The sequence below is a fragment of the Brachyhypopomus gauderio genome, chromosome 10, assembly GCF_052324685.1.
Source record: "Brachyhypopomus gauderio isolate BG-103 chromosome 10, BGAUD_0.2, whole genome shotgun sequence".
Taxonomy (NCBI): Eukaryota; Metazoa; Chordata; class Actinopteri; order Gymnotiformes; family Hypopomidae; genus Brachyhypopomus; species Brachyhypopomus gauderio.
In genome coordinates, this window is record NC_135220.1 from 4,501,273 (window position 1) to 4,570,383 (window position 69,111).

Below are 69,111 nucleotides of genomic sequence, written 5' to 3' on the forward strand. Positions count from 1 at the left end.
GTCTTCAACTGGTGTTTAGCTGGTCTTAGCTGGTATTAGCTGGTCTTCAGCTGGGGTTTAGCTGATCTTAGTTGGTCTTCAGCTGGTGTTTAGCTGGTGTATAGTTGGACTAGCTTGTGTGTAGCTGGACTTCAACCTGTGTATAGATAGACTAGGTGGTCTTTAGCTGATATATAGCTGGACTAGCTTGTCTGTAGCTGGACTTTAGCCTGTTTTTAGTTAGACCAGGTAGTCTTTAGCTGGTGTGTAGCTGGACTAGCTGGTCTGTAGCTAGACTTTAACCTGTGTTTAGATAGACTAGCTGATCTTTAGCTTTTCTACTGCTGGTCTTTAGCTGCTGTTTAGCTGGAGTAGCTGGCCTTTAGATTTTTTTCTTATGGAATTCTTTACTTTTTATGTAGATCTTTAGCTGGACTTAACTGCACTCAATGGTCTTTAGCTGGTCTGTATCAGGACTTTAGATGGAAATTAACTGGTTTTTAGGTTTTTTTAGCTGGTCATTATCTCTCATTTGTGGGCTTGCTCCGGGCAGGACCCGTACCTGAGGAACCTGGAGAGCCGATTCGCTCTGCAGCAGAAGATTGTGGAGGCAGCGAAGAAGCTGGCGGCTGAAGCCGACATCAACAAGACAGTGAAGAAGAAACGCAGGAGGAACTGTGTGGACGCCATGCACAGGCTGCAGGAGATCGAGGACGAGATGAACCGCTACCGTGTGAAGAAGGGCAAGAAGCCCACACAGAGGGCATCACTCATCATCGCAGGTGCGAGGAAGGCTAGGGGTCATGGACAGGGGTCAGAAGTCAAAAACATAAATGGGGAATGATTTGCTGAGAGAATTCCATATGATACTCTTCCCACTATTATGATGGCCATACTGGGAAGCCAAGGTATTAGCCAGCCTTAGTTTTAAATGGATATCAGACAGCCTTCATTTTATATGGATAATTTTCAGATCGTCATTTGTTTTTATTAAGTGCTGTGAGTTTGTGTCCTTTATCCTCTCTGCTCATATCGGTTCTGATCCGTCTGCTGCAGTTATGTGGTGTAGTGTGTGTTCTGCAGTTATGTGGCGTAGTGTGTGTGCTGTTCACTATACACAGTGTCCCACTATATTCTTGACATACATGCATCACAGGAGTCACAACATTAGATGTGTCATCCATGAAGCCTCCCAAGATCTGGTCATTCTGTGAATCTCCCAGTAATGATCAGTTTCAAACTGGGCAGCTGAGACTGTGTGTCAGTCTAGTAGAAACACAAACTAAGCTCTCTCTCTCTCTCTCTCTCTCTGTCTCTCTCCTTTCTCTCTATCTCTCCCTCCCCCTCTCTCTCTCCTCACTCTCCCTTTCCCTCTGTCTCTCCTCTCTTTATCTCTCCCCCCTCTCTCCTTCTATCCTTCCCTCGCTCTCTCTCCCACTCTCTCTCTATCCCCCCAGATGACCTGGCCCCATCTGAATGCAGCTCCGTGTGTGACAGCCTCCCTCTGGATGATGGTGAGTGGCGAGAGAAACGAGTGCTGTGCTGGAGTGTAGAAGGTTTCTCCTCCTTCACCCTCAACCCTTCCCTTAGTCAGTCTGCTGGACAGCCATTAATACAGCTGCTGGTACCGCGTCTCCGTTAACAGCTGTGCACACGCACACATGAGTGGGGCCTTGCAGGACTTTGGGCTGATGCTGTGTGCTATGTGCAGATGACAGTGTCCAGAGGAGGCGGTCTCACTCGATACAGGGCCCCGCCCTTCTCAACACTCCGCCCACCGCCGGCCTGGACTACGATGCAGACAGAAGGTCCTCTGAAAGTGACACACACCATGACAACCGATCCCTCGGCAGGTGTGTGTGGCACATAAGTGGTGCTCACATCTATTTGAATAATCTGGGGCATGACTTATGCTGGATTTCTCTTACCCCTGTGTGTGTGTGTGTGTGTGTGTGTGTGTGTGTGTGTGTGTGTGTGTGTGTGTGTGTGTGTGTGTGTGTGTGTGTGTGTGTGTGTGTGTGTGTGTGTGAAGGCTGGATGGTGAGTTACAGGGTCCTGCGCATCACTACAGGCCCCGGGAGGTGGCGTCTGCCACCAGCAGCCCATATAAAACCGTCCCGCGCCGGCAGACGGAGGCGTCCAGTGTCACGCAGACGCCTCTCATGACCCGCAACGCCTTCAGTAGCAGTCAGCTCGGGTAAACACACCACAGCCTGCTGGTCATGTACACACACCACAGCCTGTTGGTCATGTAGACACACCACAGCCTGCTGGTCATGTGGACACACCACAGCCTGTTGGTCATGTGGACACACCACAGCCTGCTGGTCATGTACACACGCCACAGCCTGTTGGTCATGTGGAAACACCAGAGCCTGCTGGTCATGTAGACACACCACAGCCTGCTGGTCATGTACACACACTACAGCCTACTGGTCATGTAGACACATCACAGCCTGCTGGTCATGTGGACACACCACAGCCTGCTGGTCATGTACACACACCACAGCCTGCTGGTCATGTGGACACACCACAGCCTGCTGGTCATGTACACACACTACAGCCTACTGGTCATGTAGACACACCACAGCCTGCTGGTCATGTACACACACCACAGCCTGCTGGTCATGTACACACACCACAGCCTGCTGGTCATGTACACACACCACAGCCTGCTGGTCATGTACACACACCACAGCCTGCTGGTCATGTACACACACCACAGCCTACTGGTCATGTAGACACACCACAGCCTGCTGGTCATGTAGACACATCACAGCCTACTGGTCATGTACACACCACAACCTGCTGGTCATGTGGCCACACAATTACAGACGTATACACATAACAGACCGCAGAATATTCATACCTTCCACAATATTCATCACATGTCTCATAACGATGCAGTCATACAAGACTTCATGATTGTGGTTTCCACTTGATTATGGTGATACTCATAATAATATAGTGTAGATTCTCTGTGTATAGTATAGATTACTTGTCTCTAGTGTAGATTACCTGTATATAGTGTAGATTCCCTGTGTATAGATTCCCTGTCTCTAGTGTAGATTACCTGTATATAGTGTAGATTACCTGTGTATAGTGTAGATTCTTTGTCTCTAGTGTAGATTGAGTTCATGTTGAGAACTGCCCCCTCTCTGTGCTCTGTGTTACCCCTGCTGGGGCAGGTCTGAGGGTTGTATCCATGGTTTCCGGCACCGCAGCGGCAGTCTGGAGTCCCAGGCCCAGATGTGCTATGCTGGTTCGGAGCGGGCGGTTTTCCCAGCGTTCCCGTCACGACGCAGCAACAGCACGGAGGTTCTGGACGACTGCTCGTCCTACACCAGCCTGTCCAGCGCCGACTTCTGCACCACCTGCCCCCCCACGCCTCCGTACCGCACGCACGACCGTCGGCACCACCGCAAGGTGGAGATCTACGGCAACGCAGGCAGCATGCCCAACCTGGTGCCCAACAGCTGCAGCGGCTACACCTACCACCCGCACACCCATTACAGCCCCACCGCCTACTACGTCACCGGCTACCCCACCTTAGACTACGAGCCGTACACCAACGGCACGTACGTCTACGAAAACGAACTCGAGGGCCACTACAACGTCAACCCCTCTTACCAAGTGCACGGTTACCACGGACACAACAGGAGTGGGCATTATGGGATGGACGGCACGGACTGTTTGTCACAGAACCCCTACGCCACGGTGAGGCCCGCCCGGACCAGGCAGGGACCCAGGGGCGAGCACCTGGCTAAGAGCATGCAGAAGGCGTTAATGGTGGAGCACCTGAGGGGCTGGTACAACCGTAGCGCAGGACACAGGGACTACGGAGCTCGCGCCCTGCACGGCAGCTACGACTACGACCGAGGCTCACAGCACAGCCTGGGCTACCAAACGCTACCGGCTCCCTTCACCTCCTCCACCAGGACCAACTCCTACTCCTCAGGTAAGGAGGCCTCCTCCACCACACACACTACGGTGCGCTGGTCTTCATAGAGGCCGCTGCAGTAATCCCACAGGCACACACACCCGACCGCTGAGAGCTTCAGCCTGGACAAACTTTAACACGGATGTTCAGTGCTGCTGTTTGTTATAGATGTGAATGCGGTGGAAGCTTTAGATTAATTAAAGTCCTCTTGTGCTGTCTGGTTTTGGCAAGACTGTGGGCTTTTAATCTGTTTATTTACAGTTAAATAAGTATTTATTCACCTTGTACAGTCTTTACCTTCTTTTTCCTCTTACTGCTGTCAGAACTGGAGTTTTTTCTTTCATGTTCTGTCTTTTGGCCGCTGCTTTGATTTGTGCGCTTCGTGGTTGCGTTCAAGAGTCTTGATTAGCCAGCTAGAGTCTTACGGTATCTCTTTCGTTTCAGCAATGAAAGAATGTGTTTAGGTTTTTCTTTTTTCATTTCTTCAGCCATCTTCTTGTGGCCAGCAGAGGGTCCCCTGATCTTTGGGGTCCAAACTCGTGTGTGGTTTGCGTGGTGTTTGACCGCTGTCCTCTTCGTTCTGCTGTAGTGTCCTCTGTCGCTAGTACAGGGCCAAACTGTCTCAGTCACGCAGCAGGACTGGGCGAGAGTGATCCAGATGGGGACACGCCCCTCACCCCCCAGTCTCTCGGCCCAGGAGCCTACAGCCCCGCCTACAGTGTCGTCCGCAGCAGGTGAGAGAGAGCCAGCACGCAGGACCAGCTTCTCTCAGGACACACCGAGGGCCAGGGACCCCATCCTGAACACTACAGAACCCCAACCTGAACACTGCAGAACCCCATCCTGAACACTACAGAACCCCAACCTGAACACTGCAGAACCCCATTCTGAACACTACAGAACCCCAACCTGAACACTGCAGAACCCCATCCTGAACACTGCAGAACCCCATCCTGAACACTACAGAACCCCATCCTGAACACTACAGAACCCCAACCTGAACACTGCAGAACCCCATCCTGAACACTGCAGAACCCCATCCTGAACACTACAGAACCCCAACCTGAACACTGCAGAACCCCAACCTGAACACTGCAGAACCCCAACCTGAACACTACAGAACCCCATCCTGAACACGGGCTCTTGGCTGCAGAACTCACCAACCCAGTCCCACATTACAGATCCTGCCCGCACTCTTAAAGAACTGATGAGCTAATGAATCACTGTGTGCTAATGGCAGTGTTCACTTCTACCAAACACAACCTGCCTTTAACAAGCAGCAGCAAGAGCCACTCGTCCCAGAGCACAAGACACGCTGGCCCGTCCTCTGACATGAACGCCTCTCCACGTCACTTACATGCTTCCTCAGGACGTATATAAGCTTAGCTGCCCACAGATTGGTTGTAGTTGTGAGGTTCCACAGCAGGCCCCGCCCCCACTCTCCCAGCATGCCTTGCTTCTTCCTCTTCACCTTTTATCCTGTTCTTTCTCTTCCTGTTGTGTTCATTACTGTGGGCGTATGGTGGAGGTTTAGAGGTGAACTATGTGAATATCTGCTTAAGTAGCTACACACAGAAACACCTCGTTATGTACATTGGTTTAAATCACACAGGTACAAAGGCCAAAACGCCAACTCATTCAGGCTCATTGTTATATCCTCCAGTCACAGACACTTCGTGTCATCCCAGTACTGTGTGAGTAAGCATGACTTGCGTTTGTGACGTTCATTTTAAATGCCTTTCCCGCTGCTCCGTGTTGCAGAATGCCTGCGGAGTGCAGTCCCAGCAGACTCTCCGTTTCCCCGCCTCACACGGCCGAGTCTGGGGATGTGTTTGGTGCCCCTGCAAGCTGCTCAGAGACCCAACACTAGAGAAGCAGAAGCACAGGTAACCCAGCTCACTGACCCAGCTCACTGACCCAGCTCACTGACCCAGCTCACTGACCCAGCTCACTGACCCAGCTCACTGACCCAGCTCAATGACCCAGCTCACTGACCCAGCTCAATGACCCAGCTCAATGACCCAGCTCACTGACCCAGCTCACTGACCCAGCTCACTGACCCAGCTCAATGACCCAGCTCACTGACCCAGCTCACTGACCGAGCTCACCTCCGTTAACACGCTAACACAACCGTACGTCTGCATCACACACCACAGAGCCGTCGGGAAGTCCCACGTCTCTTCTTCTATTTGTTCGGGTCGTGTCGTTTCATGTTTGCACTCTCCTTCCCCAGTACGTACAGATGCTGCCCGGCAGACACTGCAGTGGTTTCTATTCCCAGGAAGAGTGAACAAAGAGTGAACAGTCGTGCAGCACAACCTGAGGTCCATCGCGAGCACCTCCTCCGGACGCTGGACTCTTGGATCAGGATGGTTCAGTGGGTTTCCTGTCAGGCCTGAACATTGCTGGACACGCACACCTCAGAAACACAGGCCAACTTCAACAGACTTCAATGGTCAAGGGGGCTGGAGCCACTAGGGCGTCCACAATAGTGTAGTCTACATGCCAAAATAAGAGTCCCTTTCTCACTGGGACCAAGACCTACAGCAGTGAGATTCACAGGACCACAGTGAATGTCCACATATTTAGTCCAGAGAATTTGTGAGAGATTAAACAAACAGCCATAATGCATCAGTCTGCCTTTTCTTCTCCACCATGTTAGTCCAATAGTACTGCTGTCTTTCTTAATCTGAATTTTCGTATTTTGAGCATAAGTGATAACTTCAACCTGGCATTTGTCATTCCCATTATAACCTGAAGTTAGGGCTAAAATGAGACATGGACACAAATAAAAGCTTTTTTGTGAAAGACCTGTAGGGGCAGCTGCCAGACGTCCTGTACATCCACCTCTGAATGGTTCCTCTGCTCTGCTTATGTTTTTAAATTATTATTATTTGTTTTAGAAACTATTTTTGTGCCTTAGCACAATTATGCTGGGTTGCCAGTTTGTTAGAGACTTCTGTCCTACTTTTACAACGGCCCCAATGGTCCTTCCCTCACACAATATACATCACACAATCTACATCACACAATCTACATCACATCACACAATCTACATCACACAATCTACATCATATCACACAATATACATCACATCACACCATCTACATCACACAATCTACATCACATCACACAATATACATCACACAATCTACATCACACAATCTACATCATGTCACACAATATACATCACATCACACCATCTACATCACACAATCTACATCACATCACACAATATACATCACATCACACCATCTACATCACACAATCTACATCATATCACACAATATACATCACACAATCTACATCATATCACACAATATACATCACACAATCTACATCATATCACACAATATACATCACACCATCTACATCACACAATCTACATCATATCACACAATATACATCACACAATCTACATCATATCACACAATATACATCACACCATCTACATCACACAATCTACATCATATCACACAATATACATCACATCACACCATCTACATCACACAATCTACATCATATCACACAATATACATCACATCACACCATCTACATCACACAATCTACATCATATCACACAATATACATCACACCATCTACATCATATCACACAATATACATCACACAATCTACATCACACAATCTACATCATATCACACAATATACATCACACAATCTACATCATATCACACAATATACATCACATCACACCATCTACATCACACAATCTACATCATATCACACAATCTACATCACACCATCTACATCACACAATCTACATCATATCACACAATATACATCACACCATCTACATCACACAATCTACATCATATCACACAATATACATCACACAATCTACATCATATCACACAATATACATCACATCACACCATCTACATCACACAATCTACATCATATCACACAATATACATCACACAATCTACATCACACAATCTACATCACACAGTCTACATCACATCACACAATATACATCACACAATCTACATCATATCACACAATCAAAACACAATCTACATCACCACACCATCTACATCACACAATCTACATCATATCACACAATATACATCACACAATCTACATCATATCACACAATATACATCACATCACACCTTTGAGGAAGTGTGACTGCCTCATACTGAAGAGGGTGTGTGGTTAAGAGGATTCCTCATGGAGCTGGCCACTTTGTGGTCAGCAGTTGTCAACAGCCAGTGAGGTGTGTGTTTTCCTAACACACATTTAGACTCTGACGCCCACTCAAGAACATTTGGTCTATCTCAATATCCATGTTGAACACTTGTTAGAGCTTCATGGCTAGAGTTTTATCCATATTCAGATGGGAATGTGAAGATAACCAAACACTGTCCAGAAGCAGGTGTGGTTTGAAGCTCATTGTGGCCCTGAGTTTGCTCTGCTTCATTGTCCTGCACAGTGCCCAGATCAGAGCCCTGTGGGGCGTTGCCCCTGTGGAGTGATGACCCCGTGGGGCGAGATCCAAAGGCCAGATCACAGACGAGACTGCACAGCTGTCCTGTTCACAGCAACTCACCAGAGTCATTTTAGCACTACTGTACAGCACACCCATCCAAGCCATGTTCACCCGTTCATACGTGTTCACACGTTCATACATGTACATTCAACTCATGCTGTTCTGTAGGACGAAGGAGACGCCACACACTACTGGTGTCCCTAACAAACAAGTCACTCAGTATGTACAGTGAATGCAGACCCAAAGCTAAATATGGAGAAAGGGGCCACTAACAAAGGGTCTTCACATGATGGGAAGAGTAAAGAACTGTGGAGAACATGCCCCATATTTGAGTTTTGAACTCTGCTTCTTTAATACATAAGAATGTGCTCGTCTACGTTAGCATATCAGGAGACTTTTGTTCACTTGGACTCTGATAACACACTTGCGTTCCATGCTGGAGTACATGGACCTTTTTTATTCTGATTGTCTTGCTATGATGTACAGGGCGTAGTATTTTTCTGTATCGTTGATTGCTGTTGTGTAGAAGCACGTGTTGTAAAAGTTAACATTATCAAACAGCTGGTTTTGTGTGGATTTTTATGTGCGTTTGACCTGAGTGTGAACATTGTGCATTTCTCAACATTCTCTCCCCCAGTGATGTTTGTGCAGTGTTCATCTTCAGTCTTTGTCTCAACAAAATAATAAAAAACACACACCACCCCATTATTTGATGGGTGTGAATAAACGTGGCTCTGGGTATTGGCTTACTAAATCACTTTGGTATATCGGTACATTGGTACCAAAGCGCCACTGTAGTAAACGTATTATGATCTCCTCAGCCATGGAGCCGGACAAGAGAGAAGGTCCCATCATCGCAAACGCTCACACAACATCTCATTACATATGGAAACAAATCACCACAAACCTTGACCAAGCGTCAAGCAGTGCAAGTTGTGATCTTCATGGACTTTATAGATTTCTGTTGTGTGCTTGTTTTACTTGTAATCGAACCGCTCAAGAGCTTTGAATGTGTTCATAGTAAATCCACAAAACTGTAGATTATATATACAAATATTGTATATTATACTGTAATTTCAGCTTGTTCAACGTAGGCGTTTCTGTAAGATCAGTCCCGCACGCTACTGGTCGCATTGTATTTAATTACCCTCTTCAACAGGAGCTATGGGTTTAAAATCTAGTCTGCTCCAGTACAGAGGTGAGATGAGGATGAGTTGAGACGAGATGAGACGAGGCCTTTATACCCAGGGAGGAGCTCTCCAGGGTCCTGCACTGTCCACTGGTATATCTCAGGAATACCATCTGTCCACACTTCATTGGCCCAGTGCAATTCTGAATGCTTCACACTGTCTTTCAGACCAGCAGTCATTCATATTCAGAGCTCGTGTGTTTGTACAGGTTTGTGCACGCACACACGGCTCTAATACTTGAGTCTGCTGTCAGTCTGCCAGCTTGCTCCCCTCAGGTGCAGTGCAGATTGAGTATACTGCATGTGCAACGCTCACTGTTCATTACTTAGTTTAACGAGCAACAACTGATCTTTTTATTAACATGGCTGTTCTCCTATTGTATCCAGACGAAAAACAACCCAACAACCCCCCCCCCCCCCCCCCCCCCCCCCCCCCCCCCCCCCCCCCTTTGCGGTCACCTTCTCACAGACCTCTGGAAAAATGATTGCGAAGCTGAGCTGTGTGCTAGGGCACCTTCTGCCACTAGAGGGAGGCACATGGTAGCTCTGAAGCAATGAGATCTTTTCTGGCAGGTGTTTTAACCTGGTGTTCCTGTTCCACACACACACACACACACACACACACACACACACTCCCAAGTCCGTTTGGGTGAGTAAATGGAGTTAATTTATCAGTTGGTTTAAATTACTGATCTGAGCAAATGTATGTGGAACTGGAGATTATGAGACCAGTTCAAACATTATATTGATGTTTGTCTAATTAAATATCTGGCCTTCATTCATGTGTCTGGCATAATGGTGGAGATAAATACAGCCAGTGTGAAGGTACAAATGCATATTTGCCCAATTGTCCCAGTACATCCACAAGTGTTGGCATGTATGTTGTGTCATGGTGTGATGTTTAAGATAATAGAGCCTGTCCAAATAGGCTGAAAGTCTTTCCTAGGACCACACCACATATGGTCCAGCACAGAAGGCACTAATGAGAAGTGATGTGTGTTTTGGCTGAGTGGAACTTTCATATTTCAGAACCCAGAACCTAAATAGCAGGGCAGGAGAAAAGGGGACAAACAGAACCAAGACTGGCACCGTTAGCAGCAGCCTGGATGTTTGCAGACTGAATGATCCCTCTTCTCCGTCTCACTGGATTACTTAACAGATTGATTGCAGAGGGGTAGCGGCCTATTTTGGAAAGTGTCTGCTAATGTGGGCGAGTATGTGGGTTAAAAAAAATCACCGTCCTTCCTCGCAAGAAAGGAGCTACCAGAGTATAGCGACAGTTCTGCATTAAGGATGGATGGATGGATGGATGAAACTACTGCTGTTAGTGATGCGACAGATCTCGTCCATATTAACGGGTTGTTATACAGTATAGGAAAACGTGTGTGTATTTGATTTTACTATGAACAGGCCTGTGTGAGGGTGGGTGGTCTCTTACGGCCACACCAGCCTGAGCGCCTCGTCTGGTCTCGCCCGGTCTCGTCTGCTGCGCAGGGTCGGGTCAGGTAGGACAGGAGACAGACTGGACACACCAGGTGCTGCAAGTTCCTCAATCGGATTACGTGACCACTTCATGGCATGGAACTGGATTTATAAATTAACATTTCGTTGCCTCTGTCTCCAGTCCCTCCTCATCATCATCATCCTCCTGCAATGCCCCTTTCTGTGTGCCTTTGACCACGTTAGTTGCCTTGCAGGCGTTATTACATCACCCTCTTTCCCCCTTCTGCTGGTTTGAAAACACAGAAACTTGGAAATAAAACAACTCTCCCTGGACTGAAAATGAAAATCAATCCAATGCTTTATCCAACACTTTCTCCATCACCGGACACAAGCAGACAGTAGTCTTCTGGTACTGCCCGTGGTCATCAATATAAAACAAAAACATGAGTTATGCATTTCCCATATTACCATGAATATCATTTGTTCTTTCCTCAAAAATGTTTCACAAGGGTTGCACTTATTTTTACAGTAAATAAAACAACCATTTTAAAATGATCACACTTTGTGATAAAAGATGGTAGGGCGTTTACCTAGACAGGAGGAGCCTACTACATGTAGACAATAAGGATTTGGAAAGAATGTGAGCAATAATGCAATACTACACAAATATAATCTGTCACATAAAATGTTCATGTTCATGTTATATCATAAATGTTCATGTTCTATCATTAAGTGTTATGTACAGCACGTAAATCAAAAAATGTCTATGCACTTTGGCTCAGGTACCGATGAGCTAAACGGAGTTCACGTTTCTCCACACATTTCCCTCGGGTTGTGTGGTCCTCACACCAACACACACAAGATGCATAGAAGGCTGTTCAGTGCGTCTGCCCTGTGTTCTCTGCCTAACGATTGTGTGTCACGCCAGTGAGGAAGTCAAACAAACAAAAAAAATATTCATTCAAATCCCAAAACGTCATCTGAGCCTCTGCTGTGTTTTTAAATCTTCCAAAACTCAAATAAAGGTTCAGAAACACCACACTGAACTTAAAAGAAAATGTCTGGTACTAAAACTGTATTGTGTGTGTGCATGTATATCATTAGGCCACCAGTGCAAGACGATACTGTTAGCACCACTCTCAGACAGCGGAGACACTGTGATCCAAGAGCCCTGTTTTGACAAGCCCACGAGTCCTGAGACATTCACAACGCACATCATCTCAGTCAGGGAACAGGAAAGGGAAGGAGACGAGGACACCCAAAAGGCCGTAGGGAGAACATCGTATGCAGGAGGAGTGAACAGCGGAGAGCAGGCGTGTCCCTTGGCCGTTACATCGGGCTGTACTTCCTCTTCTTGGTGTCGGGCTGTTCTGGAAGAAGGCCTTTCTCCCTCAGGGAGCGCACTGCAGCACGGGGTTTCATCTAACGGGAACACAAGAGCCAAAAGACAGAAGGTCTGACCCAAGCCTGGAGCAGTTCTGCGGTCTGGATGTTTAATGTGGTATTTTTCAGGAATGAACACGAGTGTTTCTCACCTCCCCCTCCACCGTCTCCTGTCTCGCCCTCCTCTGTTCGAGGTTTTGCTACAACGGAAGAAAATGTGTCAAGTTCCTTTGTAGCCCTCAAGCGTCTGAATTAGGGATGCACCGAAATGAAAATTCTTAGCCGAAACCGAAAACCGAAAATGAGGAAACCAAGGCCGAAAGCCGAAACACCGAAATACATTATGCCAATTATTAGTAACATTGGATTTATGGCTAACCTCACTAAAATCAAGGCATTGCTATTCAAAGAATAAATCAACTACAAAATTTGATTTGAAAATATTTATTTAGCACTGACATTACAGTAATGCATAGTATAAAGTAAAATTAGTGGTGGGCCGTTAACGGCGATACCGCTGACAACGGCCGACCACTAATTAAATTAAACTCGCTTGCAGACCGTTTTTATCTGAGAGGATAAACATTTGTATTTTATACGAGTTAAATTTAATTATAACTGACTGGCCTGAAAGATAAATATAAATTCTCTCATAAAAACGTGACGTGAGTTGCAACAACATTAAACAGCTCAGGTAAACACACTTCTGAGAAATGTCGTCTGCTCGGCAAAACATAACGGGGCTCAATGTGCTCTAGCCTATGAAATCCCTACGACAGAGAACGGCTGATCGTCTAAGGCAATGAGTTCCATAATTTTTGGTGTAATGTCCTTTTGCCTTTGCGCCATCACTGGAAAACTTTTTTGCTAGCCTTTATCCAAATAAGCGCGTGCAGGTGGCGATTTTTGCTTGCGTCATCACAGCACATTGTTTCGGCCGTGTTGTTTCGGTGATGAAAGTATTTAAGCCATTTCGGCTGAAAATTTTCGGTGGCCGAATTTTCGGTGCATCCCTAGTCTGAATCTATTACGCTATTCAAGTTAATACCATCCATCTCCACAAGCTCCACGCAAAAAAAAGCCCGGCCGGGTGGCGGGCGTCCCGTGCGGTCTGGGAACGCCCCAACCCGGCTGGCCCGGACAGCGCAGGCTCCCTGCTCACCTTGTGAAGCTCGGAGAGCTGCTGGTGTCTGAGCAGAGCTTCTTTACTGGGGAACTGCCTGCGACATAGCAGACACGCCAGCTTGCTCCAGTCAGTCAGACGCTCCTCCTTATCGCCCGCATCCTCATCGCTGTCCGTCTCCCCTCTGTACGCGGCCACCAGCCCCTGCGGAGGGCTGCCCTGCTATACACACACACACACACACACACACACACACACACAACGCCAGGGGGGCGGGGCACAGGACACGGGGCGTTACTCAGGAGCAGCTTGTGAAGGAGAGAGCAGCAGGTACGCTCTCAGCTCCCTGACCACACCCACTCACCTCTCTCTCCTCGGGCGGATTCATGTGGTCCATCAGAATCTGTGGCCGTTCGGACAAGGCGCCCTACCCAACAAACACCCAAGTTTAAGAGATTCAGACGGCAGAAAACACTCAGAGAGACACGAAGCATCGGCGCACGCCAGACACCCCACCTTCTTCTCCAGGACGGCGTAGCCGGCGTCGGCGCTGGCGGACTCCCGGCGGTCGTCCTGCCGACCCGGGCCACTCAGGCGGGCGTGCAGGAGGGGCGTGGAGGACAGCGTGCGCACCGTCTCCTTCTGCCTGTTGAGACTCTTGGCCCAGCGCTCCATGTCTTTGGCTATCTGAAACCCACGCCGGCACCACAGAGTCAGGGCACACAGGAGGCCTGGTGGGTGGAGGCAGTGCTACAATGCTAATGAGTGTCAGTACAACACGCCCCCAAACGCAGCACATAGCATCAGCATAGAGACGCTGCACGCGTAGTGGGACCCACGGCCTTGGTGGTGGTAACCACTCTAAGGTAGGGACTTTGATATCCCCGCATGATAATGATTGAGTATATGAATAATGGCCATTTTTCTCTGGTCGCACTGTCTAAGTGAAATCAGTGATCACAAGCATGTAATAAATAAATAAATATACATATATATATTTTTTTATCGCTGTTTTCATCGGTTTGTAGGAGGTTCTTCCCAGAGTTTTCGTAATATGACATAATTGAATGTCCGCTTTCTCTCATCCCGTTAGAAGAATTCGCATTTCGCGCTTCTGTTTCTTTTTGAGCCTGCTTGAAATTTAACTTCGCGTTTGGACCGTTCAAAAACATGGTGGGACTGTTCAAAAGATATTAATAGATAAGTGGACAGTTACATTATATTCTTGTTTGTTTCCTTAAGTTTTATCCCAGTCTGTACAGTTTAAGGGTCCCAAGACAACGTGTTGGTCCGATAAACCATGATAACGGTGGGCACGGACTAGCCACGTGCTAAAACTAGCGCACATTTCTTGATCACAAGACTTCCTTTCGTTTTAGGTTAATTGCATTGAAAAAATAGGGCGGATTTAAATGTGAATATCTTTGGACTGGCTTGATCAAATTTGACAACTAAGGCATATTTTTTTAAGTTACATTGTGCTGCATCTAATAAAACTTTTATAAAAATTTAAAATGTGATTAAGTAATGTTGAAAAAAAAAAATCCAAGTCACTATCTAAGGGCTCTGGGCTTGTTAGCAGACCCGTCTGGCCCATGTGGTGTAGACGGTGGCGCCACCTGCTGGGCGGTCTTGGGCTTGGGCTTGTCCTTCTTCTCCTTGCTGCTGTTGGCCGAGGCGGAGTCGGGGGTGGCGGAGAGGTCGTCGGGGGTGGCGGAGGCGTCGGTGGAGGTTTGTGCGGAGGCAGGAACGTAGGTGTGGCTCTCACCGTCCCAGTACATGTACTGCTGAGTGTGGGAGTTGTAGTAGTACTGCAGAACCAGAGAACAGCGCCATCAGCACCGCGACCCATCCAACCCCAACCCAAGATACGACGACAATATCTTGTCACTGTTTTCAAAAAGAGAAACTACCTTCACGTTTTAGTTCACTAAAGTGTGTGTGCCGGTCTAGGCCTTTTAATTCTGAGTTAGGTTAGAGGATCCCATCGTCTTCAGCTCACACCACAATGGAAGGGCATTGTGAGGTTTTCTGGCGTGATCCTCCTCACTCATTTTTAATGTCGAGAGTAAGTTACCCTGTAGAGTGGCCTGCTCGTTCTGTATTAATTAATCAAATGAACTCGTTAGCTAACGAAGTCTGTCCCTGGCCAGACCCTCTGTGCATCGTCATTACAGGTGTGTGTTGGTGTTACCTGGGAGTTGGCGTCATAGTAGAGGCCTGTGAGGGGGTCGTAGTAGTAACCCGAGCTCTCATCGTACTGGTACGTGGACACGTCCGGATCAGCTGCAGAAGGGAGACACCCCGTTCTCACATTCATTAACTAATCATTTACCATGGTAACTATTACCTTATGTCTCAGGGAATGATGGGCTTGGCCTCGATGGAGATCACAAGGTCACTCACGGTACTGCTGACGTTCTCCGGCTGTTCCAGGGGTGGCAGGTTGGGGCTTTCCGATGATCTCCACCTGCTGGGAGACCGGAGCCTGCACACACACACACACACACACACACACACACACACACACACACACACACACACACACACACACACACACACACACACACACACACACACACACACACACACACACACACACACACACACACACACACACACACACACAGACAAACAGACACGTCAATGTGCGCACACACACAAATCTAGTGTGCAAGTGTTTTATTATATTACATTATAATTACAGAAACTAGTGAATGAATGCTTGCATGCGAGTGAGGGTTTTGTATACGTGCGTGTGTGTGTGTGTGTACCTGACTGGGCTGGGTGTACGTAGCTGTGGTCAGCAGCTGGGAGTGGCTTGGTGTGACAACACCTGCAGAACTGACCCCAGCACCTTCGGTGACAGTGGGCACTGCAGTAACTGGAAGAACACACACACACACACACACACACACACACACACACACACTAAACCTTTAATCACACATCCTACCACTCAAAAGTCAAACATTCCTAGGCACATCATATATGTAGTACTGTATGGTAAGGATATGCATGCATGCGGAGAGCTCCGCCCCCTCACCTGTAGCCACACCCACTCCCTCATAGGCTCCCATTAGCCCCGGAGCAGCGGAGACTAGGCCTGCTCCCACAACGGCACCAGCACCTTTGTATCCCTGTCCCTCGGTGCCGCTCAGTTCTGGACCCTCCTGACCAAACAGTGCTGCCCCCTGCTGGTACATCCCAAGATCGCCTGTAGAGGCCCCTGCAGAGATCTGCTGGGTGGTCTGGCGAGGTGGGAGGTCTGGTTAGGGTCCAGTCGAGTGACTCTTTAGGTCAGGGGTACTCAACTAAATTTGTCCGCGGTCCAATTTTGGCAGATACCTGTGACCTGAGGTCCGGAGCGGCGGGGGTGGCGAACGCAAGTTGTTGAGGTTTGGGGACCGGGAATACCTGTCCCGGTATTCGGTCCCGGCAAAAAAACTAGGTTAGTTCAAACCACGATTCAGACTGTTTCTGCACACTTTAAATCTGTTTTCTTTTTTCTCTCGCTGTGTTCATTTTAAACCCCTCCAGTAATGTTTTACGTTACCTTTATGTTCGCCACCCCGCGTTCTACAACTTACGTTCGCCACCCCCCCCCAACAGATTACACTCACTCAGTATGACAGTGTCCTGTTTTTTGTCAGAACTAGGTGGCCACCCTACTCGTGACGGAGTGTTTTTTCAATAAAAATAATGCTCCGGTTTTTTTTTTTGGTCCGTATCCAGTTAATCAGGAATGAGATTGGGTCCGGACAGGACTGCGTTCGGGTCCGGATCCGGTCCGCCAGTTGAGTACCCCTGCTTTAGGTCATGTATACGTGTGTGTGTGTGTGTGTACCTGTGACACGGCCCATTGTGCAGCAGCTATGGCCGTGCTGTGTGTGTGTGTGTGTGTGTGTGTGTGTACCTGTGACACGGCCCATTGTGCAGCAGCTATGGCCGTGCTGTGTGTGTGTGTGTGTGTGTGTACCTGCGACACGGCCCATTGTGCAGCAGCTATGGCCGGCTACTGTAGCCGCACTCACACGACATCCCTCAGACGGGAATACGTCCCTGCGAAAGAGGGATGAGGGAGAGAGAGAATATAAACAAGGAATACACGTACAAATAAATCTAAATGATGGTAAGTTTTTCTTAAGTAACATCATTCCCCAAAGGATCTTCAATGTTCTTTGATTCTTACTAAGCCCCTCCCCCTTACAGTAGTGTTAAAAGTATAGGTGGCTTTTGTACCGTTTGGAGCCCTTGGCAAACTCCACAGATACAACCTTCCCATCGATGGACAGAGGAGGCTGCAGGGCCTGCAGGATCTGTAGGAGCTGAGACGCCTCCTACAGGACACAGAGAGAAATGCACCTTGAACTGCCACATAAACCAGAATGTGCGTTTAACAGCAGAGGTGCGTGTGCGTGTTGCAGAGATGCTTTAACTTGTGTTATACCACAATGGTGGTGAGCTGCAGGAAGGCGAAGCCTCGGTTGAGCTGCGTCTGTTTGTCCTTGATCAGCCGCACGTTTGAGGGGGACAGAGTTGCAAACGGAGCCAGGGCTGATAAAATGGCCTCCAGGGTGGTGTGAGGACCCAGGTTCCTGAGAATCAGGGCTAGACACACAACACACTTTATACTAATAGCAATATGTTTAAGCATATATATCTATATACATAGAAAGAAAGAGAGCGACCGAGCGAAAGAGAGAGCGAAAGAGAGCGCGAGAGAGAGCGCGAGAGAGAGCGCGAGAGAGAGAGCGAGAATGACTTACTGTCATTAGCCAGCTCTGCTGTTTGAGATGATGGGGTAATGTTCAGGAGGGGTGCAGTGGACTGGTAGATGGTGGGAAGAGGCAGCAGTCCTTGTGTTGAGTCTTTTACCTGCCCCGGGGGTAATTCCTTCTGCACCAGGGGCAGTTTTAGCTCAGCTTCTGAAGACAGGCGTAGGAAAAACATCACGGTGTAATTTAAAAGTGTGACCCGTGCACCACTCTCACACGTCACCCCATGTCCACACACACACACACACACACACACACACACACAAACACACACAGCTCCTCTCACATTACCTGACTTTGGAACTCCACATTTGAAACACCTTTCCCTTCGTTTGAAGTTCTGCACCCCACACTGGAAAATATCAAACGTAAACAAACCAAGAACAAGGCTCAGTAGTACCGCTCAGAACTCGGCCCAACTACACTTCCTCTTCGTTTAGTATTACAGACACCATACGATATACTGCATGAAACGTGACGTGCGTTGGTGAACACCTTGGTGCACAGCCAGTCTTCGTTGGCGCGGGGCTTTGGGTCGCTGTAATGCATGGCCACCCTCTGTCCCAGGATACTGAGAACTCTCTGTGAGAGAGAGAGAGAGAGAAGAGAGAGAGAGAGAGAGGAGAGAGAGAGAGAGAGAGGGAGGGAGGGAGTAGTGGGGGGGGGAAGACAAGAGATAGCCGGGGAGTCAGGATCAAAGACACACCCTCCACACTCACCTCACCAAGAGAAGGCCAGTAAGAGCAAAGAGATATACAGAAAGAGAGAAAGAGAGAGAGAGTGAGAGAGATCACCTTCAGCTTGAGAAGACTGGGACGGACCTGTTGGCCTGAGTGTGAGAGAGTGAGGGTGAACACCCTCTCCCGGCCCCGGACCAGAACACCTCCCCCCTTCAGGGGAAAACCAGTACCATCGCCTCCACGGTCCCTAACCAACCACTGCCCCCACCTCAACCACCACAACCCACCCAGGGCAAAACAACCCCCTCAGACTCCCAGCACAAGTAGTACAGGAATACGCCTTAAATGTATTATCATTTATAAATAGATAAATGAAAACATGGGAACCTTAAATTGTTGATATAAAATGAAGATTCTAGATGGGAAAAGTAGTAAGAGGGTTTATTCAGGTAATTTGACCCTCAGCTGCTCCATAGTGTGCTTGTGAAGAGCAGCTAACATGCTACACATTCTGGCACTATATAATCTTGTATCTGCAATTATGGCATCTACTGTAAAAAACTGACCATCTATAGCAGGTGTACTGTAGAAAACACCATCTACAGTATGACTGGTGAAGAGAAACACACTGTAGAGTAGCTCTATAGCAAAATAATGAGCTGAACAGAAACAGACCATCTATAGCAGGTCTACTGTGGAGGCCTTTCTATAGTATGTCTAATGCTTTAGGTGGGGTCACGAAGTCACACTGAAATGAAGAGATTTCAGCACAAATGAAGTGATCTTATAAGAAACAGTAGAAGGCCGAAAAACTGAACTGTGCAAATGAAAATGCTAAGAACTATAGCATCTCCCATGGCCACTCCACTCTATCGGCTCATTTACAGCTGTAGGTTAAAAGAAGCACAAAGCAAACCCACAGGGGTTCCTCTGTGATGAGTAACTCCATCACACACCATAGGGAAGACCTTCCAGTGAATTTAGGCACACTGAATGTAGACCCACACATGTGAATTCAGGAAAAGTGTGTGTGCGCATGTGTGTGTATGGGTGGGTGGGTGTGTGCGTGTAGTGTGAAGTGACCTGGTTGGTCTCCATCCAGCGGCTGGCCTCCTGCAAGTGATTAAACTCGACGAAGGCGAATCCTCGGCTTTGACCTGGAGATACAGCCGCCGGGCCATAACAGAACAACAACAATGCAGTGAGGAGTTAGTGCGTTCACATCGAGAGAGAGAGAGAGAGAGAGAGAGAGAGAGAGAGAGAGAGAGAGAGAGAGAGAGAGAGAGAGAGAGAGAGAGAGAGAGAATGGTTGTCTGTGTCTGTCAGATCTACAGAAGGAGGGAGTGTGTCGTGGACGGGGGGGGAAAGTGTTGACCATTCCTACTGTGTACCAGTGTGGGTGCACTAAAGGGTTTGTTGACTGTCAACTGGTAGTGATATTAGAACACAAACACTCAGCAGAATGAAAAACACAGAGTGACAGACACACACACGAAAACAAATTCATATGGTCAGTGGCATGAGAAAAAGGCACATTTACAGGTTGGTGCTGATTTAGCCCACGGCTCATGCCAACCCTTCATCACACCCCCAGCATGAGTGCACATCTCTCTTGCTCTGTTGTGTTAGCCACAGCAATCAGGCCACATCTGCCCCACTGGAGCTGTGTGGGGACTCTGTCCTCGAGGACATGATGCCTTCTAGTGCTTCTCCTGCACCCTTTAAGTATGGAGGGAAAACTGTCGAGGGTCAAACCCAGCTACTAATCTAGAGTAAGTAAAAGAAAGTAGCTCCGTCTTAAGGTCCTGTTTGACTGCTGTGTAACAAAAGCAGCCAAAAGACCGGACTGTAACGAAAACTATAGAAGTTTCAAAAAGTATATATTCTATTCAACGACACACAAATCACAGAAGCGGACGAATAACTCTGGCAAAAGCTTCGTGTTGAGGGACACCTTGAACCTTGACCTCCACAACAACTTGATCAGGGTTGATGAGATGCTTTATGCAGTGAACAAGGGGACGGGCCATTGAGTTCCAGAGACAAACGCTCACACTCAACCCTAACCCGCGCCATCCCACAGAACACGCAAGCAGCCACTCGCCAAAACGCAAACACACAGGTCGTTTTTGGAGTGGCACGTCCTCTTTCGTTCTTCATACTTACAGAGCAGTGAACCTGCAGCGCCCCCTACCTGTCATCGCCATCACGAAACACGAGCGTAACCAATGGTGATCTGAAGGGTGGGGGGAGGTGGGGGGGTGTCGTCATGCACACTGTATGAAATGACTCCACATACGAGCACACAGACGAACTCCTCGAGGCGTACGGCTTCGTTAGGTGATGGGGTTAAGAGTGTAAGAGGGCGTATGCGCACGTTTTGAACAGTGTGACAGTTCAGCAGCGGTAGAGAGGAGGTGGAGGAGGTGGTGGTGGTGGTGGTGGTGGAGGAGACGTCAGGGCGGAGCTGAGGTGAGGGTGTCCGTGCACTGCGATGTCTGCACGGCACACCGCAAAGGCGACCTATGATTATTCAAGCATGAAAGCTACTGATACACACCTCTCAGCCAGCATGGCAATGGACTCATCTAGGCCACGGAGAAGGTGATGGGGAAAGAGGCGGGACCTGTCTACAAGCGAGTGGCAGAAACGGGCCGACACCTATCTGCAGGAGCGAATGAGGCAGGGCCATTGTGTGGCTTTGGTTCCGGATGAGCACAGAGGAAAGGAAGAAGGGGAACCCGGGCTACGTCAGGAGACCCAGGGGAGGGTGAGCTCACCTGAGGATTTATTCCTCATGAGACGGACCTCTCGCGGCTGGACCCCCTGCTCCTGCAGCCGGGCTCGGATCTGAAAACACCACGACACACCATCAGTGCCCATGTCTGCCTACCCCAGACATCACAGGTCAAGAAGGATCCCATGTCCTTACCCACCTGACTTTACATTTAAAAAAAATTACTTTATGTTTATCAAAAGGCCATCTGTGAACCTCTTAGCTTCTGAGGGCCTTTATATTAACATTCTAACATTATAAAATTAATAAATATTCATGAATGATCATTCTCTCTCCCTCTCTGATTGGCCTGGGGCCCCTACCTCGTTGACTGTGGCGTGGGGGGGCAGCATTCGCAGCATTATGATGTTGCTGGGTCTCGCGCTCTGCTCGCCCTCCGACCTGTAGTCCTGGTCGTGGAGGTCCGGGTCCTCTGCGCCAGTCCCGGGCCCTGGCGGGAAGACCCCCTCGTCAGCCTCGTCCCTCCCTGCTGACTGGTGCTGGCCAGAAAAAACCTGGAGGAAGAGGTGGGCACGTTAGCACTCAGGCACGCCTCTGGATGGTGGGTTCTTTTTTGGGAGGATGCTATTGCATGCTCACTGAACTAGATTATCCAACAATAAGGCCGAGTAGAATCATATACGCCACAGTATTATACAGCTCCAACATGGCCGACTGGATTCATCAAAGGGTTTCAACTCCTGAACAAAGTCAGGAAGTACGACGTTAGCATTCTGCGGATGGAGCGTTAGGACCCTGAACTAAATGAGCAAACATGAGAACAGCACGAAGCTTTTTGCCTGCTCACTCAAGTGTAACACTCCTTTCCAGTGTGCTCACCCTCCTCTGGCCTCCGCCCCTGGGGTACGGCTGGTCTTCTGCTGGTCGTCCCCCGCTGAAGTCCTCCTGGGGGGGTCCACTCTGGCCCTTGGCTCTGTCCCACTCTTCTTCGGCCTCAGCTGGGTGCGGGGGGCGGTTATCCGACTGCATCGCCCCCGGTCTGAACGCCTGACCGTCCCGTCTGTGCACCTCGCGCTCAGCCTCAAAGCGATAATCTCTCTCCTCCTGCGGGAATCGCATGCCCACCACCGGCGGGGGAATGTGGGGGAAGGCCTTGCCACGACGGTTGCCATCAATTCCTCTGAATCCTCTTGGTCTGAATCCTGACCGGTTTTCAGGGAAGGGGCCCGAGCCGAAATCTTGCATCCCTCCTAAACCATCGTCACGGCCGAGCTGTCGGTCATTGCTGAAGCCGTTGTCTTGTCCAAGGCATCCGTCTTGTGCGACTCTATCTTGTCCATATCCACGGTAGTCCATGTCCCTATAATCATGGTCTTCGATGTCTTTCCCATAGCGACCCAAGCGGTCCGCACGCCCACCTCTGACAAACACACGGGAACTTAAGAAAGAGAGCTTAGGATTGGTTGAATAATGTCATTTAGAACCAGTCTGTTACTGTATCAGAGAACTTTGCATGTCCATTGTCCAGAAATGTATGACATTTTAATTGATGCTGACAAATAAACTCTATTAAACACACACACTTCACTTACCGCCTCTCATAATCCATGTTCACAAGTTGTCTCTGGGCCACGCCCCCTTCTTGGTCAGCTTGCCACATTTAACGACAGAACAAAATATTAGTTCGTTCCTTTAGTTTTTAAAGGGGATTTAAAAATGTAAAGAAAAAAAAAACACACACACACACACACACACAAAAACGAAACCCAGCCCTATATATATAAAAAAGGTCAAGCAACGTATATTAATGCAGACTCTAGCTACCTCTAAAATAGTTTAAGCAGTCTATTAATAAGTAAATTGTACAGCTAGTGTAGCGTAATGAGCTCCTGTCAGGAACATAATCCCGCTTCTCTTCACCTAGTTCGGTTAAAGCTGACACAAACCTGCTGACTGCTGCCGTTAGCCATTTCAGCTAGCTAGCGGTTCAACAGCTACTCCAGGTCGCCAGGTAGCGAACCAGCGAGCCAGTTAAGTAGCGAGCCAAGCCGTTATGATGGGGGGCCGAACTACAGTACGTTTAATAATTATAACCCAAGATCATCGCCTTCAAACATCACACCCCACACGCCCGAGTGCCGCTAGCGTGTACCTCAGGTTTACTGGCTAGGCTAGTTAGCTTAGCCCCTTTATGCTAACGCGCGCAGCTACGCTAACCCCGAATGCTAGCCAGTTTAGATTTAGTAAAGTAACACTGGCCATTTACCACATAAGGTCGAACTTTGACGTCCAACTACACAATAGCGCCGCTAATTAAAGCATATTCGAGGGAAAAGCGCAGCTGCCAGGACTGTGAATGTGTTGCCTCTGATTACCTCCAGTATGCCAGGCGCATGTCCCGCCCGACAAACTACGCGCAGCTAACGCGAACGACCAGCGCCGGGTTGCCAGATCCGTCCGAACGGCTCCTGGCGTAGCACTGAACCACGTAACTTTAATTTACCTCCATAACACACGCTGGTATGACCCGTGGTTACGAGACTGATGTGTCCTTACCTTTCGCAGGTATATACCGTCGAGAGTGTAGGCCATATAGCAGAGTTTGCCCTAAACCATCATAACATCACCCCAACCATCTGCATTACTCAGATGTCCGGTTCAATAAGCCCTGAAGCATCAGAGTTAAACATCACGACTTGTGCTGCATAAGATCAGCGTTTGACTTGATGGATGTTGCGCAGTGTTAAACGGCTGTTAAAGCGGAGTCTTCCCCACGCACACGCCTCTCTGCCTCCGCAGTGACAGCGATCCAACTACAGAAGGCAGGCGAGCCATGTAGGATCATGACCTCCTTACCTACCGCAAGAAGAATAAAATACCCCAAATTGTAAGAGACCCCATAAAAACCCTTTACTCATGAACTTTCCAAAGTCCTCAGTACTACACAAACGGGTGTTTATTCCAGAATGGCATCACTGCCGAGACATATTTGATATTAATCGGTATGGATATTAATGTAATCAAATATATATATATATATATATACACACACACACACACACACACACACACACACACACACACACACACACACACACACACACACACACACACACACACACACACACACACCACTTTATTAGGTCCAACTGCTCATTAACGCAAATGTCAGCCAATCACATGGCAGCAGTTAGGCATGTATGTTGGTGTCCTACCGTTCCACCATAGAGAGCATCCTCACTCACGGACTCTGTGTGTGGTTCTCCAGTTGCACTGCAGCATGCAGAAAAGAACTACAGAGGATTGTGAGGTCTGCAGAGAAAATCATTGGGCGCTCCTTACCCACCCTGGAGGATCTACACAGCTCTCGTTGTCTACAAAAAATCCATAAAATCATCAGGGACAATTCTCACCCCGGTCATTATCTCTTAGAGCTGCTACCATCAGGTAGAAGGTACAGAGCAATTAAAACAAGGACAAATCGACTGAGAAACAGCTTCTACCCCACTGCTATTCGGACACTAAATCACTTGTAACTGCTGATCATTCACATTTGCATCTTGATGTTACCAGTTGGTCTTGTAGAGACGTTTGCTTCTAAAGCTATTTGTCTTTTGTTAAAGACGTTCTTGTAAATTCTGTAATTTCTAAACCTAGTCTTTAAAAAAATATATATATATATATTATATATATATATATATATATATATATATATATATATTTTTTTTTTTTTTTTTTTTTTTTCTTTTGTACACTCTACACCACAAGTAAGGCACCTTAATTTTCGTTATACCTGGTATAATGACAATAAAGATATTCTGATTCTGATGTAGACATGGCCAAGACGCTCTGCTGCAGTTCCAACCGAGCATCAGAATGGGGAAGAAAGGTGATTTCAGTGACTTTGAACATGGCAGGGTTGTTGGTGCCAGACGGGCTGGTCTGAGTATTTCAGAAACTGCTGATCTACTGGGATTTTCACACACAACCATCTCTAGGGTTCACAGAGAATGGTCCAAAAAAAGAGAAAATATCCAGTGAGCGACAGTTCTATGGCCGCAAATGCCTTGTTGATGCCAGAGGTCAGAGGAGAATGGCCAGACTGGTTTGAGCTGATAGAACAGCAACAGTAACTCAAATAACCAGTCGTTACAACTGAGGCATGCAGAAGAGCATCTCTGAAAGTACAACACATAGAACCTTGAGGTGGATGGGCTACAGCAGCAGAAGACCACACAGAGTGACACTCCTGTCAGCTAAGAACAGGAAACGGAGGCTACAATTTGCACAGATTCACCAAAATTGGACGAAACATTGCCTGGTCTAATGAATCTCGATTTCTGCTGCAACATTCGGATGTGTCAGAATGTGATGTCAACAACATGAAAGCATTGATCCATCCTGCCTTGTATCAACAGTTCAGGCTGCTGGTGGTGGTACAATGGTGTGGGGGATATTTTCCTGACACACTTTGGGCCCATTAGTACCAATTGAGCATCACATCAACGCCACAGCCTACCTGAGTATTGTTGCTGGCCATGTCCATCTCTTAATGACCACGGTGTACCCATCTTCTGATGGCTACTTCCAGCAGGATAACGCGCCATGTCATAAAGCACAAATAATCTCAGACTAGTTGAACACGACAATGAGTTCACTGTACTTGTGGGACATTGATGGGTAATTTGTCATTCTCCACCTTCACAGGTGTATCCCATTTTGACCATGGAACTTCCAGCCTGTTTCACACAGCTGTTTCTGTATATCAGCCCCTTAGTTATGGTGTTCCATGTATTCCCAGCCTGCGAGCATGGTGCCCCCTGCTGGACCTTCTCAGGTGCATCTCTGCACAGCCTGCATCTGGGGCCTGCACTACTGTGGTAGATCCCAGCCTCTAATGATCTTTTATTCTATTTATGAGCTTGTTCCTGTGCTGCTATGAAAGTGTTCATTTTGTATGTATATGTGTTAAATAGATACACACTGAATCACCTATAACAGAGTGTGCAACTACATTTAATTACATTATAAACTACAGTAACTACAACCTTTACTTCCCTAAGGAAATAAAGAATAAGTAAATGTAACAGAAATTTCACTTGGTATGCAAAACACTTGATAGTTGAAGTGGAGTAAATAAAGGAATGATGGCACTAGCTGAGGAGTCCTCATTTCAGAACAAACTCTTGATCCAGCGAGCTTGCATGATCCTGAGCCATCATTCTTCTGCTCGGCCCCTTCACTGCTACCTCCATCGAGTGATAGTTATAACAAAAAACAGAAGCCAGTGAGACATCACCAGGTATTGTCAATTATGTCATGGCTATGTCTGACAGTCACATATAATGGGGCAAACCTGTTGGCTTTTTCCATTAAATTTTATTTTCTAAATGTAATGTTTAAAAAACAGTATGCCTTAAATAACACAAAACTGCCAAATGTTTTAGGTGACTAATGTCCAGTCCCAGATCCTTTGAGACAGTAGGTATGAACAGGGTGGAAAAAAAATACAAGAAAACCAGGTTTGAAGGGAAGGTGAGAAAACCCACCACGATGTCCAACACGCTACAGAAAACACATCAAATGAGTCTAAATACACTAATTTACAGAGATGGAGACCAAAAGATACACATGCATCCATATACAAACATATACAAACATACGTACAGCCTGTCCAACACACAGAGCACTTGCTGAAGACAGTGGAAAGAAACCTATGGGAGTTGATTGCTGGAGGACACTCACAACAGTATAAGAGTTTAGGGCTAAAATAAACTGAACAAAACAAACAAAAAATATATATATGAAAAGAAAAAAAAAATCCAGACTATGGAGACCTTAACCAAACCTCAAAAGGGCAGAGGAACGTCTCACCCCCACCCCCTCCCCCTGCTCTGGGCTGCAGGGATGACAATGCAGTGTGGCCACAGGTCTCCCATGGTTTACCCATCACGATCGCCCCAATCCCCATCTGACCCTTCACTGGGAAGACTGGGAATGCACGTCTTCCCCTCCCTCCCAGTTCCTGCGCCACCGTGGCCGAGCTAACCCCACAAGCACCCCCATTTTTATGGATTTCTATAACAAGAGGCAGGCGTTCTTCTTCCCACGCTTCTTTGCCTGTAGCGCCGCCCTGGTGGCCATTTCAAACACCTCTCGAACACCATCTTTTGTCTTGGCTGAGCACTCCAAGTAACCGAAAGCATTAATTCGATTGGCCATATCTCTGCCTTCTTCTGGTTTCACAGGCTCCTGCACAAAGATAAAATCATAGCAGAAATCAGCACTGTTGTTTTTTTCTAGTCTCACAGGTTTAAGATAAATCAAATCAAATCAGATTTATTGTCATCACCAGAGTACAGGTACCCCGGTGAGTGAAAAACGTGTGTGCAAATTCCACAATTTGCAGCAACAATAGTACAAAAGATGTATAAATTACAAACAATTTAAAGTAGTGTATGTACATATAAAGCTTACTCTGTAATGTCTTGATAATAAAAATAAGAATAAGAATAAATCCACGTGCGTGCAAGTTCTCCTGTTCCAGTCACACCCATGCTAAACACCACACTGTCTACGGTTTATGCAGAGTCAGTGTACCTGTTTCATCTCGGCTCACCCCGTCCATGCTAAACACCTCACGGTTTATGGAGAGTCACGTACCTGTTTCATCTTGGCCAGCTCCCGTCGGGTGTGCTCATCGTTGCGCAGGTCCTTTTTGTTGCCCACGAGGATGATGGGAACATTTGGACAGAAGTGCTTCACTTCTGGTGTCCACTTCTCAGGAATATTCTCTGACAACAGATAGAGCAATGTTAATAGTGCGATGGTTCATTTTGCAAAGAGCACTATAAACCATTTACCAGTTATTAAAAAGAGCACAATAGGTGCATTTTTGTTTACCAAATGAGGATTTTTTTTTTATTTTCAAAGTAAATATTTAATATAATAATCTTTCAAATTTGGTAATGTTGTATGGTGTCCCCATTAGATGTGCATCACCATCAGTAGGCCGTTGTCAGTCAGAGAACCTTTACAGTCCCAGAAAAGCTGTTTTTACTGTCTTCCTGATGCATGTTTACACCCAAGAGTGGATGCCTCACCCAAGCTATCAGGGCTGTCTATGGAGAAGCACATGAGGATGACATCGGTGTCTGGGTAGGAGAGGGGTCTCAACCGGTCATAGTCTTCCTGGCCTGCAGTGTCCCACAAAGCAAGCTCTACCTAGAAGCAATGAGAACACAGGCAAGTGTATTTTAATACTAACAACACTGGTAATACTACTAACACTACTTCTTCTGATTCTACCATTACTGCCACTAATATTAACACGGTAATAAATGTACTTCAGGCATACATGAACATAATCAGTGGGGTGTAAATTGTACAGTGTTTCAGCTCCACTCCTACATTATACTCAAGGTAAACGTGTTCCTGCAGAACATACTTCCTCATGTGCCTTCATTAGAAACAAGTCAATGAGCCATCTGTTGCTGCACTGTTTCTATTAGACATTGTCAATATTTGACCACAGATGTGCTGTTGGCTGGATGAGGTATGGTGGAGTACTCTTAACCCATCAGTAACAGATATGAGTAAAGAGTGGGGAAAAAACCCTAATGAATATACCATTACCATAACTATAATGAATATACTAGCACCCTGTGTAAAAAATGGTCCTCCACCCAAATCATATCCTGTCAGCAGTAGGTATCTGCACAGAAACTAATAGTAGACATTCATTAAGAATAATAATACTAGGCACCTTTTTATAATGTATTTTCTTAAGGCATGAAAACCTTTAGTTTTGAAGGAAAATTGTTCATTCTAAGAAAAACTACATAATATAAAACAAAAATAGTCATGTAGAATCAAGCCTTTTTAGTCATTTAAAATCAATCTGAATCTTTCCTAGAACCTCAAAATGCATTAAAGTCTCCATCAAGACAACATTTCATGATATCTGGTTTGCCCAGTCAAGCAAGATTATCAGTGTGAAAAGTAAAAAAATAAATAAAAAACCCCAAACATTTGTGATACTGATCATTACAGATTGATTTAAATGACATTTTAAAAGACATGCACTTTGATGGGTTTGTGGCAGATGTTTAAATCAAACAACAAAATAATAGAAAAAACACTGCACCGACTGCAATGTGTAAGTGCTAAACAGAGGACTACCCAATGTGTAGTGTAATGTCTACTCAATGTAATGTGCAGTGTAATGTCTACTCAATGTAATGTGTAGTTGGAGTAGTTCTATGAATCGACCCTTTTGTGTCTCCAGTGACCGTTTCAGCTTTTAAATTGTAAAACTTACCTGCTTTCCATCAACTTCAATGTCTGCCACATAATTCTCAAACACTGTAGGCACGTACACCTCAGGGAACTGGTCTTTACTGAACACAATGAGCAAGCAGGTCTTTCCGCAAGCTCCATCTCCTACTATCACCAGCTTCTTACGGATAGCAGCCATCTGAAAACGAAGAGACAGGTAGAAACATTCATAAGACAGGTTCCAAAAGGGCTGGATCCTACTGACACGTTGGAAAAAGGCCAACTACAGGGGACATCTTTGAAAACCTTCAATCTTGATACAAGGAACAAATGCATTGTTAAGTAAAGGAATTGCCACTGCATGGCAAATAAGATGACACAATGCTGAGTTTGTGGAGAACGCCCAATAAGAGCTGCTGAGTTCTGCTGGGATCCAAACTCGCCCATACCCATGTTGACAACTCACCTCTAGATGTCAAACATTTATTTTGCAACTAAAGTAAACCTACAGCAGATGTAATAAAGCACTTAACGCACCTCTGCCACCACAATAATTCATGATAAAACGAGCACATCTCGAGGCCCGTGTGCGCATGTCCAAGTGCAATCAACTTCATTTTACGCAAGTTACGCAACATCTATAACTAATAACTACTTGATTATACGGTGGTGCCCCTTCACTCACAGTGAGACACTGAATTAGTAAAGCAGTTCAACTCGAAACTTCCATCTAGACTAAAACCACATCCAAACTATGACGACGCTAGCCAGTATCGCACTCGTAAGATGATCGTGGTCGACAAACGTTTGGATCGTGCATCACACAACGCGTACGCCCTGGTTATACACTGCTTTAGACCACAGTGGTAACTAGTTGATTACGCTAATAAACATCCCGACACGTTTCGTTATCGTCGCTAGTTAACGACACATACGGGTACCACGAACATCTAGCTCGTTAATGCCACATACGGGTACCACAAACGTCTAGCTCGAGACGCGAGCTCGTTAACGCCACATACGGGTACCACAAACATCTAGCTCGAGACGCTAGCTAGTTAGCTTATGATAACCAAGATTTGCGATGCGTACAGCCACTCCGGCAGATAATCTACCGAGCTAGCTGTCCTACTAAATGTATGATTGTGTAAGAAACATTCATATCCTGAAGCCAGTAACATTACTGACTAGACGACGTTTACAAAGCGTTTCACATAGGCCAGCTAGCATCTGTGCGCGCGAGCCTCCCGATACAGCGCGCGGCTGCTAACGGCGGCTAGGCTAGCGCGACCGACGCGGCACAACCTCACAGCAACGTCCGTAGCCAGCGCTAAAGCTAGCTCGCTAATTAATGCAGAACCTACGAAAGCCTGTATTCGGACATTTAAATAAGCGGTTATAAACAACACGCTCATACAGACATACGTTAGTTGCGCGATAAATTATACAAGTATTCATTCGTTTATAAGGGAAATGAAACTCGTATTTTACCGTTTGCTCTATGCCAAGGAAGCATACACTTTCCGTCCGACTTTAAACCCCGCCCACTTTCCACAATGCCACGCAGCACAAGGGGTGTTATTACGACGAACATCTGCATAAAAAACACTTACATTACAAAATGTGATATTTATTGGGGGCAAAACAGTATGTGGGAACCTTGCGAAAAACAGAAGACAGCATAGAAATGGGTAAACTAATTTCATTTCACTATAGGTTTGTGCAGACACAAAGCATTGATTAGAGCATACAGTTAGAGCATAAACTCACTTCACGGATTCCCACACATGTAGTGATGCATGTTTGATATAAGACTTTTTTTATGGGCAAAAGATGATAATTTATTTTATTTCATTATAGACTAGTGTTGCCTCTGTGCATTGTTTAGGGTGTGGACAGTTAAAGACTTCTCCATCATTAACAAATCTGAAGATAAGCACTATAGGCATTTCACACCTATCGACATACACTGCCTTGATATAAACTACTTTCACCTTAGTCCGTTTGGCATGTTGTGCTCTTGTTTGACAGAGTCACAAATATATAGCGACACATATATAATTTAAAACTCCACAGTTTCTCACAGAATTGAGTAAGGTTTGTGTATTATTATTATTTTGTATATCTTTTAATTACATTTTACACAACTAAAACTTTGTCTATAATATTAAATCTATTAAAGCTATTTAATGCCATTGCTGTTATTGTTGTTACTGTAATTCTTTTCAAAATGTGTGAATTTCTTAATTTAATTCCAGAATTTGTTTATTTTAAACTTTTACTTTGAAAATATTTCCGGTTTCCGAGCCTCTGCCAGAGAGTTTCCAGAGAAGAGACCCGCTACTCTGGAATGTCTTCCGGGTTTGTGAGACGTTTCAGGCGCCTGCGCGAGAGATTCCAAAACAACATAAACGGGGAAGAACATTAAAACGGGGAGCATTAAAAGAGTTCCTCACTACTTTCTTTAACTCGAAATGCCTCGACGACTCTCACGGTCGCGCCCTGGCGTTTTTCAGTGGTTTTAACGTAAGGGGAGGAGCAGGAAGTGGACCCGCTCCTTATGAAGCGGCTGTGGTTCCGCTCGCTGTCGCTGCTGTCTTCACAGTGCTGGACGGTCCATGCTTCACCACCAGTGCTCCACCATCCTACTCTGTAGATGGCAGTCTTGCTTGCCTTGCTAGATCATTATATACCATAGACCGGACGGGTTAAACCGCCAAAGACAAATATAGAACAAGCATTTATGTACAGACAGGCTGCGTGGCAAACAGATCCGCAGTGACAGACCACCACCACCATCATCATCATCATCATCATCATCATTATAATCCCTAGAAGCCCATGATGGACAATCGCAAGCGAGCGAGAGAAGATACTCCATGTGTTTTCAAAACGCCGGAGAAGCGCAGCGCGACCGTTCAGGGGCGAGATGTGGACTTCATGAACTGGGACGTGGAGGATATGTGCGCTTATCTCCGGGCTGAAGGGCTGTCTGAATGGGAAGGAACATTTCGAGGTACCTCTGCTGATCTAGAGAAATAATCTCATTGAGATGGTACGGCTGGCTGAAACATGAACAGCAGCAGAGAGCGTCTAGATTACAGCCACGCTCACTAGAATAACCACTGTCAACGTTTCATTTTCTGTTTTTTGCTTTAACAAATTTAACAACCTTTGAAACGACTGTGTGTGTGTGTGTATGTATACGGGTTTGTGATACATTACAGGCGACTGCGAGAGATTCCAAAACAACATAAACAACGGTCCACCATTCAGATATATATGATTAAATCTAATCTCTGATGATAGTTCAACTGATCTTAATAAATAAATAGCTACCTGTGTTTTATTTGGTTTATATATATATATATATATATATATATATATATATATATATATATATATATATATATATATATATATATATATATCTGTGTATATTGTGTACACGACACGTCTTAAACCACAGTGGGTCAGACACCAATGATGTTGGAGATATGATTAAAAAGCTGTTTAGTGAAATAGTTTCTCCATATTCCCCTCGGCCAGAAATATTTGAATTAGGTATATTGTGGATTTGGGCATCTTTGATATAATGTGAGAGAGTTTGACCGTTTTTGTGTCGAGTTGTAACATTTTGACTAAGCAGACATGGGTTTTATTTATTATTCCTAGAGCACAGTGACATTAAAGCACAGCAGACATGGGTTTTATAATTATTTATTATTCCTAGAGCACAGTGACATTAAAGCACAGCAGACATGGGTTTTATAATTATTTATTATTCCTAGAGCACAGTGACATTAAAGCTGCAACACGAAAGCTTCTAGTTTGGTTTGAGCTGTGTTTGGACCTGATGTAGACTTACCTTGTGGTCTTCTGCATGTTCGTTTGATGTAGGACTTCCGTTCAGGCTCGTTAAAGTGTTGAGAAAGAGAAGGATGAAGAAACTGTTCTTCTGTTTCTACAGTCTGTGTGATATCTGTTGGAATGCAGAACATATCAACGTGACCTTCATCTCAAGGATGTTGGCATCGGATCACTAGTTCTGCCTGTTTTGATCTTCTCAAACACATCTCCTTGATAGCCAGCTGCCATAGCTGGTGATCCTTTGGTTGTCATTGGTTTGGATTTGGAGTGAGTTTGTATTTGTTTTGCAGGGTTAATGACTGATGTTCTCAACTCTCCACAGAGCAAAGGATCACAGGAGTGGGGCTACAGCACCTCACAGAGGTTCACCTGGAGAAGATGGGGATAAAGTTAGTAGGGGAAGGAATGGGGTGGGATGCGTGTGCGTGTGCGTGTGCGTGTGCGTGTGCGTGTGTGTGTGCGTGTGTGTGTGTGCGTGTGTGTGCGTGTGTGTGCGTGTGTGTGCGCGTGTGTGTGTGTGTGTGTGTGTGTGTGTGTGTGTGTGTGTGTGTGTGTGCGCATGTAGATTGATGTGTGGAGATGTGTGGTTGTTATTTATGTTTTACGTAGTAATGTACTCGGTGTTAATAGCTTCATATAGAGCTTCACGTTTACTTTTTCACTGCATAACAACATATTGTAATGTTATAATGTCATCAAGATATACAAGTCAGATATAAAGACTGATAGATTCTGTGATTAGCACTAGAATAAATATGTCATGATTTCCTGGTAGTTCTTCATATCTAGCAACAACCTGACAGACTAGAGGATCCCAGTCAGGGGCGTTCCTGACGGACGAGACTGTCGGTCGGGCGTTCCTGACGGACGAGACAGTCGGTCGGGCGTTCCTGTCGGATGAGACTGTCGTTCAGGGGCGTTCCTGACAGACAAGTTTGGGGTGTTCCTGCTTACCTGATAGCTCATTAGGAAATTCATGATTTATTCTCATAAGGTTGCACAGATCAACCATAGTACATGAAAATATATGATATATGTCAGCCCATGAACATGGGCCAGGGTGTTTACTAGGGCAGCAGTTATCATTCCACCCCGTTACAAAGACTAATCTAACTTTTATGTTTTGTCCGGTTCCGTCTTCAGGCCATTGGGAACTAGACTACACATTCTCCACTGCATTCAGAAACTTTGGCAGATTTCGGATAAGACCACAAAGGTGCGTTTCTATATATCTACAGCGGGGGGGGGGGGGGGGGGGGGGGGGTCATTTTGACAGTCGAAAGGTCATTTTGACAGCCTTTATATTTGAGTTAATTTTTTTATATTTGAGTTAATTAACTAAGATATAAGCAGGGTATCAAAACCAAACAACAAAGTCTCTTTTGCATTTCAGCATTTAAGAAACTATATTTTGTGCTTGTGTTCATGCACAGATTTTTTACTTCATTATTGGCTCAGATATTTTGTGGGAAGAGATTCTGAGCCAGAAATTCTGTTCAAGACTGTATCAATACCAAGTAGAAATGTCAGAGCAAACTCAAATAATGTAGCTCTAGTACCAGCATGTTTACAGTTTCCCTCACTGTTTGTCGTTTGGCAGTGTTGTGCTGTTATGACTTCATGCGGCGTGGTTCTCCTGCCTCTGTACTCAGGTGTTCAATGACCCCATCCATGGCCACATTGAGATGCACCCTCTCCTCATCCGCATTATAGACACCCCTCAGTTTCAGAGGTTACGTCACATCAAGCAGCTGGGTGGCACCTACCTGGTGTTCCCCGGAGCCTCGCACAATCGCTTTGAACACTCAGTAGGGTAAGACCACAACCAGGCTAGCTTTATTACACCAAAAAAGGATTGGTCTAGTCTTAGACCTGCTAGTTTGGGGTTCAGCTAAGGGATCAGCTACATTTTTTGAGTGATGTTTTCAGATTTCTATAAAATGTTTCCTTCTTAACTGTACCTGTATTTTTCTATCTACAATGCTCACATTTAAAAGGTTAAGAAGCCTTTTATGAAGACTGTACTCATTGTGGCAGTCGTAAGTGTGCAGAACGTGCCTGTGTGATAGTGAGTTGGTCTCTTGGCTGTGTTGGACAGGGTGGGGTATTTAGCAGGCTGTCTCGTCCAAGCTCTGAATGAAAGACAACCAGAACTCCACATCACCAAGCAAGATATCCTATGTGTTCAGATTGCAGGCTTGTGCCATGACCTGGGTGAGTTTTCTTTATTTAACACACACACAAACATTTTTATCTTTCTTTAAATACACAAACGCTGCCTGTGTTTCTGGCCTGTTGAGGAGGTGACACTCTGAGCAGAGGTTGTACCACACTGAGAGATGTTGTTAATACTGCTTCCCCTGTGTCTGCCCCTGCTGTTAAACACACAGCTATCTTCACGCCCTGCTGGCCCAGGGACCAAACCCCCTGCACTTCTGAGATCTAGATTTTAAATTTATTTTTAAATGTTTACTTTTGTCTACTTTTGTTATTCCTTTTGTCTAAAACTTTACAATAATTCTAAAACATAAATAGTAAAAAAAACTACAGTATGGCCATTGAAATTTGGCAAAATGAAGCTGAGGACAGTGCTATGATTAAAGTGAACTTAAATGTGGAAGTGAGGTCTCTGACAGTACTGTTTTAGTGAACTGCCTGGACCTTTATCTGTTAGCTAAGAGTAACTTGATGCACAATGTGGGTGCTGGTGTGGAAGGACTAATAATTCTGTTCAGGATCTTTCTGAAACAGTTTAGTGCATGTCACGGTGCTCTGGGTTCCCAGTCCACTGCCTGTACCTGCCTGCTTTTTACCATCTTGCTTTTTCTGAGGAGCTTTACTCTGTCCGTGTTTCTCTGTTGTTGTGATGATGCATGGACTTTATTTGAATAAATCAACCCAAATGAAACTCTTTTGCAGGCCACGGCCCGTTTTCCCACATGTTCGATAACTCCTTTATCCCAAAGGTCCGACCAGATCTGACATGGAAGGTAAAAAGTGAATCATACATGTAATGCACATGCTGAGTGTATAATGCTTTTTTGAGTGCACATTGAGTGTGTGTGTGTGTGTGTGTGTGTGTGTGTTCGATCCAGCACGAGGTGGCCTCTGTACAGATGTTTGACCACCTGGTGAAGGTGAATAACCTGGAGATGGTGATGGAGCAGTATGGCCTCTCCTTACCTGAAGATCTCACCTTCATCAAGGAGCAAATCGCAGGTCCCCCGAACAGCGGCGTCGGTGCCTCTCAGGTACGAGCGTGCGGTCCGGAACCGCCCATCTGGATCGGATCTCTTCCCCATCACAGGTGTGAAGGCTCCGTCGCCATGTGGTCCAACAGCACGGCTGAACAGTGTGTTCTCGCCCTTTAGTGGCCTTACAGAGGCAGATGCGAAGAGAAGTCTTTTCTGTACGAAATTGTAGCAAATAAGAGAAACGGCATCGATGTGGACAAGTGGGACTATTTTGCAAGGTTGGTGCCGGTCTGCGTAAAGGTACGATACGGGTGTGATGTCTTGCTGTTGACAGGTGGCGTCGGTAGCCAAGAACGTTTTGTGTGTGAGGTCCATGATGGCTTCCTTGCTCACTGGCTGACTGGAGAAGCCATTCTGCAACTGTGTTTTCCCAAACTTTACATACAGTCACATTATTGCCAAGACTTTATAGAAACTGGATTTGACTGATCCATGATGAAACACCTTTAGCTTCAGCAGTTGTGAAGGTTTCTGCTGACCCCCTGAGACTGGAGGCTGTAAATATACCATGATGAAGAATTCTGGATGTTCTTGGATGTGTATCCCATTTTGTTTTTCATTTCACTTTTCTTTCGCACACTGTCGGTATTTGTTCGTAATTGCTACCGTGTTATTTCACGTTTTCTCTCCACGATCAGAGACTGCTACCACCTGGGCATCAACAACAACTTTGACTACCGTCGGTTCCTCTTGTTTGCGCGGGTGTGTGAGGTGAAGGGGAAGAAGCACATCTGTACCAGAGACAAGGTACCTGCTGTGCCCGCTGGGCCTACCACTAGAACTGGGACAGGCTGGTACACAATGTAAACCCTTACAAATGAACGACTACATAGTCATAATAGTTTCATTACTGGTAAGTAACTCTGAAACCCATAAAAATCTCTATAAATGGGAAACTTCTAAAAGTCCGACTTCTTCATGGACCTCTTTAGTAAACGTCATATAAAATGTAACTGAGGAAAAGGTCATTAGATTTACAATCAGGCAGATTAATTTTTTTACATTCTCTCTAACACTGCCAAGGCAGACATGCTGTGCACATCACACCTTCTGCTAAGGTCAATAGGAGTATTAATAACATTTATTATTAATTAATGTATTATTAGAGTATTAATAATGTGTATACAACATTTCCAGCGTCACCAGATGAGTTTTTATATCATTATATGCTACGCACTCTTGCCCTCTTCATTAAAGAAAATTAATTGTTCATTTGTGTTATTTTAATTTAAAATGTGTAATCTGAATGTAAATTATGGTTTCCACAGGAAGTGGGTAATTTATATGACATGTTCCACACGCGGAACTGTCTGCATCGCAGGGCCTATCAGCACAAAGTGGGGAACATCATTGAGGCCATGTGAGTACCATCACACCTTCATCACCTTCTCCTCCACATCTGGCCAGAGCTGAACCTGAAACTGTTACTCCTCTCTATCTCCCTCAGGTCAGCCAACATGTCTTTATTTTTAATCTGCCTAAGACATACAGTTAATAATGCGTAAAATAACTGTGAGCGCACAGCCAGTGTGGTCTTAGGTTCTTGACCAGGGCAGGCTGTGGGCATCAGCAGGCATCACCGTGTTGGTCTCCTGGTGAGACCTGATTCTGCTCTGCTGCACTCAGGATCAGAAGAACCCTGGTTACAGACTACTTCATTCAAGTCATGTGGACATGTGAAAGTGATGAATGCTTAAGTGTGTGTGTGTGTGTGTGTGTGTGTGTGTGTGTGTGTGTGTTTGGAAGGATAACGGAAGCGTTGGTGAAAGCTGATCCATATATTCAGATCCAGGGTTCATCAGGGAAGATGTTCAGGATCTCAGAGAGCATAGATGACATGGAGGCGTACAGCAAACTTACAGGTGATCTGTCCACCTTACTGATGATGACTAGCTATGAGTTAGTTACAAATTACAAGTTGCATGACCTTCTGCTATATTTGCCGTGTTCTTGAACCCATTCTTGACCTTTGAACCCTCTCCCTCTAGACCAGGTCTTTGAGCAGATCCTGTACTCCCCTGATCCCAACCTGTCCGAGGCCCAAGCCATCCTTCAGAACATCTTGTGCAGGCGCCTGTACAAGTGTGTGGGGCAGACCACACCTGCGAAGCCTTTGGATGTGACGCAGGTGAGCAGGAGAACTGGCCGTTGGCTCTCGCCGGTGCTGCCGTGATCAAGTTAATCATGCTGGGCTGCATGACTGCGCAGGAATGAGGTTTTACGGTTACTACACCCAGATGCCATACGCACCCAGATTCACACAGTGTCCGCATGCTCCGGTGTTTGACAGCACTGGTTGGGTCCTTGTCTAGAAACCTGTTTCTGAGAGGTGTGGTGTGGATGGGAACAACAGCATCCGCTGTGATGGCTGTGATTTCATTCTTCTTGTGGTTAGAGTTTCAGATGGTACCTTGGTGCATTTCTCCTTAAGTCACAGTTTCTGAAATACTTTAGCAGGAAGTCTTTGACACGTTATTGAATGGTGACATGGGAGCTTGCTGGGTTTAAACGAGTGGTCAGGATCCAGGATTCAGTAGCTTCAGTGTGTTCATGCAGAAGACGCTGCTAGACTGGTCGTGTGAGATGGCCCGGTCCAAACCAGAGGGCACCACCCTGCATCTGAATCCGGAGGACTTTGTTGTCAATGTGAGAAAACAAACACAGCAATACACACTCGGTTGTTGTTTTAGTCCTGGTTGCCAGTCCAGCCCCTCTGAACGCTCCCTTTGCTTGGCAGGTGATTTACATGGATTACGGGATGAAGGGGAAAAACCCAATTAACAACGTCTACTTCTACTGCAAGAAGGACCACAGCAAAGCCATCAAGATCCGCAAGAACCAGGTACCGAGCTTGAGCGTGCCCAGCACGTTGCTCTCCACCTCACACCCGCTCCACCTCACACCACCTTATTACACCACCTTATCACACCACAATGCTTTGGCATGTGAGGTCAAAGCCACTTTTTGTTTTGTTTTTAAACAGGTAATACGAGTGTAACCGTCCGTGCCCGCGAACACGGAACAAACGAGTGAAACTTGCGTTATGAATGAAGTGATTGATGCTGTAATGTTGCAGGGGAAATAAAGATTTCTCACTCCACCTCTGGGGGCGTTTATGGTTTTAGTGTTGATCCTTCTGTGTTCAAGCAGCTTGTCAGTTTTTATGTGGCTACAAACGGTTATATCTGATCAGTATCTGTTCAAAATGAGTTTTTGTAGATTGTTGTCCACCCACTCACTTCGCCACACGTGGTGTCATTTGTAAGGTCATGTGACAGGAAGTGGTCAGTGGTCATGTGTCAGTCACCAGCGTGGTTCCTCCTCATAGGGCATTCGCACGATGCCTTCTTCACACATCCAGGCTGACGTGTCCCCGTCACCTCGTCACGCCTGCAATACCGTCTTCCTCCTGCAGGTGTCCAAGCTGCTGCCCGAGAGGTTTGCTGAGCAGCTGATTAGAGTTTACTGCAGGAAGACTGACGAGACGAGCCTGGAGGCTGCCAGGAAGTACTTTGTGCAGTGGTGCATAAACAGGAACTTCTCCAAACCACAGGTACCACAGTCCTGCTGCACAGGGGGAGTGTGTGTGTGTGTGTGTGTGTGTGTGTGTGTGTGTGTGTGTGTGTGTGTGTGTGTGTGTGTGTGTGTGTGTGTGCGCGTGTGTGCGTGCGTGCGTGGGCTTGGTGGGACCCTGTGTGTGTGTGTCCCTGATATAATGCAATCTCTCCTGAGGATGAGTGCTAGTTAGCTCTCTAGCTGCAGCGACCAGCACTGATAAAGCTGACTGTGACTCTTAACATCACTGTCCCGACCTCCTGCCAATGACTTGTGTGTGTGTGTGTGTGTGTGTCCACTACAGTGTTTGGCTACAGTAAAACTGGGAGGTCATCAAAGAGCTCTGATATGGAGTGAGTGGCATTTGCCAAATTCAGAATCTGCCACCTGATAAACAGAACAACCATAATGTGAATAAGCCCTGAAACAGTAAATTCGAAAGCCCTCGAGACAAAATAAACACCAACATAAACGACTGTCAATCACAAAGACAACCCATCACTGTCATTAGTTATAGAAACAATAAAATGTGTAGGCAGTTAGTAAGCCTCATGTTTAACTATTTGCAATGATGATTGCAGGCAGATTATTACTGTACCTTCATTTAACTACATTGAACTCTTATTTGCTGAACAAAGCACAAAACTGTCCATGCAGAGCGAGACTGCAGCAGCGTCAGACCTGCAGATCGGGAAGCTTTTCAGAATGGGTTCAGGGTCAAAGGTTCTGACCACGTCTGCAAATTGTACGCTGTAGGTTATGTCAAAACACAGTGTGCCTGTGCTTCTGTGATTTTACAGTTATTTGGGTTTTACAGTAGGCCTATTACTATTAGTGTTGGTAATATTGATAAGAACACTTATTGATTCATTATGAATAATTATAAGGGGCACCACCCTGAAAACTCAGAAATATGTATTTAATAATGAAATGATATATCTGTCTCATTACCGAAGGTGAAGCTCAGAGTCTGTGCAGTGACCCAGTTCCACTGGTTGAAATATATTTGCCATAGTAGTTGATTTCATGAATAAATGCAAATTTTACTGATCAATAGATATCAACAATTTAACGCTACCAGTGTTGCCATAGTTACTTTGAAACAGTAATCCGACTACTGACTACTTCTTTAAAAAGTAGCTCAGTTAAGTTACTGACTACTTGCTTTTAAAAGTAACTAAGTTAGATTACTTTTAGTTACTTTCAGCAGAGGCTGATCCCCCGCCCCTATAACAGGAAAATGACTACCAGTTCTGCCAATACTCACTTTATTGACATGTATTTTAACCGGAACATCAAAAATGACACTGGCATTTGTAAACTTTTTCTTGAAATAGGCTTTGTTGTTTTTAAAATAAATAAATAAATAAGACAGTCTTTCTGTTCAACTCCGCCCACTTACAGGGTTGCCAATTCTCACGCATTGAGCGTGAGACACACGCATTTGACTGTCTTCACACGCTCACACGCCACACTTTCGATATCTCACGCCGAAAAAAAATCTAGTTTATTTACCTCTGATCCATATCTATGATTCAATGAGTTACTAGTTCGATCTGGCGCCAACCACCGGCGATCGATAGATCGTGATATAATACTGAATTTAGTCCATTTTACACCCCGCCCGGTAACAATTTACGTTCGCCGCCACCCCCCGGTTTTTTTCAGGTTTGACGTTGTGTTTTTGAAAGTAGACAGCACTCTGTCGCCAGCACAGAGTGTACAACGCACCTTAATGTTGTCATCCTTAACCGAAATAAAATCAAAATAATGCCTGTATTTCCAGCTGCTAAAGGCGACCCTCTCCTTCCATCTGACTTTGGCGCCGCAGAAATGACATAACCGCGCAAGAAACGTGTAGCCAAAAAATAAGAATGAATAACCTACGTTCCCCCGAAATGCAGAAATAGTAACGCACGATGTTTTAGATAAGTAACTTTAATCTGACTACTAGTTTTTAAATAGTAGTTGCGTTAGACTACTCGTTACTGAAAAAAGTAGTCCGACTACAGTAACGCGTTACTAAGTAACGCGTTACCGGCATCACTGAACGCTACAATGCTTACGACGCCTAAGGTCGAAAACTTGGTTTAGGTTCAGAGAGTTAATCAAGCTATTAAAAGAATCAGAGGAAGGACAAACCAACTGAAATTAAACTAACTATGAAATGGAAAACTCCACAGACCATTTAAACCAATGTTAACCAACCCAAAAGCAACGATGGTTAAAGTAAATGAAAATGGAGGTAAATGCCTCATAGATGAAACTATTATATGGAAGTTGTCAAGAGATGTTGGTCCTATAGTGGGTATAAATGATAATAGCAGCAAACCAGACTGGCATCAAAGCGCCATGATGAACGAAGGTGCCTTACTCAAGGCGAGAGTCTTTGAATGGTTGTCCACTGGTGCCGTCAGGAATACGCGGTATTTTGAGGTCCAAAATGAACCCATGCGTGCTTTCCGAGGTTGTACCAAGCACACCGTGACCCAGCTGTTCGGAGAAGTTGAGCGATGATGTATGAGTTTTGGACCTCTGTACACTCGTTTGAGTAATCAAGGCCTTCGTGGAGTTGGACAGGTGTGCTCGCTCGTCTTTATGCGCCACTGCAGAATTTGTATAAACTTCTTCCGAAGACATAACTCATCCTAACTCTACAAACAAACACGGAGGCAAGATAACTTTGCGACACGTGTTGGAGCAAATTACGTGAGTTTAAACGAACTCGCGGTTAAACAGATGTTAGGTTTTACTTAATATAATTATATACTTACTTCTTGGATTCTTTGAAGTTGACGTTTTTGTGGAAATCCAGGCACATTTCTTGTAGCGATGTTTTGGTTTCTTTCCAACTCCTAATTCCGACTTCCACTTCAACTAACTTTTCTTACTAGGTTATGGAGTTTTAATATTGATCCAAGGGCGTTGCGAGATGGGAGGGACTAGCTGTCATGCCTATGTATATTCATTTAAGGCATTACCCTCCAGTTTGAAACAAAAGCAATGCAACAACTAAGATACAGAACCATGGCAAAGATAGAAAAGTTTAAGTTACATATCAACAGACCTGGAAAAGTGTATATTTTCCTACAAGTACATCACTTAGGAATAAATAAATAAGAGTTGGTTTGTCAGGATATATTAGTTAAGGCATTTCATTAGTATTCACACTTCCAAAGCCATCTATGACATAACAGGCTTCCTTAACTCACCATACTGGAGCTGAGGAGGAAATCAAATTAGAAGTAACAATATCCAGATTACATTACGTTACACTTTTTTTACACAAAAAAAGCACATAGTTTATTTTGTGATATATTCTGTGATATATCATTACTATTTGTATAGTGGACAATACTGTGAATTTTAGCTCATAACCCTACCAACCCCAGGGCATGTGCGTGTGTGATTGGGTGGGCTTCGTGGTGGGCGTGTGTGTGCGTGATTGGGTGGGCTTCGTGGTGGGCGTGTGTGTGTGTGATTGGGTGGGCTTCGTGGTGGGCGTGTGTGTGCGTGATTGGGTGGGCTTCGTGGTGGGCGTGTGCGTGTGTGGTTGGGTGGGCTTCATGGTGGGCGTGTGCGTGCGTGATTGGGTGGGCTTCGTGGTGGGCGTGTGCTTGTGTGATTGGGTGGGCTTTGTGGTGGGCGTGTGCGTGCGTGATTGGGTGGGCTTTATGGTGGGCGTGTGTGTGCGTGATTGGGTGGGCTTCGTGGTGGGCGTGTGCGTGCGTGATTGGGTGGGCTTCATGGTGGGTGGGTGCGTGCGTGCGTGATTGGGTGGGCTTCATGGTGGGCGTGGGCATGATTGGTGGGCTTCGTGGTGGGCGGGTGCGTGCGTGATTGGGTGGGCTTCATGGTGGGCGTGTGTGTGTGTGATTGGGTGGACTTCATGGTGGGCGGGTGCGTGCGTGATTGGGTGGGCTTCATGGTGAGGTGTGTGTGCGTGATTGTGTGGGCTTCATGGTGGGCGGGTGCGTGCGTGATTGGGTGTGCGTGATTGGGTGGGCTTCGTGGTGGGCGTGTGTGTGCGTGGTTGGGTGGGCTTCATGGTGGGCGGGTGCGTGATTGGTGGGCTTCATGGTGGGCGTGTGCGTGCGTGATTGTGTGGGCTTCATGGTGGGCGGGTGCGTGTGTGGTTGGGTGGGCTTCGTGGTGGGCGTGTGCGTGATTGGTGGGCTTCATGGTGGGCATGGGCGTGATTGGTGGGCTTCATGGTGGGCGTGTGCGTGCGTGATTGGTGGGCTTTGTGGTGGGTGCGTGCGTGATTGGTGGGCTTCATAGTGGGTGTGGTTTGGTGGGCTTCATGAGGTCACTCATATCCTGTTGGTCTTGATGGTTCCAGGATGGTGACGTCACAGCACCAGAACTCACTCCTCTTAAACGGGACTGGAAGACGAACGATGCCGATGATGACAGTGCGGATGATGACGACGTTGCCCAGGCAGGAGCAGGCCACACCCCCTTTAATGGTGGACAGGGCGTAAGGACCAACCTCTTTCCTGCTCAGGGAGAACACCGGCTAGACCACCAGCATCCTCATTGATCAGAGAAGGAGAAGAACTGCACGATCCAGCACTCTCTGACCTCCTGCAGCAAACATAACCCTGCCTTAAGCCTTTTTAGTGTGAACTTTATTTTTGTACTTTTATTGTGTAGTTCTGTATAAAAGTCCCCCTGGTGCTGGTCTGGGCTTTAATGGGGCTGTTTTATGTTATTATATATGCACAAACCATGTGGCAGCATCATGTTCTTTACTCCCATCATGTTCATCAGGGCTCTGATATTATTGCCTCGCACACATTTTGTCTTTCAGATAGTAAAGTTGCTCAGATATCTGGAGCCGGAACTCCTACTACATGCTGTTTTAAATACGTTTACTCTCTTTTGATTAAAGCCACAGTCTCCTGGCTTCCCATTTGACTTTGTTTATATCTGTAAGAAGTACAGAAAATGCATCTGGGTTTTAATAGGTTTTACGTTTTTTTGTAGCGTTGTCGAGCAGAGCAGAAGCATGCAGCTTTTACACACCAGCCAGCATGGGGCATTGACACCGCAGCAGAGCGGGTTACTTTTATATTTATTAAGTTAGCATTTTGAGAGGGGACGTTTTGCTACTGTATTACTCTATGTTTGTGAGTGTGTGTGTATACAATCTAATATTGCAAAATATTTTCTCCTCAACATGATCTAGTCAAAAGTGGATTATATTTAAATTTGCTGATTTTATGTTTTGGATTTTGATAATATTTTCATTACCTATGTGTGGCTTGGTTTTTGTTTGAAAGTTTTTTTTTGTGGTATAGTTTTGTGGTCTCTTTATTACATTTAGTTCACTGAGGTGTGTGCCTTGAGGTGTGTTTTTGCTGTGTGATTTCAGGTACTGCTCAGATGGGTTTTTGATATGTGTTTAAAAGATGCACTTAAGTGAAAACATGGATAAAAGTTACATATATAAGAAGTCATCTGTAATGGTCTGTTTATTTTGGGTTTATTGAAAGTAATTGGTGTTATTTGGAACTGATGATACTTTGCTAGTAAGTGTGTTCCACCTTCATGCATCACCTGTCTGTTGTTCAGGACGCTGGCAGTAGAGGGCACTGTTGCCCTGTCAACTTTGTTATTGGTTCTGATCATAGACCTGTTGAGTGAAGAATTAGATTCTCTAGGATGGTGTACTGAGTCCTCTGGACAGCCGTGCCTAACGGGGCTGTCTGATGTGATGAGTACAGTGTAAACAGTGCGATGTGATGTACATGTAAATACAACAAATACATGCAATTATCATCTATACCAGCTTTAAACACGACTATACTGTAGATGAAAGACAACTCGTGGGTAGAGGGATGGGTGGTTTGCTCTTTTACAAGTATGATGCAGTGTGTACTGATGGGGGGTTGGATACTTTTACAGGGGTTTAGTTACTAGATTACTGCATTTTTGTTCCACAGCACCATTGGATGGATATTCTAAGACAATACAAATGCTACAAGAAATGTATCATATAAAATATTATCTGTATGTTGCTGAATAGAAGGAGAATGAGAGAGAGAGAGAGAAGGTCCCCAGCTCAAAAAGAGTCTTCCACCAATATGAAGAGATCACATGCTGCTATTATCTCACCATGAGACAGAAGCTAAACACCAAATAGAGTCCATGGGTTCCTTATTTCTCCAACAACGCTCCTCAGGGTTCAGAACAGGGTTCTCCTGTTCCACCAATCAGGACACCAGAGGTTCTCTGAAAAACGGAGTCTTAGGGTGTGAGGTGAGTCTTCTGAACACTGGAGACCCTCGGGGCTGTGTTGAGGTAGTCATGACCAGCCAGTCAGTGTTCACCCACCACATCCTCAGGTTCACTACATTTGTTTAAATTACATAATGCATCACATAATTACACAGTAAGTGACCGTATGTGTCACTGAGTCATAATCATATTTCATTGTCCATCAGCGTTTGGCGACGCCATTATGCTTTTAGGTGTTTTTTCCCTGTAGTTTCTCAGTGTGCCGCTGTAGGCTAAACACGGACTAACCAGCAGGACAGTTGGAAAGAAATCCAAAGATAACCCACAATATTACGTTAAAAGCAGCCTCCCAGTAGCCTGCCAACTGGCTACTACAACTCACTGCCAACTGGAAAACAACGTCCCAGTAGCCATCTGTGCACTGTCTGCTGGGACTGTGACGTAAATCATAAAATGTTCACTGAGAACATAAACTATGAGATAAAGACTGCAGAGATGTCCCCTACTACTGACTCTCTGATTAGAGCTCTAATATCAGCAGTGTTCTCTCTCCATAATGTAACTCCCCCATCTCGTCCATAGAGAAGACATGAAGTAAGCAGTTGTACAAACCCCCACTCTGATCTCTGTCCTGTAAAAGCCCCGCTGTGTCCAAATAATATGCACTAAAATCTGAAGTGGGCTAGAACCCAAAACATCCTGGGAACAGAAACAGAGGACCAAAACACATATTTGGGTTTTGTTGATGTATTTTTTAATTTACTTAGTATTTAGATACAGCACATAATGCAGTTAGCAGGTATGATGTCACTTTGCCCAGGGACTAGGCAGCCTTGGTAACCTAGGTAACCTCGTTGACCTTGGGATACACTGTTCATGGGTCTTCCTGCCATGCGTTTGACCTTTACATTAGCAAACATTGGTACTCCGGGACAGGAAGTGTTCCTCATGCCCTCTGCAATCTCTTCACAGACTTTAGATTCCTGTTTTTTATTCTTTTTTTGCTTTTTTCCGAAAAAACAAGGTGGTAAAAGGAAGAAAATTACATACAATACCCCCCCTCCCACCCCACAAAGAAGAAAGGAAGAAAACAGTTGGAGAGTGAAGGGAAAGAACCTGCCTCACATTACATCACCATTCTGTACCAAAAACTACACGATGCAAACCCACTGATTTCTCAAAACACGTTTTCTTAATATGAAAATATATAAATCTAATGCGTTTTCTGTTTGTATCAACTACATCCTTTTTAAAGCTGCATCTATGGTAGTTTTCATATTTCTCATGCGTCAGACTTCAACCAGTGGGCTGGTACTGTGCTTTTAGGACAGAATGGTGTAAAGGCAGACAACCAGAATCATGAAACAAGATCACAAGGCTGCTGTTGGACTGAGGCCTCAACCACCCATAACAGGTACAGTGTACTTTTGTGGTTCTCATACAGATGTTTTGAACTTTAAAAACAAGCTTAAAAATAGACTGTAGGCCTATACTAACATGGCCACTTGTTTTATGTTTTGTTTTTAATTCAGAGGATCGGTAACTCTTCACAGCTCCCCCTACAGGCATGGTTCCGCCATCACTTTACCCTCCAACAGCATAAATGACATTGGTTAAAATTCAGCATCAGTTAATTTGACATTTCATTAATTGTAGCCTACATGATAATATCCAGGATGCTTCATGTCTTTAGAAAGCAAAAAACGGTATTCCCTCCTGATTATATTCTACTCCTCTAAAGGTCATATCAAACATGTAAAATAGGAAAATAAGAAACGCTGGAACCCTAATGGAATGCGTACCTATATAAAATGCTCAAAATGCTTTTTTTTATTCTTCGAGGGGAAAAAAGCAAAATGCGAAATGACAATCCTTAAGGATATTTACATTCAAAAGTAAACCTCTTTGATTCTTCCCGCTCTATTATAACCGTGCCCTACCAACTCCACGTGTTTGCCATGCTGCATTACCATCTGTGTTCACCTGAGCCTTTATGAAGCTGAGAGGTGATGTGTCTAATGGGTGTCAATGGAGGATTTAGTCGTGTGGCCGTGACCACTCTATCGTGGTTGATGTTGAAATGTCAAGACGCGATATTCGTAGAAAAGTATCGAGGGGAGGCCAGAAGACAGCTCTGGAAGGCATCTCATCAGCTTTACAGCACAGAGCAGAGGCTGCTTCAGCGCCACAGAGTACAAACAGCTTCAGCCTCACAGACCGGTTCGCCACGTTAGCGCTCACGTTCACAACTCTTCCTCATGCGGTTAGTAGTTGCAGCAAATACAGAAAACGCTTAGCCTGTCGAGTACAAGCACAGGAAGCACAACATTTGGATCCATTGCGGTTGCTGAATGTATTTTTTTAAAGGTCTTATATCGAGTTGAAAACATACACTACGTTAAATACATACCACTCTTTGGATGACAATACACTGGTAATGATACACGTCATTCCTGAATTTGTCCTGATTACTCAAAATGAGACACATACATATGGATCAATCATACATGTCAGACAATCACATACTGAACATGTGTGCATATGGGATTAATATATTATTGTAGTACAATATGGTACAATTGGACATCATATGTGACACGTTGTAATATTGACGTAAAAGGAATGTTCTCCAAAACCTTTGCACTACATATGTGTATGTTGAACTGGCATTCTGTGTGGACCCTGTATCCTGCACTGCGTGATGAGAGAGGAGAGGTCTGGGACGCGTGCTCGTGGAAACGCGCTGATGGATAAATCATATTCTCCATGGGAAAACAGCAATTAAAAATACAATAAAATGACAAAATGACAACAAAAGTATTGCATTCTAGAAAATAACCAATGTAACCAACAAAAATATATCCAATGTATTTGTGAAAATATGACATATAAAATATATAGTAAAATTAAAAAAGGTCTAATGCAAAACTGATATAAACATCATGAAAATAACAAATGAAGTAAGATATTTCTTACTTACTATATTGGTACTTTGTTTGAACTTATTATTAGCTCCCTTCTCTCTCTCTCTCTCTCTCTCTATCCCTCCATCATCACACCTTTCATCTTTCCGTCAGCCCTTTCTGCGTCCTGTTGTCTTCACCCTCTAGTTTGCTGCCGTGCTATTTAATAACGTTTGTTCACGGCCGAGCTTGGCCATGGCTAACCCTCACACTTCCCCGACAACAACAGGATAATAATATTAACCTGATTAACTACATTTTTTTCCATTTTGGAATAGTGCATTGCAAACCATCTGGTTGCAGCATAATGTTATAAAATTCTTAAAATATGTTATAAATGATTTTGAATTGAAATGAAGGTTTCAGTTTAATTTTGAGTGGGATTTAAGCCTGACTGTGCCCAGCCGCCCGGCGTGTTGCTCCAGAGCGCTGAGAGGAACACTGCACGTGAGGAGGCTGGACCTAGCGGCAGGAAGGCAGGCATGGGCCAGGGCAGAGGGCAAAGGTCAGAGGGCAGAGGGGCATGGGAGCGGAGGATCACACCCCTCACTCCTAGCTGTAAACCTAGTGGGAAGAATAGCTGGCCTCTGTAAACAGTTGTCAGAAAAGTACTGTGGAATGTCGTGTGTTCCCTTCCTTTGAGAGACTGGTGCGTGTAGCTCTGTTTGCAGGAGTCTTAAGGCCTGGATAGACTAGCCTGACTTTTCTGTGATGCAACCATTTGCTGATGTTTCCAGGAGAAAGGGCACCTGTGTCTTACTGCTGAAAGGACGTGTAAACCACTTCACATGCTGCACTGAGAGCTTGAGGATGTTCTCAGTAAATGACGATGTAACAGCTGTATGGCTGAGACAGGCTTTCATGAGTTTGACGGAACTGGTGACTATGGACACAGTCTGAACAATTAGCAATGCCAACTGGATTAACTGACCTTATTATTGTTGTTTAGCCTTCCTGTTTATAATGGTTATGGCAATAAAGCAGTTATTGGAGTAGATCCACATGCTTGCACGCATGCACACACACACACACACACACACACACACACACACACACACACACACACACACACACAAACGAAAGAGAGAGAGAACACGAGTCTTCGCATTCTCTGAAATCTATCCAGGCCCTTAGACAAGCATGTTGGTGTGAGCATGTGTGTTTCAGCATCACGGGCAGGGCAGTTCCAGTCCTCCTTTCTTGTGTTATAACCAAGGTCGTCAGTAGGGGGCGTGTGTGTGTGTGTGTGCGTGGGTGTGGGTGTGGGGGGGGGGGGGTTGCTTTCACACTCGGGCAGTATCACAATCAAATCCAAAAGGTGAATGTATGGCAGCAGAAGGTCGGTGGGGTCAAACTCTCAGCCCACTGGCCGACACCAGCGCAGGGGGCGTGGCCTCAGTTCCCTCCCAGGATACCGGTGACGGAGCTGGGGAAGCTGATACTGGGTGCGGGCATGTTGGGGTTGATGGGGGAGGCGGTGCCAGAGCTCTCGTGGTCGCCGTGGCCGGGGGCGTCTCTGCGTCCGCTGTACTGGCCGATGAAGGAGCCGTCCTCGTTGAACTGGATGTCCACGCTGTCGCCGTATTCCGCCAGGCTGTCGTCGCTGGCCCGTTTGCTCTGCACGCACAGGGACTGCTGGCTCGTCGAACGCTTCTCCTCGTTATCGCTGCCGAGAGGAGGCGGAGTGTGAGGTGACGGAAACGGGAGACTCCACGCATGGACTCTTAAACGAGGGATGAAACTCACCTCTCTAGAGATCTGCATTGTGTCAGCATTTGGAAGAATAAGAAGTCATTGGATATATCCCATCGATATGTGAGGCAAACCACGACAGAATAATGCAGTTCTGTCAGTGTGAAGTTTTATTCTGACTTCATCTTAAATGGTTCGGTAAATATTTCCCGTGTTTGCGTGTTTTTGACCAGGACCGTTTGGAGTCTGGCCCAACACTCACCTGTACTCTCCGAATGTCTCATCCTTCATAGGTCTGGCCTCAGAATCCACCTGGCCTTCCTCTTTACTATTTACTGCAACAAGGCAAATACTTGTTTTACAGAAAGTTCTTTCTGTAGCTGGTTAGAAAACAACTTCAAAGCACATTGAGAACATGGCAGGTGGTCATTGCAGGAGACGACCTAAAACCAACATTCTCTGTGACTGGGGGTTAAGGAGAGCTCAGCCTGCCCTTCCCATGAAACCCCCCCCCCCCCCCTCTCTGGCTGTGCGTTGATGTGCATTACCTGAATATTTGCCTCCCTTGCTTTTCTTGATGAGGCAGAGGATGATGAAGATGAGGAGGAGGAGCACCAGGGCACTGATAAGGCCGATGAACCATCCTTGGGTAGCAAAGCCTCCTTGCACCTCCAAGAGCTCTGAGAGCACAGACCCGCAGGGCGGAGGGACGGAGAAGGAGCCAGAGAAGGAGGGGTGAGAGGACAGAACAGAGATAAGGAAAAGACATGAGAGTAATCACAGTCCATCACAATAAACCACAGTACACCACAGTACACCATAGTAAACCACAGTCCATCACAGTAAATCACAGTCTATCACAATAAACCACAGTACACCACAGTACACCACATTACATCACTGTACATCACATATATAGTGTTAAGTTTGGTATATAAGGCTGAGAGGTGATTAGTGTGTGTGCACTGCAGCCCTGCCTGGCCCACTTGTCATCATGTTGTCGCTCCAGTAGGTGGAGTTGAAGAGACGGATCTCCAGCAGGTACTGAGTGCCTGGTTTCAGTCCCTGTAGCTGGTAGAAGCCCTGACTTGAATTGACCTGCTCCGATTCCTCCCAGTTACCATCATCTAACACACACACACACACACACACACACCAGTTTGTACACAAAATTGTACACTGTCTTTAGGAGTGCTCTATGTGTGAAGAGTGCTTGTGATGAGTGAATTCAAGTGTCAAGTTCATTATTCCCAGTACACATTCACTTATAGTTTAAAGTCTTCATTTAAACCTCCTTAATGTCCAATGATGAAATGATGTGTTTGAATGAATGAATAAACTGCATAAAACACTCAATGGTACAAAATTTCAGTTAATTCTTTAATGTCTATATTCCATATGATAAAATATAATATGATCATCTACAAATACCTATATCTATGTCTATGTCTTCTGCACTAGTGTAAATTATTGATGTCTGTATTAAGCCCGTGATTGCTGACATACATCTTTATAAATGCAAATAGTGGATTCATACAGATGGTTTAGTGAAGTTTAATAAAATTTTTTGTATGAGTCTCACCACTTGTCCTCTTGTAGTGGACAGCAAAACCGATGTTTCGCTGTCTGTACCCCGGGACCCAGCTCAGGTTGACCGATGTCTCACCAATAGTCATGTTGACAGTTTCTGGTGGTACTGCATGAAGCAGATTTAAGATGCAAACACACAATTCAAATCCCCAAATGGAGAAAAACATTCAGATTCAGAACAGGAGTTTACAGTCCACACGTAGCATTTCATTATTAATCTTAAAACCCGTTAGAAAAGTTCAGTTCCACCTCCGTCGAGCAAGGTGGTGCCGGTGATTTTGGCAGGTTCTCCCTCCCCTGTGTTGGTGAAGGCCCTCAGGTGGAACAGGTAGTGTCCTCTGGGATCCAGCTTATGCAGACTGACGTGCGTGGCTGTGGGCTCGATCTTCACCATCTCTAGTGTGCTTCGGTTATTCTCTATAACTACAGACCAGGCCAAGAGTTCAACAGTCAACACAACCTCCCACTCAGTGTATTGACATGTTATTACCACTCAGTGTATTGACATGTTATTACCACTCATTGTATTGATGTGTGTTATTACCACTAACTGTATTGATGTGATTTTACTGCTCATTATATTGATGTGTTTATTTCAAATATTTCTTTTAACTATATTCCAGAGGTTTTTAACTCCAGACCTCAAACCCAAATTGTAGTTCTAGATTTTGTGATTACTGAGAATTAAGTGTTCATGTAACAGGGCCAGGACGTTACACCTGATTCTCAGATAAAGACTGGATATCGTCTGTAGTACCTAAATCTGCCAGGTTGTGAGTGAGGACCTTTGTTCTATGACATAATTTAACTCAATTATGCAATTACGGAACTCAAAGCCCAGATTTTGGGTGGCGGTCTGTGAAATAAGTTGGCATGAGTGAGGCGTGGCCTACCCTCTTGGTAATGCAGGATGTAACCTCGCAGCACCCCGTTGGTCTTCAGTGGGTGTCTCCAGAAGAGCGTCAGCTCTGTCTCAGATGGACTCTCAAGATTCAAGATAATGGGGGGTCCAGGAACTAGAGTCCGAAGGAAGAGAGTGGAAGAGAGGCAGGAGTTAGATGTTGGTGATGACGTAGGCATACCTGGATGGTATCTGGGTCTAGAAATGACTGTGTTACTGTGTCTAGAAATACTGAGACAGCACAATCTTTAAAAAATATATTTATATATATTTTAGAATTTTTTTTAAGGTAGCAATGCATACTTGTAACAGACGCCCTGTCTGTTTACTCGTACCAGACGCCCTGTCTGTTTACTCGTACCAGACACCCTGTCTGTTTACTCGTACCAGACGCCCTGTCTGTTTACTCGTTCCAGACGCCCTGTCTGTTTACTCGTTCCAGACGCCCTGTCTGTTTACTCGTACCAGACGCCCTGTCTGTTTACTCGTTCCAGACGCCCTGTCTGTTTACTCGTACCAGACACCCTGTCTGTTTACTCGTACCAGACGCCCTGTCTGTTTACTCGTTCCAGACGCCCTGTCTGTTTACTCGTACCAGACGCCCTGTCTGTTTACTCGTTCCAGACGCCCTGTCTGTTTACTCGTACCAGACACCCTGTCTGTTTACTCGTACCATACACCCTGTCTGTTTACTCGTTCCAGACGCCTTGCTGCGTTTTCGTACCAGGTTTCCTTCTGCTGATTTGTCTTTTGAACATGTTATAATGTGGATGCACAGACAGACAGACCTGCTGTCTCAACCCCAGTGGGAAACCACGTTTCGTCTGGACAGTGTACGTCAAGGTGAAGGCCCAGACTCTCACCATCTTTAGCCTTTTTTTACCCTTTGTGCATTTGGAATGATTTCCATAGTCAATAAGTGCACAGGTAGGGCACATACTGCCTTCAGTTCACCGTGACTTTATTAGACATTATTTCAGGTGGTAATAGTAAGTTAATGTGTTTCATAATGGTATGTATAAGGAGGCCGGGCCACATATTTCAGGTCTATTTATAGTGTGTTATGCAGATTTTCGTCTCCTCACCTCCTTCAGGTGTGCTAAAATGGGACGGTTCAGAATGAGGCCCCTCCCCTTTGTTGTTGAATGCTGTGATTGACAGCTCGTAGTTGGAATAGAATTCCAGGTTGCTCAGAATCTCCTCCTCCTTTCTGTCTCCTTCAACCACCACCACCAGGTTCTCCTTCTCTCCCTCCATCTCAATCACTCTCTCCAACTCTTGTACCGAAGCCAGAGAACGCTTGCCTTTGCCATGGTGATCACTGGTGCCCTTTGACCCCAGTCTCTTTAGATAGATCTAATCACACACACACACACACACACACACACACACACACACACACACACACACACACACACACACACACACACACACACAGAGGAGCAGGACGGGTGAGGAACTGCAAGTTCTGTAGATTATTGTTGTTATATGTAATGCCATAACAACCAACGTAAATTTACACATGTGGAATCCATACTATACCTAATGCTAAAATAACTTTAAAACATATATTTGTTAAGGATGACGTGCAGGTTGCTGACATACCTTGTATCCTTGCAGGTGCCCACGCACAGACTCTCTACTGACTGGAGTCCATCTCACAGAAACGGCAGTACCGTTGACCTCGCTAATGGTCACTTCGGTTGGAGCCATCAAAGGCACTGAGGAAGAGAGAGTGTTCAGTGTAATATCTTCGTTATATCATTATCAGGGTCATAAAGGAAAGGAAGTAGAACTTAGTACTATAATACTATAAGCACAATTATTATACTACAGTATTATAATAACTGGACTTCAGTACTATAATAATATACTTGTAACTGCCTCCTTCGTGTTTTCCCTAGTATTTGTGTTAGTTTCTTGGTTTTCCACGCATTTGGTTTAATTTGGTTTGTTATTGCTTTCACCTGTGTTGCATTTAATTCCTTGTTGTTCTTCTATTTAGTCCTCTCGCTTTTCTCCATAGTTGTCATTGCGTCTTGGCCATGTTCAGAGGTGTCAATTCCAGGTTCAGAAAGTAAACGTCCTCACCAGGATTTTGCTCAAGCTTGCTAGATTTTCTAATTAGTGCAATCCAGGTAAAATTAGTGGAATGAATGCAATCCAGGAAGCCTGAGCAAAATCCTGGTGAGGACTTTTACTTTCTGAACCTGGAATTGACACCTCTACGAAGAGTTGCTGATAAAAATCTACTAGATGAACCTGATCTTAGTCAGGCTCTTTCCCAGTCGTATTATATAGGTTTTGCCATTTGTCTTTCACGTTTGTGTCTCTTTGAGGAGATTAAGGTTTTGTTCTTTCATGTACTCGGTTAGCAGTGTTTACGTTTCCTGGAGTTGTTTTGAGTCACGGTGTTTTGTTTAATTAGAGAGGTTTTCTGTTGGTTCTTGTTTTTGCCATTCTTGTTTAAAGTTTAATCGTCTGTAGTTCCTGTATTTCTTGGCATTTTACGTGATTCTTATGTTTGCTTAAGTAACCGTGTTGTGGTTGTGGCTGTGTCAAAGTGTGATTTTGTCAGTGCTGTCCCATGAAAACGTATCCTTAAATATCTGCAGACATGTGAGAGGTGATATACTGTACATACACACGTGTGTTAGGGGAGCAAACAGAAGAATGAATGGTACATAAAGATCAGGAGGTGTGGTGAGAGGCAGTAATGAGAGGAAACAGCTCAGCGTGTCGTACGGTCTTCTCCTGAGTGCCCGATGGAGGAGGCGGGGTTGGGGGCGGAGCCTTTATCGTTCTCCGCCTGCACCTTGATCTCGTAGGCAGCGAAGGTTTCTGTGTTATTGACGGTGAAAGGCGGGTAGGACACAACAGCGTGCTGCCACTGGGAGACAGGGCTGGACGCATCACGCCACCACACCTTGTACTTGAAGCCTGGTCCATTGAAATGTCTCTGATCAACCTCCTGAAGAGAGAGAGAGAGAGAGAGAGAGAGAGAGAGAGAGAGAGAGAGAGAGAGAGAGAGAGAGAGAGAGAGAGAGAGAGAGAGAGAGAGAGAATACACACAGCATTTGAGGAGGAGTCTGCTGCATCACTGCCTACTGTTGCTGATGATTACTGAATAATAACAAGGAGCTTGTGTGTGGGCCCACCTCCCATGTGATGACCATGCTGTTTGGGTGAGTAGAATCACTCCTCACGTTCTCCGGGTTCAGGTCGGGCTCTGGTTACATGTTAATGCATAAAGGACAGGAAGTACATGAGGTGTCAGTTTGGGTTTTTTATTGTATTAAGACTAATTAAGACTTTGACAGATATGCATCGTGTATGTAACAAGTGTGTCAGGTGTGTGTGAGGTGTGTGAGCTGTGTGTGAGCTGTATGTCAGATATGTTTAAGGTGTGTGGGCTGTGTGTGGTGGGTGTGAGATGTGTGTAAGCTGTGTCAGGTGTGTGTGAGGTGTGTGTGAGCTGTGTCAGGTGTGTATGAGCTGTGTGAGGTGTGTGTGAGCTGTGTGAGGTGAGTGTGAGGTGTGTGTGAGGTGTGTGAGCTGTGTCAGGTGTGTGTGAGGTGTGTGAGCTGTGTCAGGTGTGTGTGAGGTGTGTGAGCTGTGTCAGGTATGTGTGAGGTGTGTGAGCTGTGTCAGGTGTGTGTCAGGTGTGTGTAAGCTGTGTCAGGTGTGTGTAAGCTGTGTCAGGTGTGTGTGAGGTGTGTGAGCTGTGTCAGGTGTGTATGAGCAGTGTGAGGTGTGTGTGAGGTGTGTGTAAGCTGTGTGAGGTGTGTGAGCTGTGTCAGGTGTGTGTGAGCTGTGTGAGCTGTGTCAGGTGTGTATGAGCTGTGTGAGGTGTGCGTGAGGTGTGTGTCACGTGTGGGTGTGGTTCAGAGACGCACTGGCAGCAGGCGTGGTGTAGAACTCTGAGGGGACGCTGGGGTCACTCATCCCAATCTCGTTTACTGCCGCCACTCTGAAGCAGTAGGTGAGGTATGGGTGGAGTGGGACCTCCATGTGCATGACCTCCTCAGAAACACGCCTCAGCTCCATCCACCTGCCTGGCTCTGAGGGCAAGTCCTCCTTCATCTCAATCACATACTCTAGAGAAGCAGTGAGACACACACACACAGACACACAGACGCGATTATGTAGGCCATCACCTACACATGGTTCTCACCATGATTCCAGCAAACCACTGTGATCTGTGAGTCACGTGAAAGATCCTACTGTCATAATGTGTCATATTCTGTCATATTGTGGTGAATCACCGAACACTGGGCTGCCGTTTTCTTCCCCCTTCACCCAGGACAGAGTGACGCTGTGACCTTTTCTCTCCGACAGCTCGAGTGTATGAGGGGCCTCTGGCTTATCTAAAGGACCAAACAAACAAAGGAGTGAAGCACACTCACTTACTGGCTCACTCACTCACTCACTCACTCACTGTCAGTCTCTCATTCTCTTTCTTCCACATCTTTTCACTCACTCTCTGTCCTCTCACTTTCACTCATTCATTCTGTCAGTCACTCAGGCAGAGCGTGAATACAGTGTTGCAGTCCCGGATCTGGGATCAACCCACCAACCACAGTGATGGATCCGGTCGCAGTATCACTGTCCACTGTGGTCCTGACCTCACACGTGTAAGCCCCAGCATCAAGTGGGTACACAGCGGTGATCTTGAGGGATCCATTTTTAAAAACCGTGTACCTGCCAATGCAAGATCGAACATGTAACGTAACCTACTGAGTTCATAGCTAAAAATACCACGACTTCCTTGGGACAAAAAGATAGTAATGGTAACAAGACTTGAGAGTATTGAGAGTTCTTTTTTCAGCTATTTTAAAGTTCATATGGAAAGACTTTTGCGACTGTCGTCATGCTGCATATTTGAAATGTGTGTGTATTGTTGGCGTGTGTTTACTTGTCATCCACGTATGATGTCATGATGTTCTGGTTGCCTTTCGTCCACTGTATGGTGGGATACAAGAGCTGGAGATCCACCTGGAACTGGCAGTGGAGAATGGCCGTGTCTCCTCGCAGGACAAGGAGGTCCTCTGGACGGTTCGTGATCTGAGTTCTGTCTGGAGGGACGGAAAGAAGATGGCTGATGAGGTCTATGACAGTAACCCTCTGCTTCATGATGTTATTGACGTATCACAGACGCGCTTTCCCCCGAACTCGCATGTGTGAGCGAGTGTTTCTGGGTGCGAGGGCTTGTCCTCACTCACTCATCACGTCCAGGTGAGCAGTGATGGACAGGTTACTGTGTCTCACGGAGCACCAGTACTCCCCACTGTCCTCCACGCTCACGTTAATGATCTGCAACGTGCCATTGGTCAGCTGCGAGATCTTTGGATTGGACAGGACCGCTCCCATGTTTTCACTCTTCCTGTTAAAGACACAGTCACTCTGTTTAGTCTGGAGCATGTCTTGAACTTCCTTTCTAGTGTCTCACCAGGGGGGTTGTCTCACCAGGTGATCCGCGGCTGAGGAGATCCAAAGGTGGAACAGTCCAGGAACGCTGTCATACCCTCGGTCAGCCTGTACTGCTGGTCAGGTGCAGTCAGGATCTGAGGCGGCAGCTCTGCACACACACCAGAAGGAGGCGAGAAGAAGCAGAGATGCTCAGGTTGGTTTCCATCGCTCAGGAGAAGAGCCGCGGGAAAGCCGTGTGGCCGGGGCCGTACTGACCGATCACGTGGACGTGGATGTTGACCAGGTTGGTGCCGTGCAGGTTAGACGCCTCGCACTGATAGACGGCGGTGTCGCTGTACTGCACGTCGATCAGAGTGAGCGTGTGAGCGGACAGAGTGCGTCTGGGCTCCGAGTCCGTCGCTGCAACACAGAGAGCAAGCTTGATCAACAAGACTACGGGACAGAGACGTGTGTTTAAGATGAGGCTGAAAGAAAAGAGAACGGAGACATAAAGCAGATGTGTGTGTGTGTGTGTGTGTGTGTGTGTGTGTGTGTGTGTGTGTGTGTGTGTGTGTGTGTGTGTGTGTGTGTGAATGGAAGAGAGACAGAGACTCAAATCTGCACGGAAGACAGCACGACCACACATTGTGAGGTCGCGTCTGGGATGTGTGTGTGTGTGTGTGTGTCTGGGATGGGTGTGTGTATACCAGAGATGGGCACGCCATTGATCCTCCATGTGACACTTGGTGTGGGAATTCCCCTGGCCTGGCATTCCAGCAGGACCTTCTCTCCTGGGGCGTAGAGCTGGCTCTGGGTGATCTTGGTCCAGTACGGAGCAGCTACAGAGAGAACACGACAAGGCCGAGCTCTGAGTCAAACCTCCAGATCAAGCAGGAAGGGAGAGAAAGGTTGTTTGTGTGTGTGTGTGTGTGTGTGTGTGTGTGTGTGTACCCTCCACGGTGACGATGTAGGTGTGTGTTATGGACCCTTCCATATTGTTAGCTGTGCAGGTGTATTCCCCTTCGTCACTCTCTGAGATCTCCTTGAACACCAGGTGTCTGTCGAAGCTGGTCTTCATGATGTTGCTGGGACTCAGAGGGCCGTCCTTCCTCTTCCATGTCACCGTGGGAGTGGGCCTGGAGCCGAGCAGAGCCAGGTCAGGTCAGGTGAGACAAGAAATGTAGGAGTAGTAGTGGTAGTAGGGGCAGTGGTGGTGGCAGCAGTGGTAGAGAAGGGCTCAGGTGTAGTGTGGGTCTCAGGTGTAGTGAGGGTCTCAGGTGTAGTGTGAGTCTCAGGTGTAATGTGGGTCTCAGGTGTAGTGAGGGTCTCAGGTGTAGTGTGGGTCTCAGGTGTAGTGTGGGTCTCAGGTGTAGTGTGGGTCTCAGGTGTAGTGTGGGTCTCAGGTGTAGTGTGGGTCTCAGGTGTAGTGTGGGTCTCAGGTGTAATGTGGGTCTCAGGTGTAATGTGGGTCTCAGGTATAGTGAGTCTCAGGTGTAGTGTGGGTCTCAGGTGTAGTGTGGGTCTCAGGTGTAGTGTGGGTCTCAGGTGTAGTGTGTCTCAGGTGTAATGTGGGTCTCAGGTATAGTGAGTCTCAGGTGTAGTGTGTCTCAAGTGTAGTGTGGGTCTCAGGTGTAGTGTGGGTCTCAGGTGTAGTGTGGGTCTCAGGTGTAGTGTGTCTCAGGTGTAGTGTGGGTCTCAGGTGTAGTGTGGGTCTCAGGTGTAGTGTGGGTCTCAGGTGTAGTGTGAGTCTCAGGTGTAGTGAGTCTCAGGTGTAGTGAGTCTCAGGTGTAATGTGGGTCTCAGGTGTAGTGAGTCTCAGGTGTAATGTGGGTCTCAGGTGTAGTGAGTCTCAGGTGTAGTGTGGGTTTCAGGTGTAATGTGGGTCTCAGGTGTAGTGTGGGTCTCAGGTGTAGTGTGGGTCTCAGGTGTAATGTGGGTCTCAGGTGTAGTGTGGGTCTCAGGTGTAGTGTGGGTCTCAGGTGTAGTGAGTCTCAGGTGTAGTGAGACTCAGGTGTAATGTGGGTCTCAGGTGTAATGTGGGTCTCAGGTGTAATGTGGGTCTCAGGTGTAATGTGGGTCTCAGGTGTAATGTGGGTCTCAGGTGTAGTGAGTCTCAGGTGTAGTGGGTTTCAGGTGTAGTGGGTCTCAGGTGTAGTGGGTCTCAGGTGTAGTGGGTCTCAGGTGTAGTGAGTCTTAGGTGTAGTGAGTCTTAGGTGTAGTGGGATTCAGGTGTAGTGGGTCTCATGTGTAGTGTGGGTCTCAGGTGTAGTGGGTCTCAGGTGTAGTGAGTCTCAGGTGTAGTGGGTTTCAGGTGTAGTGGGTCTCAGGTGTTGTGGGTCTCAGGTGTAATGTGGGTCTCAGCTGTAGTGTGGGTCTCAGCTGTAGTGTGGGTCTCAGCTGTAGTGTGGGTCTCAGCTGTAGTGTGGGTCTCAGGTGTAGTGGGTTTCAGGTGTAGTGTGGGTCTCAGGTGTAGTGTGGGTCTCAGGTGTAGTGTGGGTCTCAGGTGTAGTGAGTCTCAGGTGTAGTGGGTTTCAGGTGTAGTGGGTCTCAGGTGTAGTGTGGGTCTCAGGTGTAGTGTGAGTCTCAGGTGTAGTGAGTCTCAGGTGTAATGTGGGTCTCAGGTGTAGTGAGTCTAAGGTGTAATGTGGGTCTCAGGTGTAGTGTGGGTCTCAGGTGTAGTGTGGGTCTCAGGTGTAGTGAGTCTCAGGTGTAGTGGGTCTCAGGTGTAGTGTGATTCTCAGGTGTAGTGTGAGTCTCAGGTGTAGTGAGTCTCAGGTGTAGTGAGTCTCAGATGTAGTGGGTCTCAGGTGTAGTGTGGGTCTCAGGTGTGTAGTGAGTCTCAGGTGTAATGTGGGTCTCAGGTGTAATGTGGGTCTCAGGTGTAATGTGGGTCTCAGGTGTAGTGTGGGTCTCAGGTGTAGTGTGGGTCTCAGGTGTAGTGTGGGTCTCAGGTGTAGTGAGTCTCAGGTGTAGTGAGTCTCAGGTGTAGTGGGTCTCAGGTGTAGTGGGTCTCAGGTGTAGTGGGTCTCAGGTGTACGTACAGGCCATGTGGAATACACTCGAGTGTGAGGCTGTGTCCTTTCAGCGCCTGGTACTGGGAGGTCAGGCCCGGTGGCTGGTACAGCTGTGGAGGTCTGTTCCTCACCACAGCATTGGCTGCAACCAAAACCCATACACACAAACTCTGTAGAAACAACCACCAGGGGGCGCTATGTAGGGCTGAACGATTTTGGAAAATAATCTAATTGCAATTTTTTATCTATAAATTGCGATTGCGATTTAAAATCGCGATTTTTTCCCATTGTTCCACTTCGGCATCTTTTATACAGCTCAGATACAGGGTTGCGGGGGGGGGGGGGGTGTAAACAGAGGCAGTCTTTGCATAGGCGTTGCTAGGCAATTACACGACTGGTTGTGCTGTAATCGCAAGTCTTTCAGTTGTTGTGGCTTTCACACTACATGACTGATCGGTGACGTGGGCTCACGAATTAAACAACTGGGGAATCGCCGACTCATCTGGCTGCCGTCCAAAAACACGAGAACACGAAAATGAAACACTCGCGAGAACCAGCAACACCACGAAGAAAATAAAAACAACGTACATGTACTCCACATTTTCGTTATTATTATTATTTTTTTACCGTTTAACCACTCCATAGTCCCAAATTGCCAGAATTATTTCATCTCTCCGTTGCAGTGAACATAGATATAGTCAATCGCACTATTTCTCCAGTGCTGTCACAATAACTTAAACACAGTCTTGTAGTAAAGTTGTATGAAGCTAGACGCTGCTGTTGACTCACAGTCGCCGACTGGGCTAGATATGAAACATGCTAGATATCTGCCGGTCGTCTGCGATGAGTTGGCGGCCACTCGGCGACGGCTCGGCGAGCGTCTTTCAGCAGTTCACACTACACGACTGAGCGAGCGCCGAATGATCCCCGATTTGCGTCCGACCACAGTTTCTGTCGGCGATCTACAAAAACAGTCGGCGACTGAAAAACCAGCCTAAAATCTTGTAGTGTGAACCTGAACTTATTTCTCGCATATTAATGTTGATGGGCCCCCTAGCTAAATTCGCCTTGAGCCTCCAAATTGCTAAGTCCGCCACTGGGTGTAAAATGGACTAAATTTAAGTATTATTATTATATCGTGATCGATCGATCGCCTGTGGTTGGCGCCAGAGCGAACTACTAATTTTTTAGTCTAAGACGGTCAATGCGTGAGAGTTGGCAACCCTGCAGGTATAGCAACTTGGCTAAAATATGTGCGTGAGGGCGTTTGGTAGCGCATATCCAGTGTGTTTAACAAAGCCATGAAGCCGGGCTTGTTCACTATATTAACGGGCATCATATCTTTCACTATGAACTCCGTTACTGCCCGAGTTATTTCAGCGTGCCGCTTCGAATTATATCCATAAGGAGTTACACTTTCAAACGGTTCGGTCAGTGAACCCTGTCTGCTGGACCGCGGTCAAGCTATCCGCGCTTTCGCGATTCATCCGTGCTTTAAATCTTATTGCGCCTATATGCGTGATTTTACGGTATTTCGCTGCTCACCGCATACTAAAGCTGTATAAGCGCAGAGAAATACTTTGGCGTATTTGAAGATGCAGCACTGGTCGTTGGCATTTTAGCCTTACAAATATCATACGAGGCTTTGTGGTTATTTTTTAAAGCTGAAGGTTTGTAGTGTTACCTCGCGTCGTAGCAACAGTAGCAAGGCATGTTTTGCAGGGTACCTGACGTTGAGCAGCATTTTTTTAAAAGCCAAAGTAATTTCACACAACTTATGTGCTGCCCCTCTTTGGTATTAGACTTTCAGTTGTGTCAGCTTCTGTCGAGCCTGAAGCCATTGTGCAACAAGTTAAAGTGCGCTGTGTTAACTTCACTTCTCCACCTCCCTGCCTCCTGCTCGGGTTTGCTCCGTTCGTCCTCGGCTCGGCTCGCTCCCAAGTCACGTGACCAGTTTAAATCGCAGCCTGTGCGATTAGACAATCGCGTTTTAAAAAATCGCGAAATTATCGCAAATGCAATTAATCGTTCAGCCCTAGCGCTATGACTGTTTCACTACAGGGTACGTTTAGTCATACATTTTTTTGTCATTTGTGATCTTCCCTGCCAACATGAGAAATCTTAAAGATTTCATATACTAACTGGGTTGTAACATCGAACCCAAGAATTTTTGATTGCAAATATGGTTCATGCTATACAGCAGATTGTTAAGCAGACCAGTGAGCGTCTGAGAGAGTCACTTTTCAGACACCATGACGCCTTCAGCCGCAGAACTTCTCCGGTCCGCTGGAAGCAGGAGTTCAGTTTTAATTACAGCGAGATCAGTGAAGCAGCACTCTCCACGTGGGTCACCGCGTGTCACGTGGGACGCCACCTGTCACGTGAGTCTCTCTGTGTTGCTTGGGTCGCTTTGTGTCACACGGATCGCTGCTGGTTAGGATACGTGTCTGCAGTACTCATGTTTTTTTTATGTGGCAACTGTTGTCAGGTCCAGAGTCATGTGACAAGTTGAATTAAAACCCAAAGCTGGTTGGTCCAGCTCCTTGGTGAGTGTTGACTGTCATGTAATGTTTTCACGGGTCTAGCTACAACCGCAGGGTTAAACCACCACCACAACGCTTGTCCTTGTCATTACTGAAAAAGTGTTGTGGAGGTTCTCTCCATCTTTGTTGAAAATGAAAATGACATGATCACAAAGACAGTCATATTGTTATTCTATTGATCTCCAGTAGGGGTCAGTGTTCGAGTATTGGGCACTTTCTTTAACACTAGGTTCAGGGTTAGAGTAGTAAAGTAGTAAAGCAACATCTCCTGTTAACAAGTTGAGAAGTTTGTTACACCTGTGTCACTGGTGTTTTGAGAAACTTTCATCTCTTTTCTTGAAAAGCTCTTATGTGGAGATACAGTATTTGCTTGTTTGTTATTTGGTTCGAAATCTACCAGCACTTTCACTTTCAGGAGAAGTTTAGAACATGTTGGGGGACCTTCAGCACAAGAACTACAACCCAACCTCACTTGAAGAGACTATCAGCAACCTTCAAACCAAAGAGTGAAAAACCAGGTGATTTTAACCTGGTAATGCTACTCCAGTATTTTTAAACCAGAGGCTAATCTAATAGGGAACTGTGAGCGCAGACTGTGGTTTGGCTTTTTTGGGAAAGAGCTGAGAGGCTTGATTTGGACACCATTGACTATTTACATGTATATTAAAATAGTGAAGGGTTTGTTATTGTTTATCTACAGTTGCTATTGAATTGTCTTAATACATCTTGGCTTCACAGTGCGTGTTTGCAAATGTGTGTGTTATTATTAATTATTGGGTTTGATTGTCCCAGATTGAAAACTGCAAAGAACCTCCTTATATTTCATCCTGTGTATTTCATTTGGATTAGAAGGAGATGAAACACTAATTTGGTATTTCTTTTAGTGAACATTACAAGGACCACCATTTGATGATATGTTTAGATGGATGTTGTGAGTAAACAGAGTAAACGAGAGGACATATAATAATGAAGCAGCCCCATGTTGGAGGACAGCCATATCCTGACGCATCTGCCATCTTGGATCACATCCAAGACTTTATTCCATAACAAGACGATGCTGTGTTCAGAGGAGAAAGAAACAACCCAGTAATTCTCTTTTAGAAGAGAGTGGACACTTGTGTGAGTCCAGGGCAGGAGAGCATCTGTTGAACAGGACCACGCTCCCGCTGAGAATGGCCTTGCCTGTTATTGCTGATTTAATTATGTGTTGGGAAAGTCTCAGTAGAAACTCTACAATTAGTGTTATGAATCATAGCCAGTAAACCAGCCAATAAGCTACAATTAGTGTTCTGATTAGCAGCCAATGAGCTAGCAGTTCTGGGTGTTAGTAACGCATGTCAGGAGGTGGGACTGAGGTATCACTTACAGGAGAGGACCTTCAGGAAGATGGGCTCCTTGGGTAGGATGGTTCTGGCAGGCAGGTACCGCACGTTGCAGCTGTAGTCGTTTCTGGTGTCGTTAAGCAGTGTGTTGGCGAAGTACAGATTGGCGTCCAGGCCGATGATGACACGTTCACTCTGCTGAATGTGGAGCAGCTCTGGGGGATCAACAGACAGATGTTACATCAGACTGGACTGTAGTGGGGTCACACGGACGTGACCAGGGCAGGACTATAGCTAGCCTATGGGTTGGGTTAGGTTGGGGTTAAGGTTAGGGTTATGGGTAGGGTAGGGTAGGGTTAGGGTTAGGGTTATGGTAGGGGTAGGGTTGGGGTTATTGGTAGGGGTAGGTTAGGGTTAGGGTTGGGGTTGGGATTAGGGTTGGGGTTAGTGTTGGGGTTAGGTTAGGGTTGGGGTTGGGGTTAGGTTGGGGTTAGTGTTGGGTTAGCTAATGGGAAGATGAACTCACTCTTGTCCATCCAGTAGATCTGGGGAGTGACTGAACTTTTGGGGGGGTTGCAGGGCAGGACCACGCTGTCCCCCTCCGTCACTGTCTTGTGGACTCTCTTCTCTTTGGTCAAGGTGGGGGTGGCTGTGACACACACACACACACACACACACACACACACACATACACACTCATTAAGACGTTTCCCTCCTTTGTCAGATCTGAGCTCTAAATTACCCATATGTCCACTCAGAAGGGTTTCCTACATTCTTTCTCCTACAACCTCTGCTGAGTGACATCATGCCAGCCTTGCTACTAAGTAATGGTTGTCTTAGTGAAAAAGAGGCTGAGTCAGGTGTGGGTCCAGGTGCCATACCTGTGGCCACAGACAGTGGGCCATTGCATTTTTCCTCTATGGAGTCAACTAAACATCATGGTTAGTAGTGTTGGTGTTAGTAGTGTTGGTGGTGCTAGTGTTAGTAGTGCAGGTGTTAGTAGTATTAGTGGTGTTTGCGTTATTGGTGTTAGTAGTGTTGGTGGTGCTAGTGTTAGTAGTGCAGGTGTTAGTAGTATTAGTGGTGTTTGCGTTATTGGTGCTAGTGTTAGCGGTGCTAGTGTTAGTAGTGCAGGTGTTAGTAGTATTAGTGGTGTTTGCGTTATTGGTGCTAGTGTTAGCGGTGCTAGTGTTAGTAGTGCAGGTGTTAGTAGTACTAGTGGTGTTTGCGTTATTGGTGCTAGTGTTAGCGGTGCTAGTGTTAGTAGAGCAGGTGCTGGTGTTACTAGTGCAGGTGTTACTAGTGCAGGTGTTAGTAGTGCTAGTGTTTGTAGTGTTGGTGTTAGTAGTGTTGGTGGTGCTAGTGTTAGTAGTGCAGGTGTTAGTAGTATTAGTGGTGTTTGCGTTATTGGTGCTAGTGTTAGCGGTGCTAGTGTTAGTAGTGCAGGTGCTGGTGTTACTAGTGCAGGTGTTAGTAGTGCTAGTGTTTGTAGTGCAGGTGTTAGTAGTGTTGGTGCTGGTGTTAGTAGTGGTAGTGTTTGTAATGTTTCTGCAGTGACATTCTCTCATTTTTGGTGTTTTTTTAAGTTTTTCCTAACCCCAACTCTCTCTCCTGTACACATCAGCTAAAGCACTTGCACTACATGTGTTCATGTTCAGTAAGGACACGTTGGGACACACCCCACCACATACCCTTGCAGAAGATTTAGCTTTTAGTACATTAGCAAGTTAGCAGACTCAGCAGAGATCGTGCTAACAGGATTTCTCAAAGTCAGACAAATGTTCACTAATCACACAGATGTTTTATATATATGTGTATATATATAAAAGTGCGCAAAATGAGGAGGCCATGAGGAGGAGAGAGCAGGCGTTGGAGACTCACGCTCTGTAATGAGCTCGATCAGCTCGGACTCTGCCGTCCCCAGAGCATTGGACGCGTAGCACCGATATTTTCCCTGGTAAAACTTCAGATCGCTCTCGCTGTCTGCTGTTAGACTCCCGTTACTGAACAACTCGTCCCTGAAGAGCTTTCCATCCTTCACCCACCGATACCTACAAGACGACCAGAGACCAGACGCCACATCAGGATCCAACGGAGAGAGAGAGAGAGAGAGAGAGAGAGAGAGAGAGATAAAAGATAGATAAGATATAAGGTCATCAGTGAACACACATTTAGGAACAAGTGGACAACAGACAACAATCTACAGCATTATGAGGAAACCACAGATGAATAGTGGAAGCTGAAAGCTTTTTAAGTAAGCAGCAGATGAGTGGGCATGAATGTATGAAGAGACACAGTTTAGGGGCCTCAGCGCTAACAGACATGCAGCCCCAGGAGGAGTGGCGTGTGTGCGTGCGTGTGAGTGAGCGTGTGAGTGAGTGTGGCAGCTAATGATCCCACTCAGAGCACCGGGGATGGGTGTGAGTTTGTCTTGTTTTTCATATTGGTTACTAGTAGCATGAAAGGGCCTGGTTGACCTCTGAACTGCGTATATACCCCAGAACACCATGGCCAGGGACTGGCCTGGACTCTTATTGGCTAACACCCAGGGCTTGTTTTCTCTGAACAGGGCTTGTTTTCTCTGGACATGAACATGTATTTGCAGACGGTCACCCAACATCCGCTTAAGGCATTTTTCATCTTTGTTTTGCACTCATGTGGTCACCCATTAACTTGATAACAACCCGATACACAACAGCACAAAACACAACACATA

General features: G+C 46.0%; 5 protein-coding genes and 1 long non-coding RNA gene across 13 annotated transcripts in view; 3 read left to right on the top strand and 3 right to left on the bottom strand.

Annotated features, from left to right (window-relative positions):
• frmd4bb (FERM domain containing 4Bb) overlaps positions 1-6,550 on the top strand; it is a 35,628-nt gene extending 29,078 nt beyond the window's left edge. Inside the window, exons 17-24 of one of the 2 annotated variants that reach the window (XM_077018902.1) lie at positions 533-761; positions 1,437-1,493; positions 1,691-1,832; positions 2,012-2,176; positions 3,168-3,937; positions 4,509-4,653; positions 5,681-5,805; positions 6,153-6,550. In XM_077018902.1, the coding sequence (XP_076875017.1) occupies positions 533-761; positions 1,437-1,493; positions 1,691-1,832; positions 2,012-2,176; positions 3,168-3,937; positions 4,509-4,653; positions 5,681-5,789 (1,617 nt within the window). In that variant the 3' untranslated portion in view covers positions 5,790-5,805; positions 6,153-6,550. The remainder of the gene's footprint in view (positions 1-532; positions 762-1,436; positions 1,494-1,690; positions 1,833-2,011; positions 2,177-3,167; positions 3,938-4,508; positions 4,654-5,680; positions 5,806-6,152) is intronic. The other variant, XM_077018903.1, reaches the window with a different exon arrangement.
• Positions 6,551-11,401: 4,851 nt separating this feature from the next.
• rbm10 (RNA binding motif protein 10) lies at positions 11,402-24,130 on the bottom strand. The gene is made up of 23 exons (XM_077018908.1): positions 23,709-24,130; positions 23,355-23,412; positions 22,642-23,182; positions 22,125-22,316; positions 21,806-21,875; positions 20,109-20,182; positions 18,841-18,927; positions 18,637-18,697; positions 18,337-18,495; positions 18,018-18,178; positions 17,810-17,907; positions 17,582-17,629; positions 17,484-17,523; positions 16,614-16,806; positions 16,342-16,451; positions 15,974-16,055; positions 15,762-15,853; positions 15,187-15,378; positions 14,084-14,254; positions 13,932-13,994; positions 13,607-13,786; positions 12,597-12,644; positions 11,402-12,483 (listed from the first exon to the last, which is right to left on the bottom strand). Exons 2-23 carry the CDS (start codon positions 23,369-23,371, stop codon positions 12,391-12,393), a joined length of 2,772 nt encoding a protein of 923 aa, XP_076875023.1. The 5' UTR covers positions 23,372-23,412; positions 23,709-24,130; the 3' UTR covers positions 11,402-12,390.
• A 2,991-nt stretch (positions 24,131-27,121) lies between these two features.
• On the bottom strand, positions 27,122-31,664 carry rhoac (ras homolog gene family, member Ac). Its single transcript, XM_077018907.1, has 5 exons — positions 31,531-31,664; positions 30,083-30,238; positions 28,866-28,986; positions 28,426-28,556; positions 27,122-28,014 (listed from the first exon to the last, which is right to left on the bottom strand). The coding sequence occupies exons 2-5, from the start codon at positions 30,236-30,238 to the stop codon at positions 27,841-27,843; spliced, it is 582 nt and encodes a 193-aa protein (XP_076875022.1). The 5' UTR covers positions 31,531-31,664; the 3' UTR covers positions 27,122-27,840.
• A 615-nt stretch (positions 31,665-32,279) lies between these two features.
• samhd1 (SAM domain and HD domain 1) lies at positions 32,280-46,176 on the top strand. Of its 2 annotated transcripts, XM_077018905.1 has the most exons (16): positions 32,280-33,055; positions 34,232-34,298; positions 35,053-35,125; positions 35,562-35,722; positions 36,008-36,123; positions 36,829-36,899; positions 37,005-37,160; positions 37,281-37,381; positions 37,802-37,910; positions 38,432-38,523; positions 38,910-39,025; positions 39,152-39,291; positions 39,720-39,809; positions 39,901-40,005; positions 40,579-40,716; positions 45,061-46,176. In XM_077018905.1, the coding sequence occupies exons 1-16, from the start codon at positions 32,881-32,883 to the stop codon at positions 45,259-45,261; spliced, it is 1,911 nt and encodes a 636-aa protein (XP_076875020.1). In that variant the 5' UTR covers positions 32,280-32,880; the 3' UTR covers positions 45,262-46,176. The 2 variants fall into 2 exon arrangements, with proteins under 2 accessions (XP_076875020.1, XP_076875021.1); XM_077018906.1 differs by lacking the exons at positions 32,280-33,055; positions 34,232-34,298 and having other exon boundaries at positions 35,081-35,125; positions 35,510-35,722.
• Positions 46,177-49,297: 3,121 nt separating this feature from the next.
• Positions 49,298-69,111, bottom strand: part of l1camb (L1 cell adhesion molecule, paralog b) — a 40,726-nt gene continuing 20,912 nt past the window's right edge. For 3 of the 5 annotated variants that reach the window (XM_077018910.1, XM_077018913.1, XM_077018909.1), the window contains 25 exons: positions 68,277-68,446; positions 66,922-67,044; positions 66,440-66,610; positions 62,558-62,672; positions 60,468-60,652; positions 60,224-60,355; positions 59,793-59,936; positions 59,574-59,685; positions 59,330-59,490; positions 59,023-59,182; positions 58,681-58,808; positions 58,373-58,474; positions 58,004-58,204; positions 57,266-57,336; positions 56,853-57,078; positions 55,713-55,828; positions 55,193-55,463; positions 54,100-54,222; positions 53,456-53,629; positions 53,199-53,312; positions 52,594-52,743; positions 52,165-52,296; positions 51,879-51,951; positions 51,671-51,682; positions 49,298-51,590 (listed from right to left, as the gene is read on the bottom strand). In XM_077018910.1, coding sequence (XP_076875025.1) covers positions 51,320-51,590; positions 51,671-51,682; positions 51,879-51,951; positions 52,165-52,296; positions 52,594-52,743; positions 53,199-53,312; positions 53,456-53,629; positions 54,100-54,222; positions 55,193-55,463; positions 55,713-55,828; positions 56,853-57,078; positions 57,266-57,336; positions 58,004-58,204; positions 58,373-58,474; positions 58,681-58,808; positions 59,023-59,182; positions 59,330-59,490; positions 59,574-59,685; positions 59,793-59,936; positions 60,224-60,355; positions 60,468-60,652; positions 62,558-62,672; positions 66,440-66,610; positions 66,922-67,044; positions 68,277-68,446 — 3,637 coding nt within the window. In that variant the 3' untranslated portion in view covers positions 49,298-51,319. The remainder of the gene's footprint in view (positions 51,591-51,670; positions 51,683-51,878; positions 51,952-52,164; positions 52,297-52,593; positions 52,744-53,198; positions 53,313-53,455; positions 53,630-54,099; positions 54,223-55,192; positions 55,464-55,712; positions 55,829-56,852; positions 57,079-57,265; positions 57,337-58,003; positions 58,205-58,372; positions 58,475-58,680; positions 58,809-59,022; positions 59,183-59,329; positions 59,491-59,573; positions 59,686-59,792; positions 59,937-60,223; positions 60,356-60,467; positions 60,653-62,557; positions 62,673-66,439; positions 66,611-66,921; positions 67,045-68,276; positions 68,447-69,111) is intronic. The other 2 variants (XM_077018911.1, XM_077018912.1) reach the window with 2 other exon arrangements.
• LOC143525235 (uncharacterized) overlaps positions 64,824-69,111 on the top strand; it is a 20,566-nt gene continuing 16,278 nt past the window's right edge. The window contains exons 1-3 of one of the 2 annotated variants that reach the window (XR_013133594.1): positions 64,824-64,911; positions 65,019-65,076; positions 65,489-65,699. This is a non-coding gene — a long non-coding RNA (uncharacterized LOC143525235). Of the gene's footprint in view, positions 64,912-65,018; positions 65,077-65,488; positions 65,700-69,111 lie in introns of those variants that run through there. The other variant, XR_013133593.1, reaches the window with a different exon arrangement.

Bases quoted from the DNA above. Each gene is read 5' to 3' on its own strand.
- rbm10 (XM_077018908.1), bottom strand. The intron at 16,056-16,341 runs GTACACACACAC...GTGTGTGTGCAG, and splicing joins CGTACACCCAGCCCAGTCAG to GCTCCGGTCTCCCAGCAGGT. The intron at 12,645-13,606 runs GTGAGCAGGGAG...CTTCCGTTGTAG, and splicing joins AGCTCTCCGAGCTTCACAAG to CAAAACCTCGAACAGAGGAG.
- rhoac (XM_077018907.1), bottom strand. From the start codon at position 30,238: ATGGCTGCTATCCGTAAGAAGCTGGTGATAGTAGGAGATGGAGCTTGC. The intron at 28,987-30,082 runs GTAAGTTTTACA...CATTGCTTCTAG, and splicing joins TTGAAGTTGATGGAAAGCAG to GTAGAGCTTGCTTTGTGGGA. The intron at 28,015-28,425 runs GTACGTGACTCT...ATCTTTGTGCAG, and splicing joins AGCTGGCCAAGATGAAACAG to GAGCCTGTGAAACCAGAAGA.
- samhd1 (XM_077018905.1), top strand. From the start codon at position 32,881: ATGATGGACAATCGCAAGCGAGCGAGAGAAGATACTCCATGTGTTTTC. The intron at 34,299-35,052 runs GTTAGTAGGGGA...TTCCGTCTTCAG, and splicing joins CTGGAGAAGATGGGGATAAA to GCCATTGGGAACTAGACTAC. The intron at 39,292-39,719 runs GTGAGCAGGAGA...GTGTTCATGCAG, and splicing joins AGCCTTTGGATGTGACGCAG to AAGACGCTGCTAGACTGGTC.